Below are 72,089 nucleotides of genomic sequence, written 5' to 3'. Positions count from 1 at the left end.
AGCTATCAGCGGGGACTAAAACGAATTTTTTCATCGATTAATAATACGGTTAAGAACCACGGGAATTAATGAACCGAGAATTGCACCCCAGAATCCGCCTCGCTGAGATATTAGAATTTTTCGACGGTTTAAGTCGGTTAAATTTTTACGAGCAAGTTTTCTGATGCACGCTTTATAGCGCTGTAATATTTTTTTCCTATTTGCGCCTACAGGTAGCGCCCCCCGGGTAATATTAAGACAAATATTAGAAATAGAGTTTAATTGTTCGGGACTAGCGTTTTTAATTAAAAATTTGCGCTGACTGGGGGAAGCTTTTTTAATGAGCGTTAAATAAGGTTTATGTTCCCGTATCGCTCGTGGCCAAGTCATCTTACGTAATGAAACAATTTTATAAATACATTCAAATTTATTCAAAAAACACAAAGAATTTATACAATGAAAACATTTTCACATATTTTTTATAGAATATATTTAACAGAATAATTTTTTTTTTTAAAACATTATTTTTAAACCCGTCACCATTACTCTAGAAAAGTTATCATTGGGCCCTCTTCAAATAAGCAATTTGTTCGCACTTTGAAATGTTCTGGTGTTTCTTGATTTAAATCTAAAACAATATTAGAATAGGGTCGAGAAGCAGTTACATTATTGTACACAGTACTTAGAAAATTTGGGTTATTAGGAAATACTTGTCGACTGAGACATTTAATCTGACTAGGATCACGCGGACTCTTAAATAGAACAATGTACGATGAGTTCAAGCTAATATCGCGAGCCGCTCGACCTTGACCAAAAACATTTTGGGTTAAGAATAATATAGTTAAATTTAAGTGGTGACTACCAACACGAAATAATTCCGAAACGTACGCGTTATTTAAACAACTTTGAGAGAGATCGTCGAGAACGAGCAAGTTATTTATAGAACTATCAAATATTTCTTCCGGTTTCTTACTTAATAAACCCTGATGAAACTCGATATCAGGTATAATTTTTTTAAGCTCATTGAATTTTTCCGACCAAATATTATAACAATAAATGATTCGCTCGGGAGGTTTCTCGAACAGCGTGTGTCGATTTTTTAAAAGCCGAAAAGTCCAAACTGTTTTTCCGCATCGACTCGGTCCACTGATGAGGAACGTGGTCGGCGATTTAAACTTGAGCCGCGTTACTGACATTTTTGTAGCCAAAAGGGATACTGGTACCGTCGCTCTTGAAGATTCGCTTGTTAGACGTAAATCCAACGAGTTTTTCAGCAGGTTTTTGGAATAGCTGCCCCGTTTTTAAACGTTTCACGTTAAATGGGACTTCGACGCTGTATTTCAATTGTTGGTTGCGTGTAGCGAGGTCCTTCAAAGCTTCAAAGTTGACAATTGACTGATTTTTTTTAGTCAATGTAATGCCCTTAAGTTTAGTAACAATCTTTCCAGATTCGAATAAAATTGAATAAGCTTTACATCCCAAGGAAACAAAGGCTTTTATATTTTCATTGGGATACTGGTCAGCTAATGTACCTAGGGTAGTCCCTAGCGGAATATTTAAGTCTTTACTCATATAAAGAAAAGCAGAATCAGTATCGACGTAATTTAAATTAGAACCAATTTGAGCCATTAATTTGTATAATTTAATACGGCCGTAACTGGCTACAAACGCGCCTATCGTTGGTGACCCTTTCCGATAAGTTGGAACGTAGTCTTCCCGAAAACGAGTGGTGACTAAGGCTATATCATCGTCTAGTAGTTTAAAATCCGTTAATTCTTTGGTTTTATCGGCCAAAATTTCGACTAATTCCTTATAAGAATTAATAAAAACACTTTGGCCTCGATTTAAATTAATGGAATTTTTGCCCCACAGACTGTTTAGACTAAGTTTGCCAATAGCTTTTAAAGCGGGATTATCGGTTATATCGTCTAAATTTAAATCTAACCCGTCAATTTCATTAAAGTCTCGTAAATAATTAAGTTTTTGTTCTAATGTAATTATGTCTTTTGGATACGACGAATTTTGAACTTTGATTTTGTAAAAAAGCCGAATATAGTCATCGAATAGCGGACAATCTTTATCGAATGTCTCTCGGTAATGATGTACTTCGTGAATTGTAATAATTTTGTAACCGTACTCTATCGCTAGATAAAACTCGGGAGTCGTCCACACGTCGGTTATGCTACGCTCTCGATCAGTATGGGTACATTCGAAACATTGTTCAGCTGCACATTTGTAGCAGAGAGTATAATAAATTTTACTATTAATTTTAGCTGAGAGAATTGGGAGGTTTAAATTGGTAGGTGGCAGCACCGTAGCTTTAATAAGACCAAAATAAGCGTTAACGGAAAAATTAAAGTTACAAGTTATAATTTCGGGGCTTGATTTGGGATATTTATAGGAACTCATCTGGACCGATGGGTACATACTATTGAAATCCACGACTTTGATTGGTCGATCGGGAGTGGCTTCGGCGTAAATTACAAAGTTTTCGACCCTCCCCCCACGAATGGCGTCTCTCGCTCCTATCGGTTTGGTAAAGGGTAGGGATTCGCAAAAACTCGCAATTGCTGGGTCTTTTACTAACTGATCATACTCGTGTTCCCATATACTAATAAATTGTGCATTAGGCCTTTCCTTTTTTAAAAAATTTTCGCGGTCGAGGGTTTTGAGATAAATATTTAAATTATAATCTTTTAACTGTTTATCGTAAGCCTGGTGGTCAGTGTGCAGTGGGCATTTATGGTAATGGCAGCCGTAAAATTCGGCAATTATTTCGGGCGAGGAACAATAACCGTCTAATCGATAGGGATAAATGACATGTTCTCCACCTAGCGATCGCGCCGTTTGAAATTTCACGTTGAGTTTTTTTTCCAAATAAGCTAACCATTTTAGGGCCTTGACACTATGCCGTTTCCTATAACCCGTCCCCGGAACAATCGCGATAGTGTTTGGTTCGACAAATCTACTAAGGAATAAATTTGTGACGGCTCCCGGCAACGTTATGGCGTTTGACCCTAACAAATCAAAATCGACTGTTTTTAAAAATAAATTTCTAAAACTATCGAATCCTTTCTGTAAAAGTTTAACGTCATCGATCGCGTATTCGGTTAAAACTTTATTTAGATCAAAAACGACGTAACGTTGGGAATCGTACCATTGATTAAATTCCACGATTTCCTCGTCCGTAAATTTGTCGATACCAAAATATTCTTTCTCGGGGAGGGCGCCGATGTAATCTAAATTGTTTTCCGTAGCGAATGAATAACAAAAATAACCTTTCTTTTGGACAATCTTAAAAGTTTTCGAGAAATTTCGAAGGGCTGTAGGTAGGAACATGAAACTATCGATAAAGGCTATTTTAAATTGGGCGAGAAACATACCCAGGGCTTTGGAACCGGTATAAATTATCTCGGGTTTAATCTTTCGTTTTAATAGACCGTTAAGAATAAGCAACGTATCGAAACCACTCCCGAAATGGCTAATTAATATGACGTTTTCAAAGACCGGCCTCGTAACCGTATCTCTTTTCCGACCATTAACTGTCACCTGGCATGCTAATAAATAATCTAGGAAATTTTGAACGCAATCAAAGCCGTGAAATTTTCGGTAATCATAATTGGTCGAAAATGGCGCTTCTTGCATCGCGGAAATGATTAAAATTGGTCTAATTTTAGTGTCAGTCGTTATGGTTTCAAAATCAAAATAACATAGTCGTTTCTCATTGGATTTTATTTCTAATGGGCGGACGTGACACTCGTTTTTGGCATGCTCAATTTTGCAAAAAGCGCATTTGTTGTCGCAATTATGATTGCCTTCATAGTCTTTCCCGCAATTTAAACAGCGCCTTAAAACCTGACAGATTCCTAGTTCTACGTGTTGGGAGAAACAATTTGGTCCGGCAAAATACCGATTACAGTCATTACAGCGGGTAACCTGTTCTATACTGGGGTGGAACTCTGGGCCGCGACATCGGCGGCATTTAAGCTCGGATCCGCAGTCGTGACTTTTTTTTTCTTTGTTTTTGTATAAAAGGACTAGACAATATTTACAGAAAGATTGCGCTCCAAACATGGCCGAATAAGATCGTACGACGTGGGTGTGGTCTTTAATTTTTAAGAGGAAAATTTGTTTTTCTTTGAAGGGTCCAATAAACACTTTATCGAAATTATCGTCCGCCGAGATTAATATAATTTGGTAGTCGGGTAATATATTTTGGAATCGATTAATGTCTATTATTTCTACGGGGCCTTCGGGAACCCCCGCTAGGGCGTGTAATTTTTTGGCTTCAATCTCTTGTTCGGGTTTTTTCCCGTTTCTAATTGTCTTTAAATCGTTTTGATTAAAACTAGCACCCAGTCCTAAACTTTTTAAATGCTGATAGTCGGCCAAAACTCTTCCCACCGCCAGGGCTCTCGTAAAACATAAATTGTCCGTATTTCTAATGGGAATAAATGTGTTACCTTGGTTGATATACTGATCTAAACATTCATAACTTCTGCTTCTAACACTGCGAGGAAGTCCTCTCATAGGGGTATCTTGAAGAAATATTAGGTCGAATCGGAGGGGTGAATCTAAATAAATTGTCTTAACGGACTGCGCTACCTTTTCAATCCCCGTTAAAATTCTCTCAGCTGTCAATTCATTGATATTCATTAATTGGAAATTTATCGGATCTTGCAGCTCATCGGAAATTACCACCACCCTGACGCGCGTATAGCCTAAATTATCGGCCGTAATTCTATCTAATATTGATTGGAAAATACGGGTCAGTTGGTTACTGATATCCGCGTGGTTTAATTGGTCTAAATTTTTAAAATTACACTCGAATAGCATAGATTTACACCTATACTTTCGAGAAGAACTGGCAATGATTTTATCTATTGAGTAAAAATTTTTAGGGTTGAAACGGGTGCTAAGATCGAGGGCCATGGTGTTTTTAAAGTCCTGCGTAAATATTTAATACGGTTTGAATCGTTGTCGCGACGTCGTAAACTTCGCCGGAATTCTGCAAGTTTAATAGTTTTTCGTAGTGACGTCCACGGTTCTTGTAAACTAGAACTTCACCTCGCCGACCCGCTAGAATTTCAACCTTCTCGTTTCTTAGTTGAAAATCACCTTCTTCATAAACTATCTGTTCTAGATACTCTTTTAACTCATACGCCGAATCTAGTTTGACGCAAACGCCGTCTTTTGTCGCGGTTGGCCGATCGCTATTTTTGACGTAACGCCTTATATCTAAATACAAGTTATTTTTGAAACTTGCAATTTTTATCCCGAAATTTTTATGGCGGGAAAACTCTACGACTATATCCGTCCAGCCGTCGTCTACTGGCTTAGATGGACCGGCTTGAGATGGACCTGGTTGAGATGGGCCTGGCTTGGATAGGGTGCTTTTGGGTGGCGCATCAACTGGTTTGAATGGCGATTGTTTCGAAGGGCTATCGAGTACCTCGTGGCATGTTAAATCTATGACATCGGGTTGATTCTTCGGGATGTCTACTTCGAAACGAGTTTTCTTAATATTTACTTTATTTCCGAAATCTAATCGACGACGGACCTTATTGACCTGGGAGCAGGGAGGTGTTTCGGATTGGTTCTAAAAATTAAACTAAATTAAATGGTATAAAAAATAGACTGAATTAATAAACTATTACTTTGCGGTCAAAGTCCATCGTGCCAGAATAATTTCCTAACAATAAACGGTCATTTAAAAAAGGTAATTCCCCAAATTTTAAAATTTACTTACAATTTCTTCAAGTCGAATGCAAGTTGTGAAATAAATGCAAATAAAGCGCGTCCCTCTATTTATAGTCGCAAAACCCCCTAGCGGGACGCTTAGGAACTTCTATAACACATGCTAATTTATCTAACGCTTTTTATTAATACATGCGTAATTTTTCGTAATAAACAAAATTCCCCTAGCGGGACGCTTAGGAACTTCTATAACACATGCTAATTTTCATAACGGTTTTAGGTACTCGTAATTTTTCGTAACGGTTTTTTTTATATCAACATGTGGTAAATAAACCCCTAGCGGGATGCTTAGGAAACTCCATTTTCTAATGGTTTTGTAACAATTTTTTTTACGTACTCTATTAACGCAACGTTTTTTTTTTATATCAACATGTGGTAAATAAACCCCTAGTGGGATGCTTAGGAAACTCCATTTTCTAATGGTTTTGTAACAATTTTTACTTACTCTATTAACGCAACGGTTTTTTAAAATAAATCAATGTTTTCTCGAGAAAAATTCCATACACGAACCTAACCTCGAGCTATAGTAAATCAAATATTTAGGTTAAGATTGCCGGGTATAAAAGGCGTGATTTTTTCATGTTTTTTCACATTTCGTTCCTGAACTACAATGTAAGTTGTAAAACGTCTTAATACGAACCTTTTCAACAAAAATTTAAAAATTTAGGGCTTCCAACACTACAGCAGATTTCATTAAAGTAGTGAAGGGGAGAGGACGCGGAAGTAATGTACTTTTGATAATATACTGTAACAAGTAATTGATAATTATTAAATTATAGGAGAAAACGCGGACCTAGGACCAGTTCGAAGTAATTATTTTCTATTTTTTATTATACTTTTATAAAATTTCTAACAATAGGACCCGACACGCTGCCACCACCCTCCACGCCTTCGGACCCACCAACACCCGAGAACTCCCCAACGCCCTCGAACTCTCCCCCGATTCCCTATCGGGAGATTTTGATCAACCCGTCATTGTCGGCGGAAATGCGAGTACTGGACTTGAGGAAAGGTAATTCGTTAAATATATTTTAATACGTATGAAATTATAATATGAATTTTTTCTAGCGCCGGGGATCAAAATCATCGTGGAAGGGGGTAATATATTCAACATGTTTTATTATATTAGCAACTAATTTATGTAATTTTAGGTGGCGCCCTTAAAATTTTAATTTAAATAAACTGTTTATATTTATTTTTGTCTCTTTCTTAATATACACGTTAGTTGTATTATATAAACCATTTTCATACAGATTGGTTAAAACGTACCATTCCTACTTGTTAATCGACGCTTACAATTTCTAACGGTCTTCAGAACACATGTTAAATTCGCGCCAAAACTTTAACAACCATATAGCTACCAGGTCAAATACCCTAACGGTTAATTATAAAGGTACAAACTTAAGCCATATATTAATATTCATGTCAAACATAAGTGTACATTAATAAACCTAAAGAGTTTAACCACTTGTTGATTTTTATACACGCGACGCTTACACTTTCCCGCCAAAAATTAATATTCAAACATATAATATAACTACTTGATGATCCTAAACACATGTTACTATCTAACAGGTCAATGACCCCTAACGGTAAAACAATACCACGCTCATTAATATGCACCCTTTTTAAAACACTTGCTTACCTACTTGATTGACAGGTCAACTAATTAACACCTGTTAATCTCATTAATTATTCAGGTCACGCGCGCGTGACACGCGCCCGAGGGGGGGCGGAATCGCGATTCCCCGCTTCATTCCCCCCCGTCACGCAGCTGGGGACGCGTGGGGGAAAGCACGTTGCGCCCCCCTCGCGTATCCAGGAATACGGCACATAACTACTCGCGGGGCCCCATCTAAATTTGGCATCTTTCTTTAAAAGTGAGTGGAAGGGGTGAGCTATGTCAGAGAAAGATTTTACGAACCGCCGGTAATAACCGGCCATACCTAGGAAACGACGCAATTGACGAACTGTTTTAGGGGCTGGAAAATCTGAAATGCAAGTGATTTTGGACGGATCGACTGTGATACCGTCTTGCGTAATTAAGTGGCCTAAAATAATAACTTCCTCCTGACAAAATATAGTTTTGGAGGCCTTTACAGTAAGACCCACTTCGGATAACGTTTGCAATACTTTTTCTAAAGTCGCCATATGTTCGTCAAATGTATCGGATATAATGTGGGGTGGCTGAGTGGTTAGCACTTTAGCCTCGCAGCCAGAGGAACCGGGTTCGATCCCAGCTAGTGGCACTGGGTGAAAATCCGGAACCACCCCTTCTGCGTAGAGTTTGTAAGTTATCTCCCCACTGGTTAAATGGGTTTTCCACCGAGATCTTCGGTTTCCCCTTCCATGAGGAATGTTCCTGTGGCGTTGGTCAAACCAAACATGAGAACGGTAGGTTAAATTGACCTTTATGCGTAACGAACGCTGCTTTGTCGCGACTCCCTGTATCCAACGGCACCTGCCAGTAGCAGGCGCGAAGATCCACAATCGTAATATATTTTCGTTTATTAATGCGATCAAAAATGTCGTCTATTCGGGCTATGGGAAACTTATCTTTTTCCGTATGCGTATTTACTTTTCTATAGTCGATACATAATTGCTTGCCCCCGTCCTTTTTCGAACCTAAAATAGTAGGTGAGCTCCAAGGACTGTTACATGGCTATCGCACCCGCGGATTTCCCCCCAAAACCAAGTATTGTCCGCAAAATCTACACAAATAAACAAACTAAATGTACACCCAAAATACACTAGTGCGGTAAATCGGGCATAAAGAAGGAATCGTGATTGACAGTTTTTCCGGGAAGGGTAAAAGTAACAGAGACTCCCCGCTGAGTACCTTTTAAAGAGCTATCGGCTATTGTTAAGTTTTTACCAATATTTTTAAATTTACAACCTTCTGCTAATAAGCGTTCTTTTAAATCGGGATTAAAAAGTGTATAGGACGAACCTGGATCTAATAACGCTAAACATTCGAAAGAACCAATTTTAATTTTAATGAATTTTAAATTTACATTATTGATATCCCCTGACTGAGCTACGGAAACTGTACCACTCTCCCCTACTTTTTCCACTATGGACGGCTTTACTTCTTTGCGGGAGGCCTCTGAACCCCCCCCCCTATCCCGTTTCCCGACGATTTCTGGGAATTTTGGGGATGCTTAGTGGGCGCTAAGCTGCACCTATCTTCAAAATGGCTTGTTTTATTGCACAACTTGCAAACACGTTTGGGGCATTCTGGACGTTTATGTCCCGCTTCCTGACAATAATGGCAAACAATAGGCGTACCATCACCATTGGTTTTCACTGGTAAATTTTGGACTCTATTGGAATTATTCGAATTATTAACTCGAGAGTTATTCGAATTGGAGTTACACTGATTGGGCCTATTATGGGACGAATGGCTATTACGCCCATTCTTGAAGGAATTATTATTGGTATTGCTAGCATTCCTACTCCCTTTTAAAGCTAATTCCGTACGGGTAGCGTCTGACACTAACTCTCTAAGAGTTAAATAGGTGTTACGGGCCAAATAGGGATTTAAATTAGGAAGCAAATTATTATAAATTATCCTTAATTGCGTATGCACCTCGAGAGGCCAAAGTAACCCTAAAAACAAATCTTTGCGTTTTCTCAACATAGGAGCTTACTGACTGACCTGGATTTTTCCTATAATTACTAATATGTTCTAGGGACATGTTATTATTATTTTGCGAAGAAAAATCTTCCATTAAATAATGCTCAAATTGCAAACAAGTGGTAATATTTGCCTGCTTAAGCCACCACTCAAGAGCGGGACCCGCAAACATAGCGGGCGGCCAGTGGGCGAGAAACACGTCTTCGGGCATTGCCTGGCTAAGCAAAAGCTGTTTGGCCTTGATTAACAAATCTTTAGGTCACCCCTCCGAAAACCGTCCGGAATAGGTCGGGAGCGCCATTGTACGCAGCCAGTTTTCATTGACAGGTGGCGCCGTGGGTATAGTTTGTCCCAATCCCATAGCCCCAATTGGAACGTTAGGCCCTACACCGTTCAATTGATTAGCGGATGAACCGGGCAAATAAAAAATTAGGCGTAAACGGCTGAGACTGCGCGGACAATTGGGTACCTACGGAAGTTATAGGGGTGGTTTGCGGTGTTGACATAGAATTAATTATCGGTAGACCAGCTAATTGGGCTGATTTAAACAGTCCGCTAGGTTGAGAAACCGGTGGAGTGGTTGTCCGGGGATTTTCCATGATTGGAAACTTGGGTAGTACACCACTTTCACACATACCAGGCATAGTCGCCTAAAATACGCGTTTACAATACAATAGAAATCTTCGCATTCCTTTACAACGGATTAGAAATCCTCTAATCTAGCTTTGAACACAGGGGGTTAGCTGGCGACGTTAAGACGCTCGAGGACTAACTAAGGTCTGGGACCGACACCACCTTGTGGATCTTCAAAAACAAAAAAAGGAAAAATATTTCAATCCGTAACCGTTCACGCTTGTTTATTTTACGATAATCAAGTTAAGTAAACTGTTTAGTTTATATCTTTAAATTTCTAATGAGGAAATTACCGTTTATTACTACAAATTGTAAAGTTAAATAAAAATAATAATCAACTGAATGAGAGTTTTGGTAAGTATATAAAGTAACTCAACATATCTTTCCAAGGCTTAATATATGCTGTATCTTTTAAGGTACATCATGAGTCATGACTGGTTCAAATTGTATTGTTAGGGACTGCAAAAATAGCCATAGGTTACTTTCAGATTGGAAAATCTAGTCTGTGAAATTCATAATGTATTGAAGAAAGAATTTTTTGTAAACCACCCTTCGCATTGTATTCTTTACCAAAAAATGACATTGCCAAAGTTTAAAATAGTTTAACACCTTTTTCATAGGACAAACTGTAATTCTGAAAATAATTCTAAATTGAAATGCATTTTAAAAAAAGTGACTGTTCATTAAAATTACATGATCTAATTCGGTTAAAGGAATTTGCTTTCTAGCATATTTTTCTTCATAAATTTCTGTCTCTTCAGTCACCTCATTTTGTTTTTCGTAATTTTTTATTATTTTAATGCTATGCTAATTTTTTTTCTTCATAATTTGCAAGCTCTATACATATAGCTGTATCTTCTAATGCACCATCTGTGTATTGTACTTGATCAGTTTCAATTTCCATAAATTCGATCTGTGGTTGGTTTTCTTTTTAAGTCTGAATTGTTTCCCTATGTTTTTCGCAACTAAGGAAAGAGTTCATTTAAGTCAATGCGACTGTAGGTTTTCTAAAATTATTTGTTAAATTAAAATTTAAATAGCTTATTTTAATTTTATTTAGTCAATTTGTTAAATACAATTCATCTTTTAATGTGTTGCTCTGGTAAAAGCAAAGTTGGAACCACGGTTGTATATAGTAATCTTAATTTAACGATAATCCGATTCCAAAAAATGGTCACCACAAATCACGTCATTTGGATCAAGAGTCCAGTTGAAATTAGCGATAGCTTCAAGTCATTCTTTCAACAAATCCGACCGATTAAAAGGAAATCTTCAAAACAGAACATTTAATAACAGAAACATCTATGATCTTATCAATTTTTCAGTTTCTTAATTATGCCAAGAAACCTTATTATTTCCCCCAGTATTTACAAAACTTTTGACAGAACATTTTCTACCCATTGCAAAAGTTATTTTACTTTTAAAACCAAAAATATTTAAGGTCTACCTAATTTTAAAAATGCCCATATCTTAGAACTATCAAAACAAGTATTGCGTTCAAAATTTCCGCCTAGATCAATAAAGCAGACGACAGTTATCTTTCCTACCGCTAAAAACAGATGGCGCCAACACGATTCGATAAAGTTGAAACTTAAGCCTAATTCTCCTACTCAAATAAAACGTTTGTTTGGATCTCTATTTATTCTACCTCATTGCTTATTTCTATGTTGAGAGCTTGGATTTAGTTGGGAATCTCATACAAAATATTTGTTTTTTTGTTTTCAAGATTCACAAGGTGGTGCCGGCCCCAGGCCTTAGACACCAACCATACAACATAAATTATTTTAAATGTACCTCGTGTTAACGGATGGACGGACGAAAATTACAAAGGGATATTCTATCGTGGAACGACATTATGGTCGATAAGTTAGCAGGGCTACCAGGTTTAAAACAAAATGGCGGACTACAGTGAATTATCGAAAAAAAGATTTATAGGCTTATATTTACGCCATAAAAGGCCGTTACAACTTTGCAAACAGTTAGATTTAAAAGCCTAAGCCTCATTGGGTAGATTAGCGCTTGTTTTAACCCTATAGAACCTGTGTATGCTTTAAAAAACAGCTAATCTCAACCACTACGAGTATTGTCATATTTTTTATTAATTTAAACATATTGAAATTGAAATATCCTAAAATTTTTGTGTTCAATTTTACTAAGCTTTGTGTAAAATTTTTGCCTCCGAGTCTCAATTGCATTTGCATGTTCGCCAACCAAGTTGCATTTGGAAACCTAAAAGCCCCTTTTTCATGAAAGCGATTGTTAAAGCGAATTGAGGGACTGTGAGCGACAAAACAATCAAGCGAAATTTGCATGGCCGCGAATCGTTGTCAGTAGAGAAATCGCGCCAGGGTTGGTTTTCATTTTACCGATTTTTAAAGCAAGAATTGACGATTGAAAAAGAAACTGATATTCCTGCAAAAAACCTTTCTGCTTAAATTCTAATAGGAAAAGAAAAAACTGCAGCATATGATGTAGTTACAATATCATCCGCTAGAGGGCACCCTGGACTAGCTACGGAAGCCCAAGAATTTAAACAGGCATTCCCCCATTGGGCATAAGCCAGTAAGCATGTAACTTTTAGATCTTTCTTAATTTCCTAAATAAATGAGTAATATTTTAGTTATAACTGAGTAATCATTAATTATATAACATCAAAACAAAACAAGGGCGACGGAGATACTTCTTTAGGAGCCTCTAACCACAATTTTCAGAGAAAAAGGTTAGAGTATCCAACAGCTGAACCCACGAGGACGAAAGGCCGCGCTTAAGCCTAACGAAGTCTAAGCCTAACACAGGGGGAAGTGGACCACACGTGGCCCGACAAAGGGCCGCCATTTTGAAAAAGTAGAAAATTTTACATTTTTTGTTGGTTATCAAACCAACTCTACTCAAGAAAGCTGGCTACTGGACAAAACCAAGATCTACCTACTCAACAAACCCCTGGCTCCCACTTTCATAATCACCAAACTCGGGGAATCATTGAAAATAACCAACAACCTCTTGGAGGCATGTAATCAACAGACAAACGCTAATAAACGAAATAAGATGGGGAAGTTACCAGATTTTGATCAGAATGTTGAACCGTGGACACGATATTCCCAACGGTTAACAGCATTTTTTCTTATCAACAGAGTAGCAGATGTGGAAAGAACGCCAATATTATTATCAGTCTTACAAGCTCCCATGTTGACTTTGTTGAACAGTTTGATGTACCCGAAAACATTATTGACATCAGACTATCCGGATGTGACTGCACTCTTTGATTAACACTTTAATCCAAAACCTTCACGAATTGTGGAACGTTTAAAATTTAACAGACGCTACCGCAAGAATGGAGAAATAGTCACTGAATACGTTGCAGAATTGAAACGTATATCAGTACAATGTGGATTTGGCAAGCATCTCGAAGAGATGATAATGCACCAATTGGTGTGCGGAATTAACGATGAAGAAATGCAACAACGATTATCCGAAGAACCTGATGACATTAAATTACAAGTGGCTGTAGACCTAGTACAGAAGATTGAGACAGCAAAGCTAAATGCACAGCAAATGAGGTCACACACACAGCGGGAACAAGCACCAGCTCAAGTTAATGCAATCCAGTCGTACCAGAAAAAACCTCAATCACGTACGCAACACAACCGCACACATGACACAAGTTCACAGGGTATAAAGACCCAAGCAGAATGTTCACGATGCAAGAGAAAGGACCATGTCACTTCCAAATGTACCTACATAGACACTACATGCCATACCTGCAAGAAAAAGGGTCTTATTGGCGCAGCATGTAAAACTTCCACCACAGAGTCTAACACGATGAAGTCGAACAAGAACAACAGAAGAAAGAACAACCGCACTAACAATGTACAGGTTGAAGACAAGGCAGTACCTTTAAATGAATACCCTGTATACAATGTCACAGGTGGAACCCAACGGAAATCCCACGCAGATGATGCGCCTCCACAGGAAATAATAACGTGCAAGATAAATGTGAAAGAGTTTTCTTTCGAAGCTGACTCCGGCTCTAGACACACTCTCATTTCAGAGGAGACGTTTCGCCGTATTACGCGTAGATCGAACATCGAACCTTTCACTAAGACTTTAAGGTCTGTGACCGGAGAATATTTAGACATCCTGGGGAAGGTTGAAGTTCAGATTGAATACGATGGTAAAAGAGACACCCTACCACTTTTGGTTATAAGAAATAACCAGGCAAGCCTCTGTGGAATAAAATGGCTATACTTCAAACTGGACATAATACCATCGGTTCAGCGTGAGGATGCATATGTACACAAGATAACAGTACCACCAAAACAATCCTTGGAGTCCACATTATGTAAGCATGCACCAAAGCAAAAATTGGAACAAATTATCATGAAATATGAAGAACTATTTTCCCCTGGATTAGGCACGTTGAAGAACGTGAAGGTACAACTTGCCATAAAGTTTGGTCATAAACCCAAGTTTTGTAAGGCCCCTACAGTTCCTTATGCAATGAAAGACAGTGGAAACCGAAATTAAGCGTTTGGAAGCCATGGGGATTATAGAAAGCGTGGATCATTCACAGTACGCTTCTCCTATAGTTATGGTTTTAAAGCCACAACAGCCTGGGCAGCCACAGAAAATACGCATATGCGGAGATTTCAAGACTATGGCTAACCCAGCGTTAGCTATCATTTTCGGAGTGAAGAAATTCAAGGATTTCATCTATGGCAGGAAATTTTATTGGTACACGGACCATCAAATGCTAGTGTACTTATTTGCGTCTGGCAAACCAATACCAGCTATGTGGTTTAATAATTAATAAAATGTAGCTGTTGCCAGTATTTTCAGTCTGGTTTATTCTTCCAAGATGTCAACAAGAACCTCCTTAACTAGTTGGGGTAGATATATACCTCCAACCCACGTGCGTTACAAATTATACAAACGTGATTGATTTAATCCTTTAAAATACTTCAAGACTAATATTTTATAACTCCTACTTCTAATAAGAATTTTCCATAACAGAGCTCTCACGAGGGGTTTTAAAATTGTTTGGTGTATCTGTTGGCAAAGTGTATTCACCGCGTTGGTAGTTTCATGAACTTTGGAAATGGTTCACCAGGGCTAAACCGGTGTAACGGCTAAACTCCACGTTACATCTGATATATTTTTTAACGTTAACGCCCACCGTAACAACGGTTTTGATTTGCTAGTTAGTGTAAACCAACTTTCGAACGTTTGTATTCAAATTCGTGTTTTTTTAATGTTTTGTGTACTGTGTGTTTGTGTTCAGACATGGGTTAATGTTGTGTGTGTTCTGTATGTATGGGGCTTCTTCTCTCCAACTCCTAATTTTTTTTTACTTTTGGCACGGGCCGAGTGCTTAGGGTTACGGTAAATTATGTTGCAACGATATTTATACAAACAACTTTGGGAAAAGTCCGTCTTCCTTTACGCTGAGCCAATGACTGCCACGTCTACTAATTGAATATAAATAATATCATAGACATACCATGGAGGAATAACAGGATAAGTTTAATTTGGTCACGCTATTTAGTACAGTACGACAGCCATGTGACGCTAGCATCGCCTTTCAAAAAAACGCCTGTTCGTTCTCCATGCAAAACTTCCGAGGAGAGGTATATTTTGTATTTCCAACTTGTTGGTCATTTTTTATAAAATTGTTTGGTTTTTTGAAAAATATAACAATTGCTGGATCCGCGTTGGATCCAGCTGGATAGATGTCGGTCCAGCAAAAATCCAGCTGGATTGAAAACCCTGCTGGATTGAAAACCCTGCTGGATTGCAATCCCTAGTCACGGTATGAGCTTCGATGTCTCCAAAAGCGGTGTTTGCCATTTTGGCCGCACGAATCCTCGATTACCTATAATATAGCCTTGAATGGTGCCACGCTTGCCCCAGCCGACTCTCCTATCTGCGACCTGGGAGTTTGGATTTACTCTCATAGATCTTAGCAATATGAGTGTATTGGTACTTGATAAGCAAATCTCAACGTTTTGGGCCAATATTTTCATTGATCAGCGATATTAAAATAGTAAGTGTAGGGAGCTGTTGGCACGCGTGGCATGAAGGGCTGGCCACCACCCTCCTACGCATCGTAACCCTGCCACCTGTTTAAAGACATTATAAGTCTTCTTGGGTGTTAGCCTAACCGATTATTATTATTACAACGTTAGTTCTATTTCCGTTTCCACTAGTTATGGGACAGACCTTCTATTATTATTTAATTCCTTAAACTTCTTGAACATTCAGCCGGAGTTATTCCCACCTATCGGGTGAAATAAATAGATTTCAAATCGAACCAAATTTTGGTTTGAGACACTAAACATGTTTCGTCATGATATTTTGAATTAGGAAAAAGTATTTTTATTACGCCGAAATACTACAAATTTGCATATCAAAATACTAAACATTAATTTGTTTAATATCTTATCTAATCTTCCGAAATCAAATTCGCCAAAAAAACTTTTTTGTATTCCTTAAAATATTTTTTGTTTGATTGAGCAAATCCAATATAATGGAGAATTACTCAATAAAAATCTGCTCTAAAAATCATACGGTAAAAAAATCTTTCCCTTATCTTATTCCCCCTACACCAGAAAAGAACGCCTGATTTTTACGGATTAGTAGCCCCTGGAAGTGGACTGCAACTACCACAAAACCAAGCAAAAGAGAAATGTGATTTCAGGGGCACGATGCATTTGTGAGTACGTGGAAATTGAGGTAAATAACAAAAAACAAATAAGTAAATATAAAGTAAAGTACCCAGAATGTGCCTGTCTCACGTAATCGACGATGGACATTGGTAAAAGTCCGTGAGACAGGGATGCGCTGGTTCGGGTACCTTTCCTGGTAGAGACGTTGAGCAGCCAAAGCATTGCCACCCGCTAGTCAATACACTAAATTAATATCCGCCAGTTCTTCCGGAGTGAACTCCATTGTTGCAGTATGATAGTGATGAGAAATCGCGGTCCATCATGACTTTAAATATTGTTTACTTTTTTTACGCAGGTTACCTCGATTTACTTACGAAGTCCTTTTTTACCTATAACACGAGCCCAAACCTTAATGTAACGCATTCGCTGGGTTTTGCGCTTGTTGCAGCCTACTTCCAGGGGCTAGAAGGCCACATTTTGAAGCTCTCTGGCGCTCTTTTAACTCATCGTTGGAAAATGGGGAAAAAACCGGCATACTTTTCGACTCACCCTCTACAACTCCTTAAAAGTTTTGCATAACCTTTTGAAACACCTTTTAGAGTTCTGGTAATACCTGCCAATCTCAGAGTCAAAATGCCCTTTAAAATGTTTGGTCCATTCTCTGATAAAAGAGCACACCAATCGTATCCTGCCATTTTACTGCAGTACTTTAAAGAGCAGCGCCGGAAATAATACGCAATTAAATGCTGATGTTGACTTTTAAAACAGTTTTTACCATTCCGTTTATCGTGGAACTAATTTAGGTCAACTAGAAAAATTTTAATTTTATCGGGTTTATATAAAACAATACATTTTTACACACACTCGCCTGGGGATTTGTGCCGCCACCTGTGTTCTTAAGATTTGTCGCGGTAAGTTAGAGGTACAAAGATGCATGATACGACAACCGATTGGAAATATCATGCCCTCGCATGCTTTGTTAACATTTGTAAAAGGTTAAAAATTGGTGGAATGCGCGTTATCTGAGACAAAGTGTTTAAATCTTTGTTAGTTATATTTCACGGCCTGAATAATGCGAAGTTGCCTGTTTCGCCAAGCGACTTATTGCGGCAAAGGTTTTGCAAATTATGTATAAGCCCTCGATTGCGAATACTAGGTTGACTTGGATTAAAGGGAGTATTACCCCTCGGGTTTTGTAGGGTTTACCAAGCTTTAGAACTATTTGGCGCTGCGAATAGGGGCATAGAGGTTTTTTGGGGATCTTCGTTCAAAAATGTCTCGGAGGTAATTTTATTTTTAATTCTTGGTTTTCACTAACACACGCCCAAATGCAACACTAACGTTGACACGTGTAGACGTTTGTACGGGTGGTAAACAAAAACTTTATGTCGCGTTCTTACGCATGCTGGTGGAAACAGCTTTACGCCAGCCAATCGCGAAAGCGCCTGACAGGGATAAACATACTGCGCACACCACTCGCGCACTAGCCACCAGTTACATCGATCTGATAAACTAAGCGCCTTGCTGATGACCACGCGTAATTGGACGAGCTCTAAAGCTACATAAGCGTTACTTTGCTAACACAACGTCACTGGCGCGAAAGCTATGCCCAAGCGAATACAATTTGTCTGAGTAACTGAAACGTTTTCAGCGGTGAGGTTCGCCTATTCACATTGTCCTTCCAATCTCTCCGTTCAAGGTTAAAAAACGTTTCGAATACGACTAGATGCAATAACCGCTTGGAGATGTTGATAACGAAACAGATCTAAGATTTAAAGGTCAGTCCAAAAACTCAAATTTATTTAGTATAAAAAGATAATGCACACTGTATTTTACACCTTTGTGGTAATTTATCAATAAAATAATGCCTCAATATTATTCAAGAGCAGATTGTACGGAACTAGTTGCCATTACTACGGAGAAGGTGGAAGACCGTCCATAAATACAGTGAGGCGAGCTGTGAATCACTTTCAGCAGTATGGTAATGTAAAAAGTAGATTTCAGGGACTTGCTCAGCGTAATTTCGACTTTGAAAACGAAGTGTTAGTGTATTTTTCTGCGTAGTAGTTGTGCCGCGGCAAGTACGGATTTGTGTTTCAGTTAAACACGCGTCGGAAAATATTACGTAGACATAAGTACCATCCTTACAGAGCTACACACTCTTAAAATAATATCTTGAAAGTTGAACAATTAAGTGTGCAAAGTCTCACCACACTGGTAGCACACATTATTGTTCAAGTTTGAACGCTATTTATTGCGTGCTACATCGCACCTTAAAAGTTTAAAACGGTGTTTGATGTTGATCACTTATTTGTTGAATGTAACACGCTTAAGTGTTCAATAGCGAACGCTTTGCTTGACTTAAAATAACGATTTGGTTGGCAAATTTAATCGATGGTTGTGCAAGAGCAAACGAAATGGTTGGTAATATTAAACGTATTAGTTACCAAAATCAAACACATTAGTTGGCAGAATCACACGCGTTAGTCGGCAGAATCAAACTCTTTAGTTACCAAAATCACACCGTTAGTCGGCAGAATCACACGCGTTAGTCGGCAGAATCAAACTCTTTAGTTACCAAAATCACACCGTTAGTCGGCAGAATCACACGCGTTAGTCGGCAGAATCAAACTCTTTAGTTACCAAAATCACACCGTTAGTCGGCAGAATCAAACACATTAGTTGGCAGAATCACACGCGTTAGTCGGCAGAATCAAACTCTTTAGTTACCAAAATCACACCGTTAGTCGGCAGAATCAAACTCTTTAGTTACCAAAATCACACCGTTAGTCGGCAGAATCAAACTCTTTAGTTACCAAAATCAAACACATTAGTTGGCAGAATCACACGCGTTAGTCGGCAGAATCAAACTCTTTAGTTACCAAAATCACACCGTTAGTCGGCAGAATCACACGCGTTAGTCGGCAGAATCAAACTCTTTAGTTACCAAAATCACACCGTTAGTCGGCAGAATCACACGCGTTAGTCGGCAGAATCAAACTCTTTAGTTACCAAAATCACACCGTTAGTCGGCAGAATCACACGCGTTAGTCGGCAGAATCACACGCGTTAGTCGGCAGAATCAAACTCTTTAGTTACCAAAATCAAACACATTAGTTGGCAGAATCACACGCGTTAGTCGGCAGAATCAAACTCTTTAGTTACCAAAATCACACCGTTAGTCGGCAGAATCACACGCGTTAGTCGGCAGAATCAAACTCTTTAGTTACCAAAATCACACCGTTAGTTGGCAGAATCACACGCGTTAGTCGGCAGAATCAAACTCTTTAGTTACCAAAATCAAACACATTAGTTGGCAGAATCACACGCGTTAGTCGGCAGAATCAAACTCTTTAGTTACCAAAATCACACCGTTAGTCGACAGAATCACACGCGTTAGTCGGCAGAATCAAACTCTTTAGTTACCAAAATCAAACTCTTTAGTTACCAAAATCAAACACATTAGTTGGCAGAATCACACGCGTTAGTCGGCAGAATCAAACTCTTTAGTTACCAAAATCACACCGTTAGTCGGCAGAATCACACGCGTTAGTCGGCAGAATCAAACTCTTTAGTTACCAAAATCACACCGTTAGTCGGCAGAATCACACGCGTTAGTCGGCAGAATCAAACTCTTTAGTTACCAAAATCACACGCGTTAGTCGGCAGAATCAAACTCTTTAGTTACCAAAATCACACCGTTAGTCGGCAGAATCACACGCGTTAGTCGGCAGAATCAAACTCTTTAGTTACCAAAATCACACCGTTAATTGGCAGAATCACACACGTTAGTCGGCAGAATCAAACTCTTTAGTTACCAAAATCAAACACATTAGTTGGCAGAATCACACGCGTTAGTCGGCAGAATCAAACTCTTTAGTTACCAAAATCACACCGTTAGTCGGCAGAATCACACGCGTTAGTCGGCAGAATCAAACTCTTTAGTTACCAAAATCACACCGTTAGTTGGCAGAATCACACGCGTTAGTCGGCAGAATCAAACTCTTTAGTTACCAAAATCAAACACATTAGTTGGCAGAATCACACGCGTTAGTCGGCAGAATCAAACTCTTTAGTTACCAAAATCACACCGTTAGTCGACAGAATCACACGCGTTAGTCGGCAGAATCAAACTCTTTAGTTACCAAAATCAAACTCTTTAGTTACCAAAATCAAACACATTAGTTGGCAGAATCACACGCGTTAGTCGGCAGAATCAAACTCTTTAGTTACCAAAATCACACCGTTAGTCGGCAGAATCACACGCGTTAGTCGGCAGAATCAAACTCTTTAGTTACCAAAATCACACCGTTAGTCGGCAGAATCACACGCGTTAGTCGGCAGAATCAAACTCTTTAGTTACCAAAATCACACGCGTTAGTCGGCAGAATCAAACTCTTTAGTTACCAAAATCACACCGTTAGTCGGCAGAATCACACGCGTTAGTCGGCAGAATCAAACTCTTTAGTTACCAAAATCACACCGTTAATTGGCAGAATCACACACGTTAGTCGGCAGAATCAAACTCTTTAGTTACCAAAATCAAACACATTAGTTGGCAGAATCACACGCGTTAGTCGGCAGAATCAAACTCTTTAGTTACCAAAATCACACCGTTAGTCGACAGAATCACACGCGTTAGTCGGCAGAATCAAACTCTTTAGTTACCAAAATCACACGCGTTAGTCGGCAGAATCAAACTCTTTAGTTACCAAAATCACACCGTTAGTCGGCAGAATCACACGCGTTAGTCGGCAGAATCAAACTCTTTAGTTACCAAAATCACACCGTTAGTCGGCAGAATCACACGCATTAGTTGGCAAAATCGCACGCTATGGTTAGCAAAATTAATTTTATTTGTTGGCTAAATAGAACGCTATAGTTGGAGAAATTAAACTCCGAAGACTTTTGAACGGATTCGTAATATAACGAAACTGCCTTTGACTGTATAAAAAATTACGAAAGATCTAATATAGTCAAAAACCGTTTCATTATTTTGCAAATTCGTTAAAATGTCTCTGGAAGATGCCCTTAGATTGTAGTATTTAAAGTCTAGGGTTAACTAATTTTAACGAGAGGGTTCGTTAGATTGAACATTAGAGTAAGCATTCATTTTGAACCTAAAATATGATAAATACATGTTTTTGTGATATTATAGGTATCCATTTACAAATTAAACAATGTATTTATAAAATTTTACAAAAGATTGTTTATCTTATTTATGATAGGCGTTGACACATTTCCACACTCAATTTTAAATACATCCTTTTGCAATTATTCCATTGTCTTTGGGTACTGCAATTGGAAGGTTTACAACCCAGAAACAAATGGAGGTATATTGCGCTTTCTGTAGTAGTAACTTCGAAGCTGACCTTCTCTATTAAATTTTCAAATGACGATGTAAATAAATCTTCGCTTAAAAATTTAATGACAGGAGTGTCAGTGACACGATCCTATAAAATAATAAGAAATAAAAGGGTTAAAAACTATATTTAAACAAATTAAGTAAAAATATTGTCCTTACATTTTGTGTGTACCAATGATTTAGGCACTCGGTAAAAAACGTAGGTAACGTTATTAGGCATGCTTTCAGTTTGTGCTCTAAAAGAAAATCGAAATAAAATGAAATCGAAATTAAGAAAAATAAAATAAAATAAAATGATAATGAAAAACGTAGTTTTAATGTGTTACATCAGTTTCATACCCTCGAAATCCACTTCAGATAATACTTCTTAGTTTTCAACGATATTTACGATGGATTTTCGGTTCTTGATAATAATAATCAGCTAGGCTAATACCCAAGGCACCACCTTAGGCTAGCTAAGTCATATTTAGAACCTTTTTGGTTAGGGGTTTGAAGTGATTATAAATTAGTTTATCAGCAAATGGTCTGATATTTTGAATAGAACTGCATGAGTTGCTTCACCAACTAGATAAACAAATACATAGAATTAATATTAATCATTTACCAAAATTAAAATAATTCAGCTGTTTACCTGGTTTTTCTGTATCAAAAGTGGAAACCTTTCGGTCAACAATGAAACCCTGTTGGTATATGCAAAATTTTGTCGCCATTGAGCAGTAGGAAACATTTTTTTTTCTAAAATGCCAGCATTTGGATGAGATTTCTCCAATTCTTTGGATAAGGCCTTAAGATGAGATTGAACGCTGTCATCATCCTCTGAAATGCGTGCGAGCAACTTCACACATATAAATAAATAAATAAATATAAATCAGGAAGTAATTGGGAAAAAAATTGTAATTTTACCGAAGATGATCCTTTCTTCTTTTTTTGTTCCGAATTTTGTGATTCTACATGTTCTTTTTGTTTCCTTTTACCTCCATAAATATTTATCATTTTAAAAACTTTTTCATCATTCGCTGTTAAAGCCTATCTGTCATGTCTTATTTTTGTTTTAAGTGCTGTAATCCACGTGTCTTACGAATTCCAACCCGGGTAGCAAAGGCAACGTTTGAGATTGGTAGATTTATCGTATTTAAGTTGTTATAATGTTACAAGGTTTTTAATCTACGATTTTATTACGTTGATAAATAAGGTACAAATCTACCACTTCTTAACTTAAAATATTTATGTACGTATCTACGTAGTATAATCGTTTATTTTTAATTTCGTTAGCGGATATTTTGCTTCTAAATTTAGTCGGTATAAAATCAACGTTAGTTTGTCGTTATCCAGTACACTACAATTATTTCCTAAGAATTTTTTTAAAACGTTAAAGTAATGGTTTTAAAACGTAGCCAACTATTATTTTTAAACTTGCTGTTAACCATAATTATTTATTTCAACAATGTTTAATGACCCAGCATGCAATAGATCTCCTTTTTTCAGTCCTAATTATTGGATGGACTTCCTCATCCTAGAGCTGACTATTGTACCCATTATTACTGCATTTCGTTCCTTATCAACTTCGCCTGAAAACTAATCATTTTGTGAATTACTTGATATTTGCAATAAGTATCATTTTAAAACCTATAATGAATTTTAATATAAGTTACAGTCTTTAACTACTAATATTTGCGAAAATATTAAGATCCATACTGTTACCATGCATGCCTTGAGCTTTCAAATATTTAAATATAATTTTTTTTAATGTGCACGAAACAGTTACGTGGGTTTTGCTTCTAACCTACGTACTGCCATTGCCAGTGTAGCAGTTGGCCGTTTTCGTACTCTCTGGTGGAGGTAGAGCTAGAGAAAGTAACGGTTTTATCGAGCTTCACAGTTTAAATTAATCCATGACTGGAACATCGGACATTGCCACACGTATTAAATTGTCATCAAAGGCAAAATAGTAAGTAGAATTTCAAATTTCATTATAATTAAGAAATTAAAGACAGTAATGAGGCCATTGATATTATGTAGATATATTTTTGGCATGAACAAATGACCTAGGCTTAATCTAGGAGTAGTAAACACACCCCTACCACAGGAGTGTCAGCATATAACATCTCCTTTACAGGAGACAGGGCAGACTTCTGTTATTGGTCAAGCCGAAATCGAAATGATTCTCGATTGTAATTGGTTGATTTTTTCGTCTGTTTATTCTTCTGCGCTCAAAAATGTTTTTAAAGTTTCCGGGAAAGTTTCTTTTGTCTCCGTTTTTGTTTACATACAATTAATTTTAGGTTTTTGTGGTTAGTTTAATTTATTTTATAGTTATTTTGTACTAATATGTTTTCATTTAACAAATCATTAACAATTAAATTACCGTTTTATATTATAATCCGTAAAAATGGTCGCGACCAAACACTGTATTTACCCCGGTTGTACAAATGACACTCGAAAGAATTACATGGCCCACATGAAGGGGTTTGGTTTATTCCATTCCCGAAACCTAAAACTGTGTTGGCTAAATGTGTGTTACGGATGAAATTGTGCGGAAAAACAACAGATCCTGCAAATGTAAAGAAACATTGGTTCGTGTGTTCCAATCATTTCACTGGTGGTAATGGACGACTGAACAGCATACAGATCCAATACCATGTAATCCTGAACCAGTATTAATTCGAAATGGTATAAATATCATTGAGGAAGCCATACGACTCGGGTGGTCCTACAGTGTAGAAGATAACATCACTATGATATCACATTATTAATCTTTACAAGCGTCAAACTATTTTACGCATAGCCCATAAACTCACGTTCAGTCATGTTTTCCCTAATTCGTATTCATTAATGTTTGTAAAACTGGCAGATCAGGTTTTAAGCTCTTCAACAGCCGCAGCTTTAGAACTACAAAAGGATCCAGAACTATCAGAAACAATATTGTTTATAAGGACCTTCAATAAATTTTTTGACTTAGTAAATACTAAACATCTTAAGGAGCATAAAACTACAAGAAATAAAAACAATGCCGCATACACCTCCACTGATGATGAAAGGCTGAAAGTAAATATTAATTATTTATTTTGTCTTTAAGTTGTTTTGGTTTTTTTTTTCAATATTATCCTTTTCAATAAATAGTGGTTGGAAAATAATTTCTTGAAATATCTTGAAGACTGGGAGCTTGGATTAATAATAAAAGCTAAGCGTTAGCTTTTATTATTAATCCAAGCTGGGAGCGAGATGTCAAGGAACGACCAGGTGAATTTAAAAAGAGCGAGAAAAACAAAATTCTATTAAGTATTGAAACTAGAGAAGCTTTAAGGAGAACTGGTAAGATTATACATTCTAATTGCTTTGGTAATTAGTTATTGTAAATATTTTTTACAGCATATTCTGTACCTGCAATTGTAAAATTTATGCTAAACTATGGTGCTCCATTTATATTAACAAATAAAATTAATCAAGACTTAATTGAACAGCAATTTAGTTTCATCGAGCTTCTACTGGGTCAAATACTAACCCCACAATTCAAGAATACATGCATAATTGTAGGCGACTCAATACTATTCGAGCAATTAAGAAGAAATGTAAGAAGTTTTCATTATTTCAATTAGAAACTCTATTTATCACAAAATTCATATTTAAAGTATTCACATTTAATCTTTGTTTGCTTCTATTGCCTGTAAAGTTGGTCTAATACCTTTGCTACCCATTATTGGTTTTTTACTTTAATTTGATAATCTTCGTTAATTTTTCTTGCTAGAGCTTTTCCTTTCATTTTTAAAAACAAGTGTACAATAATTGGTAAATCTTTGGACCCTTCACTCAACTCAGCCCACATGTCCGTTAATTCTTTATTTTTTTTAAATTGTTACTGATATCGCCATGGCGTTGCATCTGTTCATTTGTTAAACTTTCATTATAATTGGCTCGCGTTAAATTGTCCACTAATTCAAAAAATATATATCCTGAGTCAGTGATGCGGACTAGATGACCTCTACTTATTGTTTGCTGGTAACATTCATTTTCATCCACTGGCATATCTTGAGTACCTATGAAATTGTCTAATATTGTGGTTTTATTATCGCAGGGAATGTTGTTCATCCAGTGTCGGCACGTAATCCATGAAGCCCGAAGCATCTAATTCATCTTTGTCTTTTACAGATAGCAAATCTAAATATTCATCATACATGCGACGAAGGAAGGAGTGAGCCAAGAAATTTTGGGATAAATCTGGGAGCTCCTCAAAAGCCTGTAACCAAATTGAAATCTTAAAAATTGTAAACTTAAGAGAAGCGTGATTGTAGATATTACCTTGATTAAAGAAAAGGTGTTTTTTTTAATTTTGTAGAGCTTTTATAAAGTAATCATTCCCAGTTAAATCCTCCAAATTATCTGTTAACAGTCACCTTATTTGTGAGATTTTATCGCTCAACTTTTTAAAATTTCGTCTTAGTTGTCTTGTACATAGGATAAGTTGTTTGTCATTAGCTAAGTTTTCCAAGTTACTTAATTTTCTCACAGCAAATAAGAAGGCCCTTTTGAATGGTATTTCAAATTCATCTTGAAAAAATATAAACGGTTAAGAAATTTTGGGGCTTTTAAAGTTTCAAAATTACCACTATCGGCTACATACCTCCTTTTAAGCCTCGGCTTCTTCTAAAGAAATTCCGTCTTTTTAATTCTCTATCAGTTGATAAGCACGCATCTATTGAGTCACTACTCGACTCATCAAAAAATAACGCCATTCTGTTTTGAAAAATACAAAACTTAACTTGACAAAATAACTAATTTATAATAAATAACTTCACAACAACTCCACGAAAACGCAACCTCGAAAAAATAAACTCCGTGCAAACACGTGCCTAGAAATGTTATAAACAAATGCCCTCATTCGCTCATATTTGAATTTAAGGAGACCAATAAGATAAGTCTGCCCTTCTCTCGGTCATCTTCTGCGAAGCTGACACTCCTGTGGTAGGGGTGTGTTTACTACTCCTAGGCTTAATGTATGGCGCAATTTTAAAATTTTAGCGCTACAATTTTAAACCATGGCTGATGTAGTACATCAGCCATGGTTTAAGATTAATATTTAGTCTCATAAATCCAAAGGCAAGGTTAAACTATTATTTTTTCACTTTTTATTTATCATAATATCTTATTTTTCAAATATGACCTTCAATCTACTTAGAACCAAGCCAATTTTTGGGCAATTCTAAGTTTACCATAACTTCGAAATAACCGTACCCAATTCTCAATGGCAGTGTTATATAATAATAATGTGGTTAAATATTGTTTCGGTTCCATTCTGGGCAAAAAAAATGAATTTTTAAGTTAACACATTGAAGGAATCTTCAGTGTTTGCAGAATTAAATATAAAGGAAGTGTTATCTAAATATATTTTAAAAGTATCTTAATTAGGGCTTGACTAAAAGTCATACCAACACACCGTACACACCCGTCATACTTTTTTCCCCTCAACTCCAAGACTAAAAATCATACCCTACACACCGATTATTTCTTTCTTTCGTATCGATTAATTTCCCAACAAGGCCAATATTTCACAGTATCTCAGCAACATACTCGCTCTCTTCGTTGAACCGCCCGTTTTGGCCGACGAGCTACATAAATCGAAAGCCGCGAATGTGGCGGTGTGTGACCGCCGAGTTCGAGTGTGTATATCCATCGGACGAATTTGTCACCGTACTTCCCGGGTAGCAGTCGTGACGTTTGAGTTTGGTGAGTTTTTGGTTTTATAGTGAAAATAACGTCTTCCCGTTATTTATTCACTCTTTCTCAACGACTATTACATCTTCAAAAAGTTTTCAATTATGCATGACAGTTTTATTATTAACGCCTAAATGTCGTTTTTTCTATCTTCTCTGAACGATATGTTTTATCGTTAATTATAATTAACTCAAAATAATTGAAAATTTTATAGTCGATATTATAAAATTTAAAAATATATAAAAAAATTTAATTATATTTCCAAACAATTATTCACTTAGAAATTGCTTTCCCCCCCCAAAAAATTCTTATCTTTTTTATCAACTCGGGATCATAAAGATTTTAAAATCTTTCAAAATATTAACGTCATTTTAATTATTTTTAATACATAATTATTCACGTGGAAATGGCGTTTTTTCATATGTCTACGGTAAGGTTTTAACATACAATCAAGTTGAATCAACGTTGGATTAATGTTATTTCCAACTGACAATTAGATTTTTTCAAACTTTATCTTATCTTTAAGCTTATTTTTGGCCCTATTTACATCCACTTAAAGATTGCTATTTGTACCTAAATAATGTTCATTTATCTCCCTTTTCGTTATTTTATGCGTATCACAAAAATAGAGTTATAGAGAAAATTCAAATTTGGCTGACAGTACTGTGGCTTAATTGGCCTAGGCTTATAATATAGTACGCTAACGGTTACGGTTGACGGCGCGCACAGGCTGGTCATCCGCACGCTGCTTGAAAATTGAAATATAACTAGTCGGCGAAGTTTTCTCGGGGTCACTCTCCTATCCCGTTTAGATTCCAAATTGATGACACCAAAATAAAATGGTAAGGAAATGTCAAAGTTATTGTTTATTTAATTAGTTACTATTGTGTTAAAACTTGGTATTATTAAATATCTCAGTTTTACTACGCTATTTTAACGCCATGTGTTTAACCCTTTTGTGTTAATTTTAAGCCTTGGTTATGTTAACTGAAAAGATATAAGTGATTTTTCAAATATAATTCTAATATATCTTCGAAACTACAATGAAATAACACTATTTAAATTAACTTGTTAATTATGTAATTGTGAAAATTAAGTTAGATACTGCAAGTTCCCACCTCTTAAGGAATTTGTATAAGAAGTTGCACTAATTGAGTAAAGTTTTAAGTGGTCCTGCAATTATGAATTTGTTTAGGTATTTTGGGAAGAACTCTTAAGGCATTTTTAAAAATATGGTAAACTATTAGGTTTTTTGTTTTACGAATATTGAGCATCATTGGGCCAGGTGACATTCCGCAAATATTAAATAAATGGTTGAGAAGTTGCCCTGTGAAGATTTAGTTTAAAAGTAATGCGATCAATGTGTGAGGAGTTAGTACGTGGCAGAACAAAACCATATTGGGGTTTTATATATTTAGTTTTTTTAACAGCCTAAATTTATAAAATAAAATTTAAGGCAAGTTTTTCAAAGGCATAGTTTTAATAGATTAGGCACTCTGTGAAGAACTCTTTTAATGCATTTTTCCAAGTATGGAAAATATATATGGAGAAATATTTAAAAAAATCTGTATGTGTTACGAATAGTACTGGTTTAAGGGGTTTTCCCCCCGAGCTCTTCGGTTTCCCCTTCCATAAAAACTTGTCTAGGTTAACGGTAATAGTTAGTGTAGGGAGCTGTTGGCTCGATCTCGTGGCATGCAGGGCTTGCCACCACCCTCCTACGCATTGTAACCCGGCCACCTGAATTAAGGGCTTCAAAAGTCGCCTTGGGTATTAGCCTAGCTGATTATTATTATTATTATAGTGGTTATAATGACAACTGGGGTGATATTATGCAAATAGTAAGAAATGGGTTTTAAGTGCCCTTCAAATATATTTTTTACACAATCAGTCTGTGTGTACCTCTCAAACATGTTGCTAAAAGTATTTAAATTTAAATTTTTTTAAGTGTTACCTAGTCATACAAGTTTGAAGGTCTAGTTTTGTTTATTAAATTTATTGAATTTTTAATGTGAAGATCTGTAGTTCATTATACATTAAGGTTTTAATTGAAATAGTATTGAAGATGGACAAATTTGATGTTTCAAAGCGTCAGAAAAGAAGGCGTGTCTCTTCAGCAGTGAATTTGCAAATACAAGGTTTAATTAACACTGAAGCTGAACCAATTATTGAGCCAGTAGTTGATCCAGCACTACCAGAACTGCTTCCAGTGATCCCTGTGGTTTTGGAAAATCCCTTAGAATTGGTTCCCAGCTCTAGTTCTGAAAAATCACGTTCTAATAGTTCCAGTTCCGAAAATTTGGGTTATAGTTTTAATAGTTCTAGTTCCGAAAGTACCGAAGGAGAAGAAAATGCCTTAGAATTGCATAATGAAAATTTTCCTTTTGAGGAAGAAATTGCAGATGAGGAGCCTCAGTGCTTAAGGAGTAAATTACAGATATGGGCTCTGAAACATAAAATCAATCATGAAGCATTAAATGACTTGCTACGTACTCTTAACCAGGATCACCCAAATCTACCTCTTGACTCAAGAACCTTATTGCAACACAACCGACCATCTGCATTATCTGTAGACTTGTTAGAAAATGGACAGTATCACCATTTTGGGCTTAAAAATGGATTACTTAAAAAGATAGAGTCTGGCCTAATTAATCCGGATTTGGATGAAATTAATGTTTCAATTAACATTGATGGCTTACCCATCTATAAAAGTGTCAAAGGCGAATTTTGGCCTATTCTTGTACGTTGTATGGATACAGTTAATTCCTATCCGTTTCCGGCTGGCATATTTTACGGGCTTGGAAAACCGGATCCAATTGCCGCCTTTCTTTATAAATTTATAGAAGAAGCTCTAGACTTACTAAATAATGGTTTTCATTTCCAAGAAAAAATTTTTTCATTGAAAATTGGGGCTATAACTTGTGATGCCCCTGCAAGAGCATACCTCAAATGTATAAAATATTTCAGTGGCTACTGGGGTTGTGACTTTTGTGAAGTAAAAGGTAACTACACAGATAAAGTTATCTTTGATGAAATCGGTGCTATCCTTAGGACTGATTTTAGCTTTAGGAACAAAACTCAATTGGAGCACCATAGCGCACAACAAAATTCTCCGTTTTTAGAGCTGCCAATAGACATGATTAAAAATTTTCCACTTGACTATATGCATCTTGTCTGCATTGGTTGTGTGAAACGTATAGTTAAAAGTTTCTCACAAGCAAAGTCTAAAAGTATACAACCACCTCATGTAATAAATGAAATGTCACTGAAGCTTCTAGAATTTTCCCATCACACACCGGTAGAATTCTCCCGGAAACCTCGAAGCTTGAAAGAAATTGACAATTGGAAAGCCACAGAGTTTCGTCAGTTTTTACTTTATACGGGTGTTTTTGTTTTCAATCCAGTTCTGCCCAACAATCTTGTAAATCATTTCCAAATGTTGCATTGCGCTATCTTTATTTTGTGTATGCCAAATCCTGAAGAGTTGATTGACTATGCTGGATCAATTTTGGAAAAATTTGTGTCCAGTGCACATGAATACTATGGCCGGGGTATTTATGTTTACAACATACACAATTTAATTCATATTGCTCAACATGCTAAAGTATATGGCAGTTTGGATAACTTTTCGTCATTTCCATTCGAGTCGTACTTAGGTAGACTCAAAAAACTAGTGCGCAGTCCACATAAGCCACTCCAGCAAGTTGTAAATCGTTTAATGGAATTGGACCAAGTACAGGTAGAGAGTTTCCAGCAAAAATGCATTGAACCAAAAATGGAACATAAGAATGGCCCGTTGATCCAAAATATACGGGGTGTTCAATATAGAAAACTTCTATTTAATGGATTTACCTTTTCAATAAAGAATGGAGACAACTGTTGCAAAATGCATAATGGCACAATAATTTTAATTGAAAATATTGTGAAAGTTTGCCCAAACTTTTGTTTTATTGGAAGATCATTTAAAAATGTGTCTGATGCTTATTTGTATCCTTGCGCTTCCTCCAACTTGGGAATTCACAAAGTTGACAAACTTTCCAGTTTGAAGTGTTGGGCTTTAGAAATGGTTAACCAGAAGTGTTACTTCTTACCAACTTCAAATGTGTCTGGAGTGTCAATCCCTTTATTGCATACCTTTTGACTAGTAAGCTATTTTTTTGATAAGCCAGATTACTATAACTTATCTTGATTCCGAAATTTATTTCAAATATTAATTTTAAAATTTTTACTTCAAATATTAATTTTAAAATTTTTACTTCAAATATTAATTTTAAAATTTGTACTTTAAATATTTATTTTAAAATTTTTACTTCAAACATTTTTAAATATGTCACTATAATTTCAGATTTGCCTTTTTTGTGGAACCATTGATATTTTAACTGTAGACTGTTGTTGTCTTAAAATTTAACCCTGACCTCCAACAATGAATTGAGAATTATCCCTGGTTGTTTCCTTGTATTGTGACTGCTCAGACATTTGATTTTACACGTTGAAGTGGTCTTTATGAATTACGTGTAGTTAAAGAATGTTAAATCAATCCGCCAGAAGTATTTGGATAAATATTTAAATATATTTTTTTTTAATTTTAATACCTTTAAAATGCTACGGTGAAATTTGTAAATAAGCAAATATCAATGTTCCAAGCTGAATCTTAGTAAAAATATTAGTGTTAACAGAAATAAATTCAGTTTAAAAAGTTTTCACTAAAATAAAGATAATGAAACAATAAATTCTACTCTAAATTGTCATTGTATAAATTTTTTAACGATGATATAAAATAGGTAAAATGCTAAGAGTATTTTAGTTAGAAGGAAATAACTACTTAAAGAACGTTTATTGAAGTATTTTATTTATTTTAGAAACAGTTTCTCGTAGTGGAGTTTAGTGAATGGTCAACTGCAGGTGACAAAGAAATTGGAATAATTAGGTCATTATGGTACAACCCCGTGAAAAAAGAGGCTTTTTGGCCCCCTTTTGTGACTAGCCAGAAATTAACAAAATGTTTGATGAATAATGAAAAACCAACGGCCACATGGAGGGTGTACAGTATCACTCGCACATTCTACGAAACTGGTAATTTAACTATTAAGCGGTTAAATTTATGCTTAAGAATTTTTTCGGGATTTTTTCAGTAAAAATTTAATTTCTTGGTTAGATTAACACTTAAATTTAACAAATTAATATTCTTTATATAGATGATTTTAAAATAGCAAAAGAAAAACTTGCCAAATATGAAAATCAGTCGGATGTTGGGACTGAAAATGAAAGCTTTGATGCGCAAAAGAGCAACAAGAGAAAGGCAAGAGTGCCTCATAGATATGGCATGGATATATCCGATGACGATTCATGTGATGATGGTAAATTTGCAAACCAATTTTTTGTAAATAAAAATTCAACTATGCAATTTTACAAAGACAAAAATTCCAAACGCAAGAAGAAAAGGTATTCCAAAACCACACCACAGAAGACTGCTACTAAAGAGATTTCACCAGAGAAAGTTTTACCCAAGATCCCAAGTTTCCCATTTTCATGTTAGTATTGTTGAAAAAGGCGCTTGAATCGAAATTAAATATTGTTAATAAAAATATTCATTTTTATATTGTATTAATTAATGTTGTATAAGTGTAGTTTAGAATATACCTGTAAAATTTGTGCTAAAATAATTCTTGAATTTTGTAAATAGTTCTGTAAAAGGATTGTGGAAAAGCCCCACATTTCCTTTCTTTTATATCGAATTTTTTCAAAATAGTTCGTATATTGTAACAATGCTCGGGATGGGCACTGGCGACGTATAGTCCGGTTGCTGGCGCCTTGGAAATTTTCGGGGTAAAACCCGGCTATGCGCGCGCTCGTGGCCAGCCCCAGCTTGATCCCCTCCCAGAGGGTGATCTTATAAATAGGCTGCTCTCCTTCAGAGGGCACTTAGAAAAACTGTAAATCGTCAACGGGTTAAGACCCAAAAATAAAGATGGTAGAAAACTAAAAAAAAGTTTGTAGTCATTAATAGAAATAGTATAGTTATAGATAGGACGCGACCTGATATTCAACTAAAGTTTCCCAGTAAAAACAAATAAAAGTCTTCAGTCTAATTAAATATAGCGGGTCTTGTTAGATACCTTGAAAGAAAACCCTAAAAATCTACAAGTATATTTTTAAATATAAGTTTTTTTTGCGAAACATTCTGAGAATTGTATAATTGTGTTATTTATTGGGTGTCTCGACGCAACAGTGTGGGAACCAGAAATTCATAAAGGGAAAGGTTAGACCATAAAGAGGTGCAGAGGGGCTTATATAATGGTGTTAATGTAATTGCTTAAGCTACACCCTTGCTTATGCACCTGCATCAAACGACTGTGTAATCAATTATTATAAAGTTACGAACACTGTGGACTTATCTAATTAATTGAAAGTAAAACAATCCAGCTGTTATCTAACCAACTAGTTTCAAACCTAGGTAAAAAGGCTGATAGTAATGAGTACTATTTAAAAAAAGTGTTATAGGTGCACAACAAAATCCTTGCTGTTTCTAAATATATAAAATTATTGAATCGGAAATTGTCTAATATATATTTTGGTATTGAATCCACAATTGAACGATTTGTTCTATGATAATATCAAATATTGGACTATTACAATGTTTCGTAATATGAATTGGTGGCATTAGCTGGTATTTGCTCTACTGAGAGGGGTAAACAGAGAGCAGATCCATTAGTACAACACTATATATTAGCTTGGTTGGAAGCAGTGGTGTAACGAATGTTCAGCAGACCCATGACTGCGGGATCCCTAGAGGATTTGGAGGACCTTTTTCATTTAAATTACGGGGAGGTTAAATTTTTTTAGGTCGTAAAGCTTATTGGGAGAGGGTGGCCTTGCTGACATAACTGCTGATCTGTCACGTCACCACTGGGTGTGAGTCAAGAGTCGTTTGGTTTAAGTAGTAAAGTAAAAATAGTTAAATAGGGCTTTTTTACTGAATTAAGTATTGTGTGGGGCTAGAGCAGCTAGATAATGATTTTTTGTTAGGACAAGAACTAAATATATTAAATATCTTTAGAACTACTAAGTATACTATATTTTTTCAATTAGGCAATAAAAACAAATCCGGTTTGAAACCGAAAAAGTCTAGTTCTGAAACTATGTGCGGAAAGTCGAGTTCTGAAACTATGTACGGAAAGTCGAGTTCTGAAACTATGTGCGGAAAGTCGAGTTCTGAAACTATGTGCGGAAAGTCGAGTTCTGAAACTATGTGCGGGAAGTCGAGTTCTGAAACTATGTGCGGGAAGTCGAGTTCGAAAGCTGTGTGCGGAAAGTTGAGTTCAAAAGCTGTGTGCAACGAATCTCAAACTCCAATTTAAGCTGCAGATTCTGGTAACAATAATACCATTTTGAACTAATTGAATGTTATCATAATTTAGCTATAGTAATTTTTTTTTAAGATTTTGCAATTAGTGACTGTGAGTTCAACCTTGCTAATCCCAGTGAATCCAGTGACGCTGAAGTAAGCCCAATTTCGTTTGGAAACAGCTTTTTGGAGAAAGGTGATGAAATTGGTAAGAAGATACTATTTATCTCAAATTGGCAGTTTCTTAATTAATAAGACCTGTAATGTAGGTGCTATTTCCCAAAGTTCCACCATAACCAAGACGCCATTGACGATTAGCTCACAAGGTAATGTTAGATCTAAAATACATGTTAAAACAATATTTTAAATTAACATTTGTAGTTACCAAGAATTCTGACTCTTTAGTTAATTCTACTGCTTCCCAATTGTTCTTAACAAAATCTGGAGATATTTCTATTAAAGGTACACCACTCAAATTATTATTATTAGGTATTATTTCATCAGCACTAACAGTGAATGAATCTGTACTCATAACTTGCTGTTGGACTCTGGCCATATGGGATAGAATTGGTTTTAATTAGTCATTTTCTTCAAACTACAGCTTTAGAACAACTTTTAAGAAATCAAGAGCGTATGAAAAGGCAATTGGAAATTAATTCAAAGCTGTTGAACAAAATTCTTTTAAATAATACTAAATTAACTAAATTGGATGTCAAGAATTTAGAGCTGCCCACTCCTGCCAATACTTTGGAAGAATTAGACGAAATTGAAAAATTTAGTACATTAGGAGCAAACAAAGACCTTCTAGTAACGTTTTTCTTGGTCTTAAATATGATTCAATTAATTCACCAAAAATTACTTTTCTAATTTTATTTCCTTATCATAGATTAACTATTTGGGTGGTCTAGGAGGAAAGTCAGTTGCGGACTGTACTCGAAAAATTATGGCATACCTAGTCACGGATCAACTTGGCGTGGAATTAAACTGGGCTGGACACAACAAAAAGGGTTTCAAAACTTTGAATCTGAAAGATGTGGTTATTGGTAATTTAAAACCAGAATATAAGTAAATTAAGTATAGAAAAAATACGATTAATTTAATTCTTTTGTAGCTGCTGTACGTTCAAATGGAAGTTTTCAGAAGGCAGATGAAATGCAAATTCAAAATGCTGTCAAAGATTGGCTCAAATATTCAAAGACGAGGTTGAAAAGCCGAAAACCCATGGACTCCAACAAAATCGCATTAGCTGATGATGATGAGGCTCGTGCAATTTTGTTAGAAATGACAAAATAGGACTTCCTTACTGTTGACATTGGACAACATTTTTTATTTTTCTAACCATTTTAAAATGTTGTTCAACAAAAAGTGGTTGTGGTTTATATAATGTAGGAGTAATTCCTACTGAAAGCGTTTTTTCAAACCTAAACAGTAACAGTTGCAATATACAAACTTGAAGACCTAGGTTTTCTTCTGCCTGTTTCCCTTTAAGTTTACTTCCCGCCGCACCAATATCCTAGTGGTAGGCCAACATGTTCTGGGGTTGGCCTACCACTAGGATATTGGTGCGGCAGGAAGTAAACTTAAAGGGAAACAGGCAGAAGAAAATCTTAGGCCTTTAAATGATTCAAACTAAGGAACCTCTAATTTAAATGCTTACAAGGTAAGCTATTGTTTCTCCATCACTTTTCTAAATAATTTTTTGGTTTTTATAAATTGGTAGTGCTATTTAAATAATTAAATATCCAGGAAAATGTTCTGTGATGAAGATTTGTTAACTAATAGCTAGTTTGATTCCGAGAGAAAGTGGATAAAAAATTTTAACCCCATGAAGTGACATCCTGTAGCTCCTCTACAGCATTCTCCCTTAAGTTAAGTAGAATGGAACGAAGACGAAGGCAGCGAAGTAATAGCTGTATTACTTCAGGATGGTGAGTAAATTTTTAACCACTGACTTTTGTTACTTTCCGGATGGATCTCAATAATTTTTATTTAATACAAATCATTTTGGTTTTAATACCCGATATTGTATATGCCATTGTTTTGATAATATAGTTGATATTGTATATGCTTTTGCTTTAATACCTGATTTTGAATGTCATCATTGTTTTAGTACCTGATATTGAATACATCTGATATTGAATACCATATTTTTGTGAAATAAATAGTTCTATTCTAATAGTTTTTCAATTTCATTTTTATATACAATTAACCAACTGAATGCTCATCGTAAGGTAGACCGCTCCATCATAAGTTCGTTCATTCATTTAGACGTTGAACAAACGACCAACCGTCGTTAACTATATAGATTACGAATTAATTTGAAGCCAGAGATTTCATCAGCAGACTATTCACGCCCTTTTTAGGGATACTGTGTAGGAATTCTGCATGTTTGTTCCAATAGAAACGTGGGTTAGCAATAAACCTTTAACAGCGAAAAACATTTATAAAACGTTAAATTCACGTCTGAGGTTGGTTTTAAAATGGTTATAAAATCGTCCCTCTATTAATGTGACGGAAAATATTTATCAAACGCGAATTTCACGTCCGAGGTTGGTTATATAATCGTTAAAAAAACGTCACGCTATTAATGTGTCGGAAAATATTTATCAAACGCTAATTTCACGTCTAAATTTGGTTATAAAAATGTCACACTATTAATGTTTACTCAATGCATATTAATATCTGCTTAGCAATGCTTAGAAATTAACGTTTTACCCACCGTTTAAAAAAACGTTTTTTAGGCGGACATTTCTCAACCATTCTTAACGTCTTTCTCTCAACCCTATTCTAACGTTGCCAAAACCGTTTATCAACGAGATTTTGCTACCCGGGTTTTCTCGGAAATTTCAAGACTAAAAGCATACCGACACACTATACACACCCGTCATACCTTTTCTCAGTCCGTATTTTATGGCTTCGTAAACCCGCAAATCTGGCGGTGTGAGACAGCCGAGGTCTGGGTGTGTACCGGACGAAATTTGTCATACTTTTTTCTCCCGACGCAATTTACAAGAAACGTCGTATAGGCTTGGTTAGTTTGAAAGCTGCATTTTTAATTTAGGAAGACTGGAATAGGTAAGTTAATTTTTAATAAATAATTATTACATTAAATATAAATGTTATTATAAAGAATTTGTAGAGAGAAGGATTAACGTTCCGCAAATGAGATAATGAATCTGATATCTTATCTCATTTGCGGAACGGTAATCGCCAAGATTCTCTCTCTGCTTCCTTCCCCCTTTTTCCTCTCTCCATTCGCTGAACGGTAATCGCCAAGATTCTCTCTCTGCTCCTCCTTCCCCTTTTTTCCTCTCCCCATTCGCCGAAATATAATCGCCAAGATTTTTCATCGCGCAGATTTCTGGAATTTACCCCTCTCTACATATCTCATTTGCGGAACGGTAACAGCCAAGATTTTCTCTCTGCTTCCTTCCCCCTTTTTTCCTCTCCCCATTCGCTGAACGGTAATCGCCAAGAAACTCTCCCCATTAGCCGAAATATAATCGCCAAGATTTTTCCTCGCGCAGATTTCTGGCAGATGGACTTTACCCCTCAGCTATCTCCCATTCTCCAGAATAGTTTTCCTCGTGCAGATTTCTGGAGGATGGAATTTACCCCTCTCTACTCTTACCCCCACCTCGTTAACCATAATTTCCACTATCGCTGCCGAACCCCTTAATTTCTAATCTCTAGGCAATAAAAACAAGAAAAACACATTTCCAATTTTATTTTACTTTTATTTACATGATTACGTAAAATTGGTTCTATGACTAATCCGATATTATATATAATCCGTTTAAATCGTAATTAATTCGAAACGGAAATACACAATTTCATTTAAAAGGGTGAAACGATCTCCTGCAACTTAATTTAATTAAAAGTTCTAACTCACGTATTTGTAGTGTTTAGCAGCAGTACCATTTATCACAAGAGGGACAGTCACAAACGTCGTCTTCTTCTTCAGGTACAGGTGAGAAGCTTTTATCGATGACAGTAGTTGCTTTTGGCGTCGGGGGAATGTCCCATTCTAGCGAAAGGTACTTTTTTTCCGATGATGAATTATCCCTCGACGGACAGTGTGGAAAGAATCTGGCATGTTCCCATTCTGGTACGTCTCCTGATTTCCAGTGTTCTAAGATTCCATGGCACTTGTAACATCGTACTTCATCGCCCCGTTGAATATAGTAGAATCCAGCCTTCGCTAGTTTTGTTCCTTAGTGACGTGTGGATTTCTCCAGTGACGAAAAGTTTCAAGTCGATACGCTTCGATGTCCATACTGTAAAACTGATAGTTTCTATAAGCTATTGCAGACATTATTAAGCCTAATTGGTTAAGCCTAAATTTCAATAAATTATGTTTTTCTATTTCTTTTGGTTAGACTCTAAGACTATTTGACTAGAATCTAAGTCTATTTACTTCAAATACGCTACATTTTCAATTTAAACAAGGCCTAATTTCCCTCTACAGTAAAATAATAAAGTCACTTACTTTTACGGAAATCCTTAAGCCTTTGCCTGTAAATAGAGTCGAGAGGTCGGCGTACGGAGCGCAAAAATTTACGCGTCTCTTCTCGAGGCGGTCCAGGAACTAAAAGAATGCTGAGTCGTATATCTAGAGATCAAATAACACTCGAAACTACAAGTAAATCCTGATTTCTCATTGGCTGAAACCAATTGAAGTCACGGGAGATTGTAAAGCATAACCAAAAATAGAGGTTACTGCTCATTGGTTGGCGATAAAAAAATTCGTCACGTGTTAAATTAGGCAAATTAGAATAGCTGAAAATGCATTGCGCTTACTTCGCCCTAATTTACTTCTGATACAACTTTGATAAAAATTAATCCAGTTTCGGGGCTCCCACGGGAGGAAATCTTAATGTTTCACCCTAGTCCTAAATTTACCTAATGTGTAATCAGCTAGTTTGTCTTACTCACTTCTTCTATATGATAATTATTTCATTAATTTGCCTAAAACAAAATAATAAAATTAATATTTAACCCAAATTCAGATTCCTATCGGGTAGGCCTAAATTAAGCATACTTAGTATAATATGCCTTAAAGTTCAAATACTGACTAATACAATAAACATTAATGAAAAAATACTTACTTTGTATGTACAATGAACGCTCCAGAAGATTGAAAATGTACAGAAAAATATGGAGCAAGAAAAGAAAAGAATTTCTACTCTAACCGTCCCGATTGTATAGCGTCAAATAATTCAAAGTTCAGTGGGAAACATGGCTCCACGTAACAACTCTAAAGATCTAGTCCAGCAATGGAGAACGAAGACTGTTACTTAATTTTCTCTCAGATATTCAGAAAAAATTAACATTTACCTATATACAATGATCAAAGGGATTACGTTATATTTGACGCGACCGATTCCTTAAAACGATATGTTAAGTCTTTTCTTCCATGGTGGAGGTAGGATTGAGGTGGGACTGAGCTTATGATTTTGACGGGAGATTTTTCCGAGTACCGACGCGTTTTCCGCATGCGAACCCGTTTTCCGCGATATTTTCCGCATATGAGCGCGTTTTCCGCATACGGTGGGTGTACAGATAAATAAAAGAACTCAATCCTCATGGTATTACACTCAGCTATAAAAAATTAGTTGCATTATGTTTTTATATTTCTTTCTTAATTACAGTGATGTTTAAAAGCAAACCTCAAATCTAGAAAACGGAGAATTTGTATGAGAGCCTTATAATACCGCTAATATTTAATCTTCTTTTAATTAAACCACCACTTAACAAATAAATGTATTTCATCATAACCATTTTTTTTATTTCAAGTTTAAGATAATGTTTTTGAAGCTATAATATTTTCAAGATTTTTATTAACAATATTTTTTTTTAAATTATTTAGAGTCGTTTTGCAAATCTTCCGAGCGTCTCTTTTTTCCATCCTTTCCTGGTGGGGAGGGTGAATTTATTTCGTTGATTGCTGAAATTAAGGCGGGGGAAATATAGTCCTCAAACTCATCGTCGGGTGCAGCGGAGGTGGTATGCGAAGAGCTCGTACCTTCTCCATTAAAAACGGCTAGAACCGTCTCCATCTGATTCGCCTGCTCCATTGATAGCCCAACTATTCGACGTTCAATCTGAATGATTGAGATTTAATGAAAACACGTTTTAGAATGTCACTTAGAAAATGATCCTACCTTAATAAAATAGAAAAAAAAATGGTCCTACCTTAATAAAAAATTTAGAGTTCGGTCCCATTTGCTCAAAAAGTTTCTTAATATTGACGCGCGTAGCTAAATGCACATCGATGTAGCGTTTACTTTGGTTAACATCAATTTTTATAAGATACCAATTTTGATAGTTTTCAACTATAATTTCAAGTGCTCGAAAGGTAAATCGGAAATCTGGTTTTCCCTCAACTGTTTCCTTAAGTACCGAAAATCTAAGTACCTGCTTCGTCACGTTCATGTCTACTGGTGTTGCTTCTCCCATGATGCTGGTGCTACTGTTAGTGTCACTCGATAGAAAGGGAAAGAATGAATAACCTTAATGAGGATTCGCGGCTTTTTATACTAAAAAACCTAAATCACTTGAGAGGACAATCGGTCCCTTGAAAACTTTCCAATTAAATTAACAGCTCCAATGTCTTCGTTTAATGGTGGAATCGTGGTTTAAGTGGATTTCTTTTTAAAGAATATTAAGTATTTTAAATAGCTTCAAAAGATAATCTCATATTAATCAGAACCATTATATTAAGCTCGTAAAATATACAATTGTTAATGGAAAACACTTGAGTTTTCCTCAGAACCTGTATATAAGGATATCACGTTCAAAAAAACGAGTTATTCTTTCTCTCATTTTATAATAGAAGTTAATTTCGTTATAATGGAAGTTAATTTCGTTAAGTTAACTGAATTTGCGTTTACACCAACAAGCGCTTCTACACAGTCGGCCGGTATGGATTTGAGATCCGCTTATGATTATGTGATAGGCGTTGGTGATAGGACTATGGTGAAGACGGATTTGTCTATTAAAGTACCGCAGGGCACGTACGGTCGCATAGGTACGCATTTATCTTCCTATTTAGTTAAGATTTTTAGTTCACGCTTCTAATATTATCATTATAATAATAATTTAAAGCACCTCGTTCCGGTCTTGCGCTACATTATGGCATCGATGTACTTGCGGGTGTAATTGATCGAGACTATACTGGGAACGTTTGTGTCATTCTCATCAAGCATGGAAATTCCAAATATAGAATTAAGAGGGGGGATGAGATAGCACAACTGATTTGTGAATGTATTATATACCCATCAGCTGTATAATGTAAAGTAAGTTTTATTCAATTTAATATCAACATAAAAAAAGACATACGTGATTTCTTTAATTGGCAGCTGTTAGATGAAACTGAAAGAGGATGTGGAGGTTTCGGTTCTAGTGGTATAAATTGATAGTATGCCGATCAAAATGTGTTTAAATAAAAAAATATTTAAAATGGAATAAACAATTTTTATTCGGTTTTACTACTTTCATTGAAAAACTACGCTAATTGCAGCGACTTATACAAGGCGCAATTCTTATTTCCAGTGTGATATTTACAATTAAATTTCAAATCTAATTTATTGAGATAACTATATTTAGAACATCCATTATCTTCCAAGTTTCCCACATTGCGATTTAAGAGTTTGGAAAAAATTACACTTTTTTCTGAGCCCTTGGCGTAAAACTTCGTCGACTTAACGGAAATGAGCGAGAATACACCTGATAAGTCATCTTCCCCTTCGTTCCACAGTAGATGGCAAATATTACGGGAAATCCACGAATTTGTACGTTTATCGTTGATAGTTAAGTCTCCGTATGGCAACGGACCTTTGAAGTGGAAGACTCCATTTTCTCCTGTTTCCGTTATGAAAAACGCCACCTCTTTTACAACGTACTCGCCGTTCGCACGAAGAAAGTTCCAATCGATAATGCACGGCATCTTCTAGGGGAAAGAACAACTTTTATTACAAAATATACAATGCAACTTTATAGTTGCGAATCTTACTTACTACACTTTGCTTTCTTTAAAGAATAATTTATAAAAGCTAACGGAATGATGTTCTTCTTTGGGGGGTCAATTCTCGTGGACAATTTTACCCTTTACCCAAAAATATTTTGAGGATGATACTAACTTATCCTATAGCCTTTCTATTAGTAGTTCTCAGGTGTTAGCCTTGAATAACTTTAAAGATTGTATAGATGAACAATTAAATCTACTAATCAATAATATATTAGTTATAAACACAATGTTTTATGTATTGATCGAAAATCTCAAAAAATTTCATTGTATTTATAAACCATTGAAAAATCAAGGTGAACCTTGTGATTTTTTAAATCTATATACTACCTTTCGTATCTCCCAGGATTATTTGAATCGTGTAAAAAAAGATTTTTTCGTTGAATTTACAGGGTATTCCCCCTTCGATATAAAGGAATTAATTTATCATTGTTTAAATGATGTCGCATACTTAAATTATGCCTTTTCACAATCAATGTAATTTAAATAAAGTTATTGAAAGATTGAAGCATTTTTTTGTATACTTAGATGGAATCATATATTACCCTACTTTATCAAGTCAAAGTTATTGAAGTTTAGTAAATTATATCCTTCGCATACTTAAATTATGCCTTTTCACAATCAATGTAATTTAAATAAAGTTATTGAAAGATTGAAGCATTTTTTGTATACTTAGATGGAATCATATATTACCTTACTTTATCAAGTCAAAGTTATTGAAGTTTAGTAAATTATACCCAGGATATAAGTTATCATGTTGACTTATAATTTAAGCAATTCTTTCTCTCTCTCTCTTAAAGAAATCTTATTGTAATAAGCTTAAAAATTTAGGAATAAACTTATATTATAGGATGAAGAAAAGTCAATAGACATTTATTTGAAATTATTCGCAATTTTATTTATTTATTTATTTATAAAACGAACTACAGTTCGGTCTCTGGGAGGCTTAGGGTAATGACAGCATCCCATGAAATCGAACTCCACGCACTCCTCCTGTCGTCGGCTGCTCTTTGACCCTCTTCTTCCACAGTACGTACAACGGAAATGGGGCGGGAAATCCGTTATCAGATGCCCTGGGATGTGTTTGGTATAGACATTACCATGACGAAAAAATTACACTCCTTTGATAATGCTCGCACTCTCTGCCCCAGCAAAAGAAGAGTCCTCCGCCTCTTACTGTCAATTCTTCTGTACATTCGCCACAATGAAAGTTAATCATAGATTCGGTTGTCGTACCGACGTACTCTTCTCCGGATGCCAATTTTATGGAAATATGGTCCATTTACTATACAAATAGAAAAAATAAAATATAGAAAAAAAGGCAAATTTTACATATATGGAAATATGGTCCATTTACTATACAAATAGAAAAAATAAAATATAGAAAAAAGGCAAATTTTACATATATGGAAATATCGTACATTTACTATACAAATAGAAAAAATAAAATATAGAACAAAAGGCAAATTTTACATAAATTAATTCAAATTTAAATTCATGGTATTAATTTTTAATTCTACCATAAATTATACTGCCAAGAAAAAGAGAGAGAGAAAAGTATATTTACCAAGTTTTGTTTCTACGTTTCTAGAGAGACTAGAAGAATGAATAAATTTGGAGAGCAGTATCGGTTTTTATACTAATTCATAAACACATTTCATAACTTGAGAAATATATTTAAAAAAAAGTTTCCAATCATCTCAATACCAATTTTATAAATAAAAACATTCACAAAAACATCTCCACTCCATATTTAACAATTTCGGGAAGCTTGGTGTACTTGAGATGGAAGGATTTCCCAAGTTGTTAAATATGGAGTGGAGATGTTTTTGTGAATGTTTTTATTTATAAAATTGGTATTGAGATGATTGGAAACTTTTTTTAAATATATTTCTCAAGTTATGAAATGTGTTTATGAATAAGTATAAGAACGGATACTGCTCTCCAAATTTATTCATTCTTCTAGTCTCTCTAGAAACGTAGAAACAAAACTTGGTAAATATACTTTTCTCTCTCTCTTTTTTCTTGGCAGTATAATTTATGGTAGAATTAAAAATTAATACCATGAATTTAAATTTGAATTAATTTTTGTAAAATTTGCCTTTTTTTCTATATTTTATTTTTTCTATTTGTATAGTAAATGGACCATATTTCCATAAAATTGGCATCCGGAGAAGAGTACGTCGGTACGACAACCGAATCTATGATTAACTTTCATTGTGGCGAATGTACAGAAGAATTGACAGTAAGAGGCGGAGGACTCTTCTTTTGCTGGGGCAGAGAGTGCGAGCATTATCAAAGGAATGCAATTTTTCGTCATGGTAATGTCTATACCAAACACATCCCAGGGCATCTGATAACGGATTTCCCGCCCCATTTCCGTTGTACGTACTGTGGAAGAAGAGGGTCAAAGAGCAGCCGACGACAGGAGGAGTGCGTGGAGTTCGATTTCATGGGATGCTGTCATTACCCTAAGCCTCCCAGAGACCGAACTGTAGTTCGTTTTATAAATAAATAAATAAATAAAATTGCGAATAATTTACAAATAAATGTCTATTGACTTTTCTTCATCCTATAATATAAGTTTATTCCTAAATTTTTAAGCTTATTACAATAAGATTTCTTTAGGAGAGAGAGAGAGAGAAAGAATTGCTTAAATTATAAGTCAACATGATAACTTATATCCTGGGTATAATTTACTAAACTTCAATAACTTTGACTTGATAAAGTAAGGTAATATATGATTCCATCTAAGTATACAAAAAATGCTTCAATCTTTCAATAACTTTATTTAAATTACATTGATTGTGAAAAGGCATAATTTAAGTATGCGAAGGATATAATTTACTAAACTTCAATAACTTTGACTTGATAAAGTAGGGTAATATATGATTCCATCTAAGTATACAAAAAAATGCTTCAATCTTTCAATAACTTTATTTAAATTACATTGATTGTGAAAAGGCATAATTTAAGTATGCGACATCATTTAAACAATGATAAATTAATTCCTTTATATCGAAGGGGGAATACCCTGTAAATTCAACGAAAAAATCTTTTTTTACACGATTCAAATAATCCTGGGAGATACGAAAGGTAGTATATAGATTTAAAAAATCACAAGGTTCACCTTGATTTTTCAATGGTTTATAAATACAATGAAATTTTTTGAGATTTTCGATCAATACATAAAACATTGTGTTTATAACTAATATATTATTGATTAGTAGATTTAATTGTTCATCTATACAATCTTTAAAGTTATTCAAGGCTAACACCTGAGAACTACTAATAGAAAGGCTATAGGATAAGTTAGTATCATCCTCAAAATATTTTTGGGTAAAGGGTAGAATTGTCCACGAGAATTGACCCCCCAAAGAAGAACATCATTCCGTTAGCTTTTATAAATTATTCTTTAAAGAAAGCAAAGTGTAGTAAGTAAGATTCGCAACTATAAAGTTGCATTGTATATTTTGTAATAAAAGTTGTTCTTTCCCCTAGAAGATGCCGTGCATTATCGATGGGAACTTTCTTCGTGCGAACGGCGAGTACGTTGTAAAAGAGGTGGCGTTTTTCATAACGGAAACAGGAGAAAATGGAGTCTTCCACTTCAAAGGTCCGTTGCCATACGGAGACTTAACTATCAACGATAAACGTACAAATTCGTGGATTTCCCGTAATATTTGCCATCTACTGTGGAACGAAGGGGAAGATGACTTATCAGGTGTATTCTCGCTCATTTGCGTTAAGTCGACGAAGTTTTACGCCAAGGGCTCAGAAAAAAGTGTAATTTTTTCCAAACTCTTAAATCGCAATGTGGGAAACTTGGAAGATAATGGATGTTCTAAATATAGTTATCTCAATAAATTAGATTTGAAATTTAATTGTAAATATCACACTGGAAATAAGAATTGCGCCTTGTATAAGTCGCTGCAATTAGCGTAGTTTTTCAATGAAAGTAGTAAAACCGAATAAAAATTGTTTATTCCATTTTAAATATTTTTTTATTTAAACACATTTTGATCGGCATACTATCAATTTATACCACTAGAACCGAAACCTCCACATCCTCTTTCAGTTTCATCTAACAGCTGCCAATTAAAGAAATCACGTATGTCTTTTTTTATGTTGATATTAAATTGAATAAAACTTACTTTACATTCTACAGCTGATGGGTATATAATACATTCACAAATCAGTTGCGCTATCTCATCCCCCCTCTTAATTCTATATTTGGAATTTCCATGCTTGATGAGAATGACACAAACGTTCCCAGTATAGTCTCGATCAATTACACCCGCAAGTACATCGATGCCATAATGTAGCGCAAGACCGGAACGAGGTGCTTTAAATTATTATTATAATGATAATATTAGAAGCGTGAACTAAAAATCTTAACTAAATAGGAAGATAAATGCGTACCTATGCGACCGTACGTGCCCTGCGGTACTTTAATAGACAAATCCGTCTTCACCATAGTCCTATCACCAACGCCTATCACATAATCATAAGCGGATCTCAAATCCATACCGGCCGACTGTGTAGAAGCGCTTGTTGGTGTAAACGCAAATTCAGTTAACTTAACGAAATTAACTTCCATTATAACGAAATTAACTTCTATTATAAAATGAGAGAAAGAATAACTCGTTTTTTTGAACGTGATATCCTTATATACAGGTTCTGAGGAAAACTCAAGTGTTTTCCATTAACAATTGTATATTTTACGAGCTTAATATAATGGTTCTGATTAATATGAGATTATCTTTTGAAGCTATTTAAAATACTTAATATTCTTTAAAAAGAAATCCACTTAAACCACGATTCCACCATTAAACGAAGACATTGGAGCTGTTAATTTAATTGGAAAGTTTTCAAGGGACCGATTGTCCTCTCAAGTGATTTAGGTTTTTTAGTATAAAAAGCCGCGAATCCTCATTAAGGTTATTCATTCTTTCCCTTTCTATCGAGTGACACTAACAGTAGCACCAGCATCATGGGAGAAGCAACACCAGTAGACATGAACGTGACGAAGCAGGTACTTAGATTTTCGGTACTTAAGGAAACAGTTGAGGGAAAACCAGATTTCCGATTTACCTTTCGAGCACTTGAAATTATAGTTGAAAACTATCAAAATTGGTATCTTATAAAAATTGATGTTAACCAAAGTAAACGCTACATCGATGTGCATTTAGCTACGCGCGTCAATATTAAGAAACTTTTTGAGCAAATGGGACCGAACTCAAAATTTTTATTAAGGTAGGACCATTTTTTTTTCTATTTTTTTAAGGTAGGATCATTTTCTAAGTGACATTCTAAAACGTGTTTTCATTAAATCTCAATCATTCAGATTGAACGTCGAATAGTTGGGCTATCAATGGAGCAGGCGAATCAGATGGAGACGGTTCTAGCCGTTTTTAATGGAGAAGGTACGAGCTCTTCGCATACCACCTCCGCTGCACCCGACGATGAGTTTCAGGACTATATTTCCCCAGCCTTAATTTCAGCAATCAACGAAATAAATTCACCCTTCCCACCAGGAAAGGATGGAAAAAAGAGACGCTCAGAAGATTTGCAAAACGACTCTAAAAAATTTAAAAAAAATATTGTAAATAAAAATCTTGAAAATATTATAGCTTCAAAAACATTATCTTAAACTTGAAATAAAAAAAATGATTCTGATGAAATACATTTATTTGTTAAGTGGTGGTTTAATTAAAATAAGATTAAATATTAGCGGTATATAAGGCTCTCATACAAATTCTCCGTTTTCTAGATTTGAGGTTTGCTTTTAAACATCACTGTAATTAAGAAAGAAATATATAAACATAATGCAACTAATTTTTTTTTAGCTGAGTGTAATACCATGAGGATTGAGTTCTTTTATTTATCTGTACACCCACCGTATGCGGAAAACGCGCTCATATGCGGAAAATATCGCGGAAAACGGGTTCGCATGCGGAAAATATCGCGGCAAACGCGTTCGCATGCGGAAAATATCGCGGAAAACGCGTACGCATGCGGAAAACGCGTCGGTACTCGGAAAAATCTCCCGTCAAAATCATAAGCTCAGTCCCACCTCAATCCTACCTCCACCATGGAAGAAAAGACTTAACATATCGTTTTAAGGAATCGGTCGCGTCAAATATAACGTAATCCCTTTGATCATTGTATATAGGTAAATGTTAATTTTTTCTGAATATCTGAGAGAAAATTAAGTAACAGTCTTCGTTCTCCATTGCTGGACTAGATCTTTAGAGTTGTTACGTGGAGCCATGTTTCCCACTGAACTTTGAATTATTTGACGCTATACAATCGGGACGGTTAGAGTAGAAATTCTTTTCTTTTCTTGCTCCATATTTTTCTGTACATTTTCAATCTTCTGGAGCGTTCATTGTACATACAAAGTAAGTATTTTTTCATTAATGTTTATTGTATTAGTCAGTATTTGAACTTTAAGGCATATTATACTAAGTATGCTTAATTTAGGCCTACCCGATAGGAATCTGAATTTGGGTTAAAAATTAATTTTATTATTTTGTTTTAGGCAAATTAATGAAATAATTATCATATAGAAGAAGTGAGTAAGACAAACTAGCTGATTACACATTAGGTAAATTTAGGACTAGGGTGAAACATTAAGATTTCCTCCCGTGGGAGCCCCGAAACTGGATTAATTTTTATCAAAGTTGTATCAGAAGTAAATTAGGGCGAAGTAAGCGCAATGTATTTTCAGCTATTCTAATTTGCCTAATTTAACACGTGACGAATTTTTTTATCGCCAACCAATGAGCAGTAACCTCTATTTTTGGTTATGCTTTACAATCTCCCGTGACTTCAATTGGTTTCAGCCAATGAGAAATCAGGATTTACTTGTAGTTTCGAGTGTTATTTGATCTCTAGATATACGACTCAGCATTCTTTTAGTTCCTGGACCGGCTCGAGAAGAGACGCGTAGATTTTTGCGCTCCGTACGCCGACCTCTCGACTCTATTTACAGGCAAAGGCTTAAGGATTTCCGTAAAAGTAAGTGACTTTATTATTTTACTGTAGAGGGAAATTAGGCCTTGTTTAAATGCGTATTTGAAGTAAATAGACTTAGATTCTAGTCAAATAGTCTTAGAGTCTAACCAAAATAAATAGAAAAACATAATTTATTGAAATTTAGGCTTAACCAATTAGGCTTAAGAATGTCTGCAATAGCTTATAGAAACTATCAGTTTTACAGTATGGACATCGAAGCGTATCGACTTGAAACTTTTCGTCACTGGAGAAATCCACACGTCACTAAGGAACAAAACTAGCGAAGGCTGGATTCTACTATATTCAACGGGGCGATGAAGTACGATGTTACAAGTGCCATGGAATCTTAGAACACTGGAAATCAGGAGACGTGCCAGAATGGGAACATGCCAGATTCTTTCCACACTGTCCGTCGAGGGATAATTCATCATCGGAAAAAAAGTACCTTTCGCTAGAATGGGACATTCCCCCGACGCCAAAAGCAACTACTGTCATCGATAAAAGCTTCTCACCTGTACCTGAAGAAGAAGACGACGTTTGTGACTGTCCCTCTTGTGATAAATGGTACTGCTGCTAAACACTACAAATACGTGAGTTAGAACTTTTAATTAAATTAAGTTGCAGGAGATCGTTTCACCCTTTTAAATGAAATTGTGTATTTCCGTTTCGAATTAATTACGATTTAAACGGATTATATATAATATCGGATTAGTCATAGAACCAATTTTACGTAATCATGTAATTAAAAGTAAAAGAAAATTGGAAATGTGTATTTCTGGTTTTTATTGCCTAGAGATTAGAAATTAAGGGGTTCGGAAGCGATAGTGGAAATTATGGTTTACGAGGTGGGGGTAAGAGTAGAGAGGGGTAAATTCCATCCTCCAGAAATCTGCACGAGGAAAACTATTCTGGAGAATGGGAGATAGCTGAGGGGTAAAGTCCATCCTCCAGAAATCTGCGCGAGGAAAAATCTTGGCGATTATATTTCGGCTAATGGGGAGAGTTTCTTGGCGATTACCGTTCAGCGAATGGGAGAGGAAAAAAGGGGGAAGGAAGCAGAGAGAAAATCTTGGCTGTTACCGTTCCGCAAATGAGATATGTAGAGAGGGGTAAATTCCAGAAATCTGCGCGATGAAAAATCTTGGCGATTATATTTCGGCTAATGGGGAGAGGAAAAAGGGGGAAGGAGGAGCAGAGATAGAATCTTGGCGATTACCGTTCAGCGAATGGAGAGAGGAAAAAGGGGGAAGGAAGCAGAGAGAGAATCTTGGCGATTACCGTTCAGCGAATGGAGAGAGGAAAAAGGGGGAAGGAAGCAGAGAGAATCTTGGCGATTACCGTTCCGCAAATGAGATAAGATATCAGATTGATTATCTCATTTGCGGAACGGTAATCCTTCTCTCTATTTGTGTACCAATAAATATTTTCTACTGCAGCATCTGGGGTACATACATTGAGACATTTGAGACTATTGAATTTACGTAACTGCTTAAACATTGAGTAATATATTGCAGTGTATAATATTATAATTTAGTATAGTAAATTAAGATTGTTTGTTACAAAATATAAGAATGAACTAAATGAATTTATAACATGTTGGTGATTTTTGAAAAATGTTCAATTTTACGATTATAGTTTTTTTTGGCCCTTCAATGTCATCATTTGAATTTAGAATTTAACAGTAGAGAAGCTTTAATTCATAATTATCATCTTTCTGGAAAGTGGAATGATGTTGAGCTGTCATAGAAGATTAACCTTTCCTGTCGTGTGTACTTTTCCAGAATGTGTGATAAATTTTATTTCAAATCTCTATTTATGCTTTTATTTCCTAAACCACACAAAATTTGGCACAGTTTAATAAAAAATTTAATTTTAAAACTTCAAACTCTTGTTGTTTTATAATTTAAACACTATAAATCCATTGATTTTATTACAAATTAGTAGTAAAATCAATAATGTATGTTACAAAATATAAGAATGAACTAAATTAAATTATACCATGTTCAATTTCTTGCGCTTCGGTTTCATCAGCTGGATTTTCAATTTAACAGACAGTAGAGCAGCTTTTATTCTGGTTAACTTGGCCAGTGGATTGTTGGTGTCATAGAAGATAAACCTTTCCGGTCAATGTCATTTGTTAGTGAGTACTGCATCTCTATTCAAACTCTTGTTGTTTTATTAATTAAACACTATAAATCTATTGCTATTTCAATTTATTATTACGGTTTTTTTTTTCAGGTTCAGCAAGATGATTTAATGGTTTATCTTCTTTGGTGGTTGGTTTTCTCGAAGGTTCAAATATAATAATAATAATAATAATAAAATGCTTTTTATTGGAACACCTTTTAAGTTTACACTTGTTTACAAAAGGGTCCACCGTCCATTAATTTAAAACTTAATTTAGAGGTGGGACAAAATTATGGCTTAATTGAAAACTTCCTGGTTTTCACATATTAAAACATTTATTTTATTTTTAAAATCTTTGTAAGAATTTATACTTTTTAGTTCATCGTTCATCTTATTCCACATAGTAACTGAATTTCTCTTTACACTCTTTTCACCAAATTTTCCAATTTTTTCTACATGGAAATTATTTCTTTGACCCCTTGTAGCTGGTCCAGAATCATTAATATGTTTTGCTTTATACCACTTCAAAATATACGGCTGGGGTTTTTCTTCCCTAACTTTAAATATAAAGAGAAGTAAGTTTAATTCGTAATTTTGTTGCAAATTTGTTACATTCGCTATTTCGATAGCTTCTGATAAGGAAGAATATTTTAATTTTTTTAATAAGTTTTACTATCATTTTAAATAGGCTTTGTAATCTACTTTTTGTGGATTTTTTGGCTGTTTGGTAGAATATGTTTCCATAATCCAGTATTGGTTTAATTAGTACGTTATATAACATTCTAAGAATGTCAGTGGATAGTGAGTTTTGTAGTGGTCTTAATAACCATAGTCTGGTCTTAATTTTCTTTACAGTGTAGTCTCTATGTGGGGCCCATGTTAAATTCTCATATATCCAGAGACCCAGATATTTAAATAAGCTTGTTCTCTTGATTGTACCCTGGCAGATGTTTTCATTTTCTGATGCAATTTTTTTCATTTCATCAGAAATTGAAACCATCTGCCAGGGTACAATCAAGAGAACAAGCTCATTCAATTATTATTTAAAGATATGCTTTACTGTATTAATAAAGGTCATTCAATAAACTGACTTTCACTTTATTTAGAGGGATAATAATCATATCAGAGATAGCGTTGACATACCATTAAAATAAAATTATCCTTCCATGGCTAAAACATAAGCCGGCGAGTGTGAGACCGCGAGGTTTGGGTGTGTAAATCCATCGGGCGAATTCGTCATACGCTTTTCTACCTGTACATTGACTAAAAGTCACACCGACACACTCGTCGCCTGAAAGCAAAAACGACGTAACTTGGCGGAGGTCATTTTGAGAAAAAAATGATTTAAATGTTTAGATGCATTCTGTCAAATGAAATAATAACATTTGGGCCTTGAAGTTGGTATTTAATTAATATTTACGTGTTCTAAGAACATGTAGACTAATTCTAAAAACTTTTGGAGCAGTAGTATAGTTTTAAATCGAATTACGTTTAAAAGCAAAATCCACGTAACTAAAGTTATATGGGTTTTGTTACATTAAAGTGGTAACTCCTAGATTAATAGTTAAAAAGGCAGGACTGTGGTAGTTAAAAATAAATTTTGCCTTAAAAAATTCAAAACTGATCAAATTCCAGAATGATTTATTTATTTTCATTAAAAGAACATTTTTATAAAGAGTTTAAAAAACAATCAAAATAAATATGTAGTTACATTTAAATCAACGTGACTTTAATAAATATGCTATAGCGACTTATTCTTACCGAAGTTTTTGATCTTCCAATGTTCTTGAACTGAGATAAAATTGGGCTATGTTGTTTGGCATGTAACGACACAGTTCGAAGAGATCTTTTACCTTTCCACGGTCAATTTTGTACGGAGACGTTAGCTTGTGAGATGCAACTGTTTGGAAAGTAATTCCTCTTTTAAGAAAGGACACTATGTTTGGCTCCACAGCATCGTTAATTTCACTTCTCATGAAACTTTCAATACTTTTGAGTTGCTTTTTGTAAACGCATTACCCTTGAGATTTTTAATGAAAGTTAAAAAAATTATGGTTTTTGGGGATTTCTCATTCTCTTACGAGACCGTGTAGAATTTTATTCCAGATCTTCTTGGGCGATTGCAATTTCAACTCAGCTGATAGACATCAGAACATTTCACACTTCCTCTAATTCACTTATATTGAGGTTAGTCTTGGTCTTGTTCCATCTCCTAAAGAAATTATTCATTACTTTAAAAAGGCATTGTTTAATTTATAACATTAATTGTATTACTTATTTCATCTTTCCGATTATTGTTTTTGCAATAAAAAGCGTGATTCATTTTTAAAAAGCATTCACAGCACTGTTCCGCCTCGAATTCCGACCTGAAAACGGCTGAGAAGCTGTGATGGTAGCAGTCGACGCATAAAGTTAATTGTTTATGCACTGAAAGGGCAAGACATATTTAGTTACGTGTCTCTGTATAAGCTCATTTATATTAATTAATATTAATTATAAAAGAGTACGTGTTTCACCACCGACACACTATACACAGCCGTCATACCTTTTCTCCGTCCGTATTTTACGCCTTCGTAAACCCGCGAGGGAATGCTGCGAATCTGGCGGTGTGAGACCGCGAGGTTTGGGTGTGTAAATCCATCGGTCGAATTTGTCATACCTTTTTCTATCCGTACTTTTCTCGGAAATTTCAAGACTAAAAGTCATACCGACACACTGTACACACCGGTCATTCCTTTTCCCCGCGCGTATTTAGCCGACGAGCTACAGAAGGCGAATGCCGCGAATGTGGCGGTGTGTGACCACCGAGGTTCGAGTGTGTAAATCCATCGGTAGAATTTGTCAAACCTTTTTCTCTCCGTACTTTTTTCTGAAATTTCAAGACTGAAAGTCATACCGACACACTTTACACACCGGTCATTTCTTTTCTCCGCGCGTATTTAGCCGACGAGCTACAGAAGGCGAATGCCGCGAATGTGGCGGTGTGTGACCACCGAGGTTTGAGTGTGTAAATGCAGCGGGCGAATTTGACATACCTCTACATTGACTAAAAGTCACACCACACACTCGTCGCCTGAATGCAAATACGACGTAACTTGGCGGAGGTCATTTTGAGAAAAAATGATTTAAATGTTTTTATGCATCTGTCAAATCAAATAATAACAATTGGGCCTTGAAGTTGGTATTTAATTAATATAGACGTGTCCTAAGAACATGTAGACCAATTTTAAAAACATTTGGAGCATTAGTTTAGTTTTAAATCTAATTACTTTTCAAAGCAAATTCCACGTAACTAAAATTATATGGATTTTGTTACCTTAAACTATCATAGATTATTAGTAATAAAGTGGTAACTCTTAGATTAATATAGTTAAAAAAGCAGGACTGTGGTAGTTAAAAAATTTGGCATAAAAAATTCAAAACTTATCCAATACCAGAATGATTTATTTATTTTCATTAAAAGAACATTTTTATAACGAGTTTAAAATACAATCAAAATAAATATTTACGTAGCTACATTTTATTCAACGTGACTTTAATAAATATGCTATAGCGACTTATTCTTACCGAAGTTTTCGATCTTCCAATGTTCTTAAACTGAGATAAAATGGGGCTATGTCGTTGGGCATGTAACGACACAGTTCTAAGAGATCTTTTACCTTTCCACGGTCAACTTTAATAGGTTCTTTGTACGGAGACGTTAGCTTGTGAGATGCAACTGTCTTGAAGGTAATTCCTCTTTAAAGGAAAGAAACTTCATTTCTTTCCACAGCATCGTTTATTTCATTTCTCATGATAATTTCAATAATTGGCGTTGGTTTTTGTAAACAATCCATTTAGAATTTAATATTCCTAGAAACGCATTCCCCTTGAAATTTTTTTAACGAGTTCCTGAAAGTTAAAGAAAATCCTGGTTTTTGTGGATTTCTCATTCTCTTACGAGACCGTGTAGAATTTTATTCCAGATCTTCTTGGGCGATTTCAATTTCAACTCAGCTGATAGACATCGGAACATTTCCCGCTTTCTCTAATTGACTAATATTGAGGTTAGTCTTGGTTAGGTTCCATCTCCTCTGTACCGATATCAGCTAAACAATAAAAGTTGAACAATTAAATGTCTTTAAGCAGAAAAGAAGAAAGCCAAATGAAATATATACCTAGAGCACAAGATGGAATGGGGCCCCACCGGCTTCTTGTTCTTCAATTTCATAGTCATCTTCCCAGTCTTGAGAATCTGAACCTAAAGAAATTATTCATTTCTTTAAAAAGGCATTGTTTAATTTAAAACATTAATTATATTACTTATTTCATCTTTCAGATTATTATTTTTACAATAAAAAGCGTGTTTCATTTTTAAAACGCGTTCAAAGCACTGCTCTGCCTGAAACTCCCGACTCATACCCGTTTTAAGCTCATTTGATCTGAATTTGAAAGGTGGTTTTTCGACGTGACCTAACGTATGAAATCAACAAATGTAAAATATCTCTTTAAGTATTCATTTCATAATTTGTCGGTAATGAAATGTGGCTTACTTAATTTCGGGATATCCAATTTACTCGCTTTACTCCTCCTTTCCAGAAGGAGTAAAAAGAGTAGCCCTAATACTCCGGAACCAGTGCTTCCACTTGGACAATCTCATTTATCCCTCTGTCGTTTCTAATAAATCCCTTTTTATCCCTTTCACAGATTTTTGAACTAAAACCATAAGATTTTTAATTTTTAGGCCTTATATAAATTTTCTTAAAAATATTTCAAATCTATGACACACTTCCGAATCCCAGTTAATTTCATTCTTGGATTCCAATAAAGGTAGAGTCGCGGTATTTGAAGTACTAGACAAAAATATTTCTAGGGAAAATTATTAAAATTCCCAAAATCCTTTATTTTCGACAAATCCCTTAATTTTCCCTTTTTCCCTCTCTTCCAAAATAAAATCCCTTTTAGGTTGGAAAATCCCTAAAAAGGGATAAAATCCCTCAAAGTGGAAGCACTGTCCGGAACAAGTGAATAGTTTATGGGGTGGAGTAATTCTCATCTACCACCTTTTCTCCGTCAGAGTTTTACGCCTTCGTAAGCCGGCGAAAGAAAGCCACGAGGTTTGGGTGGGTAATCCATCGGGCGAATTCGTCATACGCTTTTCTACCTCTACATTGACTAAAAGTCATACCGACACACTCGTCGCCTGAAAGCATAAACGACGTAACTTGGCGGAGATCATTTTGATAAAAAATGACTTAAATGTTTAGATGCATTTGTCAAATCAAATAATAGCATTTGGCCTTATAGTTGGTTTTTAATTAATAAAGACGTGTCCTAAGAACATGTAGACTAATTTTAAAAACCTTTGGAGCATTAGTATAGTTTTAAATCTAATTACATTATAAGCAAAATTAACGTAACTAAAGTTATTTTGGCATAAAAAATTCAAAACTGATCAAATACCAGAATGATTTATTTATTTTCATTAAAAGAACATTTTTATAGCGAGTTTAAAATTCAATCAAAATAGATATTTATGTAGTTACATTTTTATCAACGTGACTTTAATAAATATGCTACAGCGACTTATTCTTACCGAAGTTCTCAATCTTCCAATGTTCTTAAACCGACATATAATGTGTCTTGGATAAGTAAGTATATCCAATAGGTCGTTCTTATGGATATTATCCATAAGTACGACACTAAAGTTTAACGAAGTTGAGAATGGTACGTGTGTTGAACGTAAAATCATAAGTAACAATGTCCATAAGTATGATATTAAGTGAAGCTGGGTAATGTACAATAATAAAAATCATCAAATCATTTAGTGATAGTATTAAATGATGCTGTAAGAGTTTTTATCTTCGGTAGAGATCGGCGAATTTGAAAACGGTGTGTACGGTGTATATCGCAAAATACGAACCTTTTCTTATAGCCTAAAGCTGTGTAACGTACAATCATAAGTAAGAATCTCCAATAGTATGACACGGAATGAAGCTGTATATATTACTAGTGTTATTGGTTCAAGCCTTCGATTTTAATATGGAGTTAATACACTCATGTGATATAGAAATTTTATTCTGCAAACTACTTGAGAAAAAATCAAGCCTCTTTCCTCTCCTCTATGCAGATTTGAAGGAACTTATGGAAAACTTGAATGGTTATATGGAAGTATAGTTCCATGGTTTGAGCTCCATCCTCAGGCTGTGGCATACACAATAGGCATAATGCAATGCCGAGCCCTTCGCTTCGTGGCCAAAGTGGGTTTCTCGTGGTGTTCCTCGATGACTAACATCCTCAAAAACTACAGCTGGAATACCCTGGCTTCGTAGCGCCGCCTTAAAAGACTAATAATCATCAACATTAAAGGGAGATTTTAATGGTAATCTTTAAATCTTTACTTCCAAATTTTAAGCTGTTGGTTTCAATGTTATAACATCTTAAACAGATTATCTCAGAGCCAACAAGCAAACTTGTTGATATTTTTAAGAGAGTCCATTGGACACGGACCCCTCTGCTAATCTGTTTTTCAACGAGTCCAGGACTTCCTCAAGTAAACGGACTACTTCCGTGGCCAACGGCTTGCGAACATCCTCTATTCAATAGGATTTGTTTTTATATTCTCAGAACTTTCCCCTTATCAATTCAATTTACGATTTAATTGGAATTAGTACCCTTACCCCCTTCTAAAAACATTTTTTTAGGAGTGCCGTGTTTTTTCTAAGGGATAGTTGACGCATGGACTGCGGCTATGTACAAGTCTGACAACAAGTATCTCTCTGGACATAAATTTTGTAAATATCCCACCTTGTTTTAATATTGATGTGAAACATTTAATTCACTTACGTGATGTAGAAAAAAAATATTATAATTCATTTTGGTTAGAAAATTACAAGAATCTATATAATCAGCGTTGTAAAGATGAATTTTTGTATTAAGGGCCTAGGTATTGTTGTAGCACCAATTTTAACCTAATAATTAATATTTTATTAAACAATAATAATACATAATAAATGTCAAATATATTTTAAGAGGTAGGCATGCACCAGCTATGGAAGCTCTTAAAGAATTAGATTGGCTTACCCAATGCAATATTGTGTTTCATTGTTTTAATATATTGCGTTTATAATAATTGGGCACCAGTGTATATTAATGATCATTTTAAGCAGAATACTCATTGGTATGATGACAGAGAAATAGCTGTTTCAATTTTTCTGTTTGAAAATTATGGAATGACTTAACTAAAGAAATGATATTAAAATTAAATTTAAAGATGGTCACTCGGTCATCTATACAAGAAACTATGTATTTTAATTTAATTATACGAATCCCTTGTTTAACAATTATTTTCTGAATGGGAGTATCATAATAAAAATTTATGTCTCTCCACTGGTGCACAGATTTCAAACCTCATACCTTTTTAAATATATTCCATTAAAGTACATATTTCGGTAGGATCCTTTATACCAGTAATTTGATCCTATATTTACCCTATGGATTTCAATCTAACAATTCCTATTATGGTAAAAAAAACATGTAAATAAGGCTGTTTGCCCAAAACATGTAGTGGCCACTACGAAATTTGAAATGAGGTTTGTGCATGCTACCAGTAGCATGCAGAAACACTATTTAAAATTTCCATGACCAGCTGGGATTGTTATGCTTTTCTTTTTACTTTTGTTTGATGTTTTCTTTTGTAATATACTTTTATAATATTATTAGTGTTTTTGTAAATATCCTTTTATCGTAATTTTGGTTTTCTACTTTTTTTAAGGTTTATCCATAATGATAATATGGTATTATTATGAATGTATTCATTTCAATCATTTCAACCATATGGTAGAAATGAATACATTCATGGTTTCAAGTGTTGTTTTATCTGTATTTGAAGGTCTGTACGCAAACTGGCAACAGCTTAACATGACAATAAATTAAATGTTAGATCATAAAAATTAAGGTTATTCAAAGTGTAGCTACAACATTTTAAAGTGTTTTGTAATAGGTCTTTTGATGAAATACAAAAGGTCACATGTTTATGTTAGATTCCCAATACTGGTAAAGTAGCACGTGCATATTCATTTTCTAAAGAACTCGTGAAAAATTTGCAATTTACCATTTCTCAGTATACAATGGAGCAAAAAACTTATTCTATGAATTTTGATACACTAATTACTTAGTAGTTCAAAGGTTAAGAACCAGTTAATTTTGCCATTTGTCAGTTTTATTTGAAATTATGACAAAAGGAGCAGTGGACTGTGTAATCTAGGAGCAACAAACACAGCACTCCACACAAGGAGAACGCAACCCGTCAAAAGTCGTGGATTTTCTTGCGTACAGTTTTCATTGGTTAGACGCTTTAGCGCCTTCTTCCGTCGAAAGGGGAAAAATTGTATATTGTCTCCCCCCCACCCGGGAAACGTGCAGCGTAAAGGTTCGTCCAATGAAATTTGTACACAACACTGCATTAGCGTGTTTAAAGGCTAGCTGCGTTCTCCTTGTGTTTGTTGCACCTAGGTGTAATGTTCTCATTAAGATTTTAAATAAATTAAACTGAATTTTGATTTTTAACATTTTAATTTTCAAAACTTGACATCGCTTATGCCAATAAGTGCAACAAAATCTTATTTTACCATTAGTCATCTTAGTTTACCATTAGTCTGGTAAACCGTTTAGTGAGCGTCAATGGTAGAAAACCCTAAAAAAGTACAAATATGTTAAATGTGGAAACTTTGAAAAATCATGATTTTTGTGAGCCCAGCGTATCAACCACTAATAATTTCCCCATCCTCATACTAAATTCAGACAAGCTTAATTAACAATAGAAAAACCAGGTTAATAAAACTAACCAGGGGCGTCCCCTAAAATCATGAGAGTTGGCAAATCAATGCCCACTTGGGAAAATGACAATTTTGATATTCTATTTCAGTCGTTTAAAAAGTCTTGGAGAAAGCTTCATCAGCACCCCTCTCTCCCATTGAAAATTTATTTGGGAAAGCTTCGTTAGCACCGCCGAAGCTATAGTTGGCGGTACACCCCTGACTCTTAACTCTTTGTTAAAAATAAGCCAAACTTGTCTTACTTTGTCTGAATTACCATGTAAAACATTCCTACACCCCAATCCCAACAGTGTTGATTTGGTACATACTTTTTTATCACCGTTTTCTTTTAAAAATCTCTTTAAAGTTTCTTCAATCGTCTCTGTCTCTTCACTCTCTGCTTCAACGGCTTGAGTAATTTCAAATTTGATAACTGGTCTTAATAACAAAATTTGTTTCAATGATTGAAACGTCGCTTCGTTAAAGGTCTAGGCATTTAGCCCCAGGCCGGTCAATGCCTCATTAGATCTGTTAAATAAAAATGGACCGTGTAAATTATTTTTACAGATTTTATTGAAATAATAATATACCTTATCAAATTTTCATTAATTTTACTCCTTGAGAGTAATTTTGTGGCTGTAATTAGTTGTATTTTTGGAGCTGTAAGAATATTTCAGAAATAAGATTTAAACATATTAAATAAAACCAAAAGTTTATGATTAACCCTTTAAGGGTCTTCTCACGACTGAAGTACTTTTATATCCATTTTTATATTTCGTTACCAACCCCAAATTTGTCATAAAGAAATGCTAAATGATGCTGTAATGATGGTAGTCTTATTGTTTTCCATGTTAATTTATTGGACAATAAGACAACCACCATAACACCATTATTTTTCTTATGAAAATATATAGGAAATAGTCTAAGACCATTGTTATGTATACCTTTATCTTGTATTATTTTTTAATACATTGGAACACTTAAAATATATGAACTTACACGATATTTTTAAACACATTATTTGTCACTAACATAATAATAGGGTGGAATTTACCTTTGAGCATTTCAAATAGATGTGAAAGTATATGCAAAAACTTAATACCCCATTGGAACCAGGCTAAAAGTAAGGACTACTGCTTTGAAATTTGAAATGGGACTCCCACAAAATAATATGAACGTGAACATTTTATTGTTGACTAAATTCCTTAAATTTTACATAATATTTTTAGAGGTTTTTGTTAAATATGGGCTCCCCATATTTGAAAAAAGGTTTAGGTTTAACCAGGGTACACGAAGATTGAAAGTGTTATTGAACGATACTTCAGTAATTGTAAAACGCCAAGACTGCAGTCTATGCTAATGCTCACTATGCACTATCGTATTTTTGTCGAATTCTATTGGTTTTTTAACTAGTATACTCTTCATGATGTATTTTTTATTATTTAAAAAAGATGACGAAATAGTGAACAGAGACTGCAGTCCTATGGACCTTTCACCATTGCAGTAATAATCAGCTAGTCTAATTTCTAAATATTCCATGTGCCTTGCTTAATCTCTGAAATTGAAACCTATTTTCAAACCAAATAGCGTGGCCGAACAATTATATCATATTCTTTTATTCACACTTTGCGATTGATGGATTTGATAAATAACTAGTTATATATAGTGTTTTAACTGCCGTACGAGTCGTGCGACTAAGGCTGGGAGAATTCTATGGTCTTTAGTTAACAGTTTTGGTTCTCCAATGGCAAGTTAAAAAAAACCTAAAATTTTAGAACCGCTCCTGGATCACTATTTTAATTATTAGGGACCAAAAATTTATCAAGCCTACCTTGTCAAAAATTCTTGGAACCAACGCTGACAGTTAATAAAATTTTTTAGTGGCCACTATATAATATGTCCAGATTAATTTGAACAAAGTAGTTTAAGCAATTAATAGTGTTCATTTTCCTCTAAACTAATTTCAGTCGTGAGTTAAAAACATTTGATAAAAATGGTGATACTTTACCATTTTGGAAAATCTCTATGATTTGGTTTTCAACCTGAAAGTATCGGTTTAAGAAAAACCCTTCGGCTGAGGCGGGTGGCAATGGTGTCAATATTGACACCCGTCCGGGAAATGTCTCTAAATAACATTTCAAATTGAAAAACTTTGATGGCATTGAACTGATTAGATCGTCATCTCCTTGATCATACTAAAAACAAAATTTTGATTGAAATATGGAAGCAACTAAAATGGAAAACAAACTTACGGCTTTAAAAATTTCATTACTCCCAACAAATACAAAATAGTCTATGGGAAACAAAAATGTATATTTACTCTTACATACATAAGAATAGTTTAGCTTCTATAATATACTAACCTTTCTATTTTTGCCTTAAAAAACTTTATACAATTTTCTATGTGCCCTTTACTTCTAATGAAGCCATAGAAGCGGTCACCCTGATGATTAAAGGTAGCTAAAAAGTAAAATTTTGTTAAATTCAAGCCAATTTAAAAATAACACTTCGCATGTCCCGTCATCAGGCATATATTACGCCTGACAACGGGACGTGCGAATTATAGTAACAGTAATCACATGGAGGAATAACAGGAAGGCCGACTTAGCAGTTTTCGTGAAAAAGTAATGATGAAATATTCATTTTTCCTATTGGGTCATATTTGCCTAATTTTTGTACTTGTTTATTTTATTTTCCTTTATATCTACTTGTACATTTAATCTATTTGGCTAATTGTACTACTCCATGTATTTAGCGCTTTTCTAACACTACTCTCGCAAAAAAAGGATGGATTTTAAGTGTTATCAAAGGTAATTTAAACTTGTAACATAGATTTGAAAACAGAACTTTCCAATTGACGGTTTTATATTAAAGCTATTACCCACTTTCATCACTTGACCTAAAAACTTTTTAGGATCGTCGGTTGCGACAGTGCACTATTTCTAGTAGTACCATAAGTAATATAATAACAAATAAGGATCAGCATGATAAATTTAGACAAAGCTTACAAAATCTGTGTGGGTTCACCGCTCTAGTAAATTTAATTGTTGCACTGAATCATTTATGAATTTGTTAATCATTTTATTTCGGCAGTAAGTTTAACGTGTCTGTTTGTTTTGCAACGGTGCGTTTTAAATCAAAACATTTGACAAAGTTGTACTTTATCCAAATTAATTCATTTTTGTGCACATTATTAATGGAAAAGAAGAGCATTTTCCTCGGAAAAAAAATTATTTAGCATCTGATGCTGTTAGTTTAAATTTCGTTTGATTTCAAATATTTGAAAAAAGTAAAATTCAAAGTTCATTTCGTTATTTGAGTAATTATATTATTATAGTATTTGCTTAATTATAAATATTTAAAAAAACAGCTTCTTTTAAATTTGTAAGTTTAAAACCTTCCTTAGTCTATGATTTAAATATGCCGCCTACTCCTGTATATTAGGCGTAATCTCAGTATACCTATGTATTGTAGTGAAGCTCCTATTAGCTTTAAGGGCTACAGTGTCACACGCGCCATCTATGGACTACTTTTTCTTTAGACAAACTCTTTTCAGTGATTGAACCATCTATTTAAAACCCTGGCTGGGAGTGTGGTGAGTGTTTGTCGTACTTCACATATGTCAACCCTGATTCATTAAATATCGGTGAGTAATAAACCAAATTTAAACCCGGACTGAACTGATTTTCAGAGTTATTGCGTAATCCAGGTTTAGTTCAGCACAGAGACACCCTAGTGCTTAAAACATGCCAAACTCAAAATATACTACTACTACGAAGGACGATAACATATTACTAAGATCGGTTGCACGTCCAAGTCAAAACTGCGCGTCAGTGGGTTTTCAAAAAGTAGGTTCTGTTAGAAATTTTGCATTTGTTAATGTTACTTATGGTAGTACCAAGGAGTCAATTTCTTATCAGATCCAGCAAGAAGTTGGTAAATGCTATTGACTACATGCGCTAAAGTTATTTCAAATCTAGGGTACGAGTTTAAATTATCTTTGTTGTTATTATCATACTTGGAACATTTTTTTAAAATAGTACACAGAGTTCCATCATGGAAAACAAATTTTTGTTTTGGCCTGATAAGTAGCAAAATTGGAGAACTCTTCCTAAAAGATGGCAGTTTTCTGTTTTAAAAACACCAAAGTCGCCAACGGTAAATTAAGAGAGCACCTGAACCCCGTTGTTTGTTTGCTGATAGGAATGCTCGTTTTTCGTAGATGGACACCTTACTCTTATAGTTCTATCGCTGGAAAGCATATCTGGCTCTTGTAAGACCCAAAGTGCAGTCGTTTTTCTAATGATCACAAAACTGTTTTCATTGTTTTTCGAGAATTTCACAAATGGGCTAGTTGGAAGAAGATTAAGATCCATTTCTGATATTGATGAAAATTATTATTTTGCCAAATATTTTAGAAATTTGAAAAGATTTGCCAAAATTTGATCAGAAATTTTAAATTTTTTAATTTCCCGTAGAAATTTATGAATTTTTGCAAGATTTCATAAATATTTTGCGGAAAAACCATCAAATTTTATAAGATTTATTAAATTTTAGAAATTTGTCTGAATCGATAAAATTTTTAAATTTTGCCAAAAAAGTTTAAAAATTTTAAAAGATTTTTCAAAATTTTATCAGAAAAATGAAATTTGGAAATTTTAAAATCTCTGACGTGTACGAAATTTGATAGTGTCGGACCCCTTGGTTTTAACCTTTAGAGTCTGTAGAATATTTTGGGATGCGTGATCGTAGAATATCATAAGCGCCTATTTTAAGGAACTTTTTGAAATTCTTGGTACAGTGGGTATAAAGTATACGCAATATTTTGGAAATGGTGCTATTTAATCAATATTAACTCCGAAGTACAAAATTTGTGGCAGGAACTAAATGTAAATAGCAATATTTTTGAAAAGGTGACATTTTTGTGGCAGAAATTGAATTTAAATAGCAAAAATTACACCTTTTCAAAATTATTGCTATAAGGTGTAATTGTTGCTATTTAAATTTAATTCCTGCCACAAAAATAACATCTTTTCCTAAATAAAGCTATTTAAATTTAGTTCCTGGGAACTCATTTCTACACTTGAATAACGATTTTCCCCAAAATAAATTGAATGTTTTCCCTATAATAGATTTCTTTCTCCCCCACACAAAACCCGTATTTTTCCCCCTGGCCCCGTTAGATGATGCAAAAGGAAACTAATATTTGCTCTTGAATAACAACTTTTCCGAAGAAAATTACCCAAAACCATCGATTATTCGTAAGTTATCGCTATTTTATCGTCTAAAAACGTTTATTTATTAGTCGTATTATCCACTGCACCAAGAATTTCAAACATTTCCCTAAAATAGGCACTTAGTATGATTTAAACCAATACAATGTATTACTCGCGGTTGCTACTGCAGCAAACCTTTGTAAAATTACAACGATTTTTGTTTTGCTAAGCACGATATCATTGAAAAAAAATTCACGGCTGAAAGTCACCAAATAAAATAATTTACATGTAATAATAATTTCGGGTAGGATTGCACTTTACCAACCCCCCCCCCCCCCCTCCCCAAAAAAAACTTGACTCCGACTAATTACACCTTGGGGAGTTCAAAAAAATTCTAAAAAAATTATCTGCCCGCTGCGCCGCACGTATTTTAAAAATTTGATTTAAAATTTCAAAACTGAATGTATTTTCCTAAAATCCGGCGAAGCGTCTACCATAGAAATAGAAATTAGACTAGAAGCAGGATTGGATTGGGCGGGGACGTACCAGCTAGAAGGCTGCCATCAGAGTGGAATCACGATAGTCGCGCCATCTCATAGAAACAATTTAATCTAAATAAGTAAATATGGTCACGTGGAATAACATAAAACAGATCGTAGGCAACGTATTAAAAACTTTTTTTATTTATCTGACATTATATTAAGTTATTTAAACAGCTTTAGGAAAATCATAAAAATCTCAAGAATCTACTATATCTACCCTTAAAGTCACACGTTAACTTTGCGCAATCATTGTAAGTCGGAAATACCACAAATCATCACAGTTTATCTAAATTTTAATTATTTCAGTGTGGTTTAAAATATGCCTACATGAGATTCCAAAATCTTGGTTTATGTGTCTTTTAAACTATCATCAGTATTAGTCAAGTCAAATTGAGTGGTTTCCGGTAGTTTACTTTTTCCGTAAGTTTTCAGAAATAAACTCTGATAAATAGGGAAACTAAATAACAATTACTAAAATCAATAAATTGGCATACTCGAGAAGATGTAAATATGCTTTGTTCTGGAATAGATATTTTGGTGAGCTCTTTCAAATTCTTGTTTTAATAAAGAAATTATTCATATTTCAGTTAGTTTTTTATTTCAGAATGTATAGGGTAATTTTTACTTGTGTAGGTACAGCATTTGCTTTCAAATGGTGCGTTCCATTTTGAAAGTAAATTTCATCCGGCAGAAAATGTTTACTACACACAAAGTCATATGAAGTAATTGAAGATGGAGTCCAATTTTCGCGATTCACCGCTAAAACCCATTTTCCTAGTAATTCAGAATTTCTGAGAGGAAATCTTAGTGTTAAAAAATCTCTTATTCCGAGATTATTATAAAATATTTACTATAATATTACATACTTATGAAATGATAATTTTATTTCTTTCCCAGATCTCTCTTTACAATGTGAAAAAGCGCAGTTTTTAACCATTTTTGCGGATATGCTTTTAGACGCAAAAATTTAAACACGAAAAGTCCACCGCTGCGCACGACGTGATGCGCAGTGGATCGCCTTTTTTCCCTCTTCGAAATTTGCGTCGTAGCCATGGCATGGCGACAATGTTTATATATACGTATATAATTTAAAATAAAATCTAGAAATTGAAGGTCAGTGGCGGCGCCAGGAATTCTCGCTAGGGTAGGCAAACCAAATAAATGGGCCCCCGACCCGGGACCCCCCTGTTCTCAACGAAATGCTTCAATAAAATAAAGTAGTGATGTACATGACGAACAAAAAAGTTCTAACAATAGTAAAGCGAGTCCAAATATAACAGAACTGGTTTTATTTTCTAGGAGATACATTATCGACAATTGTTTCATTGTTATTTATAAATAATTTTATCTCTTGGGACAATTTTGAGACCCTTTCTAGATCAATTTGGGGCCCCTTATAGGGTGATTTTGGGGCCCCTCAAAATTTTAAGGTAGGCAGTGGCCTACCTGGCCTACCCCCTAGCGCCGCCACTGTTGAAGGTCTCAGACCCCTGGAAAGCAAAAACAATTCTAAAATGAAATTAAACTAAGGTTTCCCAATTGAAATATAACTGAAGTTAAAAATCGAAATTTAACTAAGGTTGGGCCTACTCAATTCGAGTACCAAAATATCTCGTTGAAGCATCTAAATATTTAAGAATCCCCGAATGAATATCATAAGAATAAAATCTCCCACAATGTTGAGGTTGTTTCATACAATCAAAAAGGTCAGCCACCTTCTTTCAAGTGTATATTTCTTGGGGGATTTTCTAGGTGTAGGTATATTTTAATTTTTAAGTGCATATTTGTAGTTCTTGGATAATTTTTAGTTTAATAGGTGTACATTTTAATTTTTAAGTGTATATTTGTAGTTCTTGGATAATTTTTAGTTTAATAGGTGTACATTTTAATTTTTAAGTGTATATTTGTAGTTCTTGGATAATTTTTAGTTTAATAGGTGTACATTTTAATTTTTAAGTGTATATTTGTAGTTCTTGGATAATTTTTAGTTTAATAGGTGTACATTTTAATTTTTAAGTGTATATTTGTAGTTCTTGGATAATTTTTAGTTTAATAGGTGTACATTTTAATTTTTAAGTGTATATTTGTAGTTCTTGGATAATTTTTAGTTTAATAGGTGTACATTTTAATTTTTAAGTGTATATTTGTAGTTCTTGGATAATTTTTAGTTTAATAGGTGTACATTTTAATTTTTAAGTGTATATTTGTAGTTCTTGGATAATTTTTAGTTTAATAGGTGTACATTTTAATTTTTAAGTGTATATTTGTAGTTCTTGGATAATTTTTAGTTTAATAGGTGTACATTTTAATTTTTAAGTGTATATTTGTAGTTCTTGGATAATTTTTAGTTTAATAGGTGTACATTTTAATTTTTAAGTGTATATTTGTAGTTCTTGGATAATTTTTAGTTTAATAGGTGTACATTTTAATTTTTAAGTGTATATTTGTAGTTCTTGGATAATTTTTAGTTTAATAGGTGTACATTTTAATTTTTAAGTGTATATTTGTAGTTCTTGGATAATTTTTAGTTTAATAGGTGTACATTTTAATTTTTAAGTGTATATTTGTAGTTCTTGGATAATTTTTAGTTTAATAGGTGTACATTTTAATTTTTAAGTGTATATTTGTAGTTCTTGGATAATTTTTAGTTTAATAGGTGTACATTTTAATTTTTAAGTGTATATTTGTAGTTCTTGGATAATTTTTAGTTTAATAGGTGTACATTTTAATTTTTAAGTGTATATTTGTAGTTCTTGGATAATTTTTAGTTTAATAGGTGTACATTTTAATTTTTAAGTGTATATTTGTAGTTCTTGGATAATTTTTAGTTTAATAGGTGTACATTTTAATTTTTAAGTGTATATTTGTAGTTCTTGGATAATTTTTAGTTTAATAGGTGTACATTTTAATTTTTAAGTGTATATTTGTAGTTCTTGGATAATTTTTAGTTTAATAGGTGTACATTTTAATTTTTAAGTGTATATTTGTAGTTCTTGGATAATTTTTAGTTTAATAGGTGTACATTTTAATTTTTAAGTGTATATTTGTAGTTCTTGGATAATTTTTAGTTTAATAGGTGTATATTTTAATTTTTAAGTGTATATTTGTAGTTCTTGGATAATTTTTAGTTTAATAGGTGTACATTTTAATTTTTAAGTGTATATTTGTAGTTCTTGGATAATTTTTAGTTTAATAGGTGTACATTTTAATTTTTAAGTGTATATTTGTAGTTCTTGGATAATTTTTAGTTTAATAGGTGTACATTTTAATTTTTAAGTGTATATTTGTAGTTCTTGGATAATTTTTAGTTTAATAGGTGTACATTTTAATTTTTAAGTGTATATTTGTAGTTCTTGGATAATTTTTAGTTTAATAGGTGTACATTTTAATTTTTAAGTGTATATTTGTAGTTCTTGGATAATTTTTAGTTTAATAGGTGTACATTTTAATTTTTAAGTGTATATTTGTAGTTCTTGGATAATTTTTAGTTTAATAGGTGTACATTTTAATTTTTAAGTGTATATTTGTAGTTCTTGGATAATTTTTAGTTTAATAGGTGTACATTTTAATTTTTAAGTTTATATTTGTAGTTCTTGGATAATTTTTAGTTTAATAGGTGTACATTTTAATTTTTAAGTGTATATTTGTAGTTCTTGGATAATTTTTAGTTTAATAGGTGTACATTTTAATTTTTAAGTGTATATTTGTAGTTCTTGGATAATTTTTAGTTTAATAGGTGTACATTTTAATTTTTAAGTGTATATTTGTAGTTCTTGGATAATTTTTAGTTTAATAGGTGTACATTTTAATATTTAAGTGTATATTTGTAGTTCTTGGATATTTTTAGTTTAATAGGAGCATATTTTTATTTTTAAGTGTATATTTGTAGTTCTTGGATAATTTTTAGTTTAATAGGAGCATATTTTTATTTTTAAGTGTATATTTGTAGTTCTTGGATAATTTTTAGTTTAATAGGTGTACATTTTAATTTTTAAGTGTATATTTGTAGTTCTTGGATAATTTTTAGTTTAATAGGTGTACATTTTAATTTTTAAGTGTATATTTGTAGTTCTTGGATAATTTTTAGTTTAATAGGTGTATATTTTAATTTTTAAGTGTATATTTGTAGTTCTTGGATAATTTTTAGTTTAATAGGTGTACATTTTAATTTTTAAGTGTATATTTGTAGTTCTTGGATAATTTTTAGTTTAATAGGTGTACATTTTAATTTTTAAGTGTATATTTGTAGTTCTTGGATAATTTTTAGTTTAATAGGTGTACATTTTAATTTTTAAGTGTATATTTGTTGTTCTTGGATAATTTTTAGTTTCATAGGTGTACATTTTAATTTTTAAGTGTATATTTGTAGTTCTTGGATAATTTTTAGTTTCATAGGTGTACATTTTAATTTTTAAGTGTATATTTGTAGTTCTTGGATAATTTTTAGTTTAATAGGTGTACATTTTAATTTTTAAGTGTTTATTTGTAGTTCTTGGATAATTTTTAGTTTAATAGGTGTACATTTTAATTTTTAAGTGTATATTTGTAGTTCTTGGATAATTTTTAGTTTAATAGGTGTACATTTTAATTTTTAAGTGTATATTTGTAGTTCTTGGATAATTTTTAGTTTAATAGGTGTATATTTTAATTTTTAAGTGTATATTTTTAGTTTTTGGATAATTTTTAGTTTAATAGGTGTATATTTTAATTTTTAAGTGTATATTTGTAGTTCTTGGATAATTTTTAGTTTAATAGGTGTACATTTTAATTTTTAAGTGTATATTTGTAGTTCTTGGATAATTTTTAGTTTAATAGGTGTATATTTTAATTTTTAAGTGTATATTTGTAGTTCTTGGATAATTTTTAGTTTAATAGGTGTATATTTTAATTTTTAAGTGTATATTTGTAGTTCTTGGATAATTTTTAGTTTAATAGGTGTATATTTTAATTTTTAAGTGTATATTTGTAGTTCTTGGATAATTTTTAGTTTAATAGGTGTACATTTTAATATTTAAGTGTATATTTTTAGTTTTTGGATAATTTTTAGTTTAATAGGTGTATATTTTAATTTTTAAGTGTATATTTGTAGTTCTTGGATAATTTTTAGTTTAATAGGTGTACATTTTAATTTTTAAATGTATATTTGTAGTTCTTGGATAATTTTTAGTTTAATAGGTGTACATTTTAATTTTTAAGTGTATATTTGTAGTTCTTGGATAATTTTTAGTTTAATAGGTGTACATTTTAATTTTTCAGTGTATATTTGTAGTTCTTGG

At 34.2% G+C, this 72,089-nt stretch overlaps 2 protein-coding genes and 1 pseudogene across 2 annotated transcripts; 1 reads left to right on the top strand and 2 right to left on the bottom strand.

Annotated features, from left to right (window-relative positions):
- Positions 1-21,887: 21,887 nt before the first annotated feature.
- Positions 21,888-22,582, bottom strand: LOC149933748 (uncharacterized). The gene is made up of 4 exons (XM_090157404.1): positions 22,552-22,582; positions 22,373-22,396; positions 22,193-22,269; positions 21,888-22,121 (listed from the first exon to the last, which is right to left on the bottom strand). The coding sequence occupies exons 1-4, from the start codon at positions 22,580-22,582 to the stop codon at positions 21,888-21,890; spliced, it is 366 nt and encodes a 121-aa protein (XP_090013530.1).
- A 19,357-nt stretch (positions 22,583-41,939) lies between these two features.
- Positions 41,940-42,505, top strand: LOC149933747 (deoxyuridine 5'-triphosphate nucleotidohydrolase-like; annotated as a pseudogene).
- Positions 42,506-47,147: 4,642 nt separating this feature from the next.
- Positions 47,148-47,713, bottom strand: LOC149933746 (deoxyuridine 5'-triphosphate nucleotidohydrolase-like). The gene is made up of 3 exons (XM_090157403.1): positions 47,536-47,713; positions 47,268-47,458; positions 47,148-47,204 (listed from the first exon to the last, which is right to left on the bottom strand). Exons 1-3 carry the CDS (start codon positions 47,711-47,713, stop codon positions 47,148-47,150), a joined length of 426 nt encoding a protein of 141 aa, XP_090013529.1.
- Positions 47,714-72,089: the final 24,376 nt, after the last annotated feature.

Source organism: Leiobunum rupestre, chromosome 8 (assembly GCF_980474605.1).
Source record: "Leiobunum rupestre chromosome 8, qqLeiRupe1.1.hap1, whole genome shotgun sequence".
NCBI lineage: Eukaryota > Metazoa > Arthropoda > Arachnida > Opiliones > Sclerosomatidae > Leiobunum > Leiobunum rupestre.
The sequence above is the reverse complement of the archived record's forward strand: the minus strand, read 5'-3'. Positions and strand labels throughout refer to the sequence as shown.

What these genes read in the sequence shown, in the direction of transcription:
- LOC149933748 (XM_090157404.1), bottom strand. Translation starts at nt 22,582, where the DNA reads ATGCAGTTCTATTCAAAATATCAGACCATTT. An exon ending in TTCAAAATATCAGACCATTT is followed by an intron (nt 22,397 to 22,551) that starts GCTGATAAACTA and finishes AAAACTAAGAAG; the next exon opens with TATTATCTGAAGTGGATTTC. An exon ending in ATCTGAAGTGGATTTCGAGG is followed by an intron (nt 22,270 to 22,372) that starts GTATGAAACTGA and finishes ATTTTCTTTTAG; the next exon opens with AGCACAAACTGAAAGCATGC.
- LOC149933746 (XM_090157403.1), bottom strand. Translation starts at nt 47,713, where the DNA reads ATGGAAGTTAATTTCGTTAAGTTAACTGAATTTGCGTTTACACCAACA. An exon ending in GGGCACGTACGGTCGCATAG is followed by an intron (nt 47,459 to 47,535) that starts GTACGCATTTAT and finishes AATAATTTAAAG; the next exon opens with CACCTCGTTCCGGTCTTGCG. An exon ending in CATCAGCTGTAGAATGTAAA is followed by an intron (nt 47,205 to 47,267) that starts GTAAGTTTTATT and finishes TTTAATTGGCAG; the next exon opens with CTGTTAGATGAAACTGAAAG.